Genomic DNA, 69,380 nt, shown 5'->3' with positions numbered 1-69,380 from the left:
TCAGGGCACACAGAAGCACCCATCTACTTCTCTACCCTTCCCCCCCTCTCCATCCCCCCCCCCCCCCGCAGCCAAGGCTCCACTGGAGCAAAGTTTGCCAGGGTGCTGAGGATGGCTCCATGGCCTCCACCTCAGGTGCTAGAATGGCTCCAGCCACAACAGAGCAGTGCCCCAGATGGGCAGATTGCCCCTGGGTGGGCATGCCGGGTGGATCCCGGCATATATGGGAGTCTGTCTGACTGCCTCCCTGCTTCTAACTTCGGAAAAATCTAATAAATAAATAAATAAATAATATAGGAAAGATTCTATCCCTAAATCTACTAGAGAACTGGTTTCAATTGTAAAAAATTAGTGGTGAGCACTAAACATAGAATTCTTTAGAGAATTAAAAGGGTTAAAAGGAAGAAGGTAAAGTATTTAGTGGGTATAGGTTCAGATGATATGTAATACATCTGTTAAAATGGAGGGTAGGGTGGGTGGAATTAAAAGAGTATATAGAAATTTTTTAAAATTCTCAACAGTTGAATTGATGATAGTACTAGTATCACTCTGGAGTTTGTTGTGCATGTAATGAGGGATAAAGTGAGTACTTATGGAATATTCAAATTGTCATCCTGTATGTTCTTTATTTATTTATTTTTTTGTATTTTTCTGAAGTTAGAATTGGGGAGGCAGTCAGACAGACTCCTGCATGTGCCCGAGGGAAATCCACCCGGCATGACCACCAGGGGGCAATGTTCTGCCCATCTGAGGCACTGCTCTGTTGTGGACAGAGCCATTCTAGCTCCTGAGGAATAGGCCATGGAGGAGTCTGCAGCTCCCGGGGCCAACTTTGCTCCAGTGGAGCCTCGGCTGCAGGAGGGGAAGAGAGAGATAGAGAGGAAGGAGAGGAGGAAGGGTGGAGAAGCAGACGGGCACTTCTCCTGTGTGCCCTGACTGGGAATCAAACCCAGGACTTCCACATGCCGGGCGGATGCTCTCATCCTGTATGTTGAGAAGTAGAATTCTCAGTGTAAAAGGAAATAACCATGTAAATAGAAAAGTTACATATATTCCTGTGGTCTTGAATGTGAAGTAGCAGAATAAATTATCTCTATGGATATAGGTTTACACATGGTCTTAGCCAAAAGGCCAAGAAGCCATCTATGGATATAGGTTTAGATAGAAATATAGGTATAAGTATAGGTATAGATTTCTCTCTAGCTCTGTATACTAAAGCAGCTTAGGAATGACAGTAAACATCTTTAGTGCCCAGATTTTGGTCTTGAAATATAATTTCCCACTAAAATCCACATTAACTTCTTGAAGAAATGGCTCATTTCTTCTGTCTGGGGCAGAAAATGGACAATATGAGCCAGATGGCAAGGACACTAATTAAAGGACTCAGTCCTAAGTTGAAGAGGCTCCTCTGTGATGATGACATGAATTTCAACTTGAGCAAATAAAAAACTTATTATGGAAACAGAAGCCATTTTGTTTTACTGTATTTTATTTTTATTTTTAGAAGCTATTTTAGAGAAGGTAAAATTACAGAGGAAGGGTAAAGCTAGAAAAAATACATGGTGTTGAATTGAAATTTAAAGTCTTGGTGATACACATACATATATATGTGTGTGTGTGTGTGTATGTGTGTGTATATATATAAAAATGGGTTTTTGAATGTAAACGTTCATATGCTTCCCAGGTCCATGCACTGAAGAACTGGAAATAATGGTGGCAGTAAGTGCACCTGGCATTCAGACTTGGATTCTAAATACAATTCCCCACTAAAAGGAACCAAGGCTGCTTGGATTAGTGACTGATATAACAGACTGATAATCTCCTACATAATGTGAATATAGCAGTGGGATAATCAGCCTCCACCTACCTGGGACAGTTGATAAAATCTGAATTACAGTGGTCCCTCACTATCATGGGGGTTAGGTTCCAGAACCCTCTGTAATAGGTGAAAATTCGCGAAGTAGCGACCTTATATTTATTTTATTATTTATATATTTTTAAGGCTTTATAAACCCTCCCCACACTTGTATATGCCTTTCCCACACTATCATTAACCTTTCCCATACTTTGCTTATTCTACCGCAAAAATAACTAAAATAACAAATATACAAAAATACCTATACACCCCAAAATTTCACGATATAGCAAAAATCCACAAAATTAGATATATACAATTTTAAAATCTGCAATACAGCGAGGCTGCAAAAAGTGAACCATGATATAGCGAGGGATGACTGTACATCAGTGGATTACATGCTACTACTTAGTTGTGGAAGTAAAATAATTTAACTGGTTCTCTGCCTTAATAACTGCTTTACATATAAAAAACTGACATATTCAAAGGCAGTTTATTATTTCATGCATTTAATACTTAAATAAGAACAATAAGAGGTACACAAAACTAGATTGTTATAGTTTTAAAATATTAATGAAAAAATATTAAATAATACCTGACAAAAACAATAAAACTGTTATTCAAAATACTTACATATTGCTTTTTAAAAAAATTTTTTATACAGAGACAGAGAGAAAGTCAGATCCCTCTGGATAGATAGGGATAGATAGGGACAGACAGGAATGGAGAGAGATGAGAAACATCAATCATCAGTTTTTCGTTGTGACACCTTAGTTGTTCATTGATTGCTTTCGCATATGTGCCTTGACCGTGGGCCTTCAGCAGACTGAGTAACCCCTTGCTCAAGCCAGCGACCTTGGGTCCAAGCTGGTGAGCTTTGCTCAAACCAGATGAGCCCACGCTCAAGCTGGCGACCTTGGAGTCTCGAACTTGGGTCCTCTGCATCCCAGTCCGATGCTCTATCCACTGCACCACCACCTGATCAGGCCATATTGCTTTTTGATTGATGTTCTCATTTGCAACTTTTTTCACCTATGGATGGAATGAACATTACTACAGGATGCTTAGAATACACTGTTGCACAGATGAACATTCAAAGAATAAGGGACATACACTTGTGATTTCCACATTGGGCAGCTGCCCAGGTGCCCACCTTAGAACCCTAAATACAAGTGTTATTTTGGCCCTGGCTGTTTGGCTCAGTGGTAGAGCATTGGCCTGGCGTGTGGATACCCTGGGTTCAATTCCCAGTTAGGGAACACAGCAGAAGCGACCATCTGCTTCTCCATCCTTCCCCCTTTCTCTTCTATCTTTCTTCTCCTCCCACAGCCATGGCTCAGACAGAACAAGTTGGCACTAGGCATTGGGCACTGAGGATAGCTCCATGGTCTCTGTGGGAGACAGGCTAAGCTGATAAAGTCCTTACAGCCTAGGACTTAGTTTAAGACTATGCTCTTCCCCACAACCTTGGCTGTTGCATAGTGGTGGTGGTGGGGTGCACTCTTAGAGGATTCTTGTTTTGCCCCATTCTTGTATGCCATCAGCCTACAGGAGGCCTCTTGATCCCAACCTTTTTCTCTCTGTGTTTACTTCCTAATCTCGCACCATTCCCACTCGAGACCTGCACAATTTATGAGTCACGCTGGTTCGTAGCAGCCTCTCCTCTAGTGCTAAAATAGCTCAGTTGCTGAGCAATGGAGCAACAGCCCTAGATGGGCAGGGCATTGCCCCATAGGGAGCTTTCTGGGTGGATCCCGGTCGGAGTGCATGCAGGAGTCTGTCTCTGCCTTCACACTTTTCACTTAAGAAAAAACAACAAAAAAAAAGTGTTATTTTAACAACCAGTTCGCCAAACTCAACAAAAAATTAGGGATTGCTTCTGCTGAAACTGGTGCAAAGTGGCTGAATCCCACCACTGATACTACTGTATTAACATTAACTTCTTAATTCTGAGGGGTTGTACTGTGGCTTTATAGGAGAGTGGGTCCTTGTTTTGAGGAAATACCCACTGATATATTTTAGAGCAGGGGTCCCCAAACTACGGCCCGTGGGCCGCATGCGGCCCCCTGAGGCCATTTATCCGGCCCCCACTGCACTTTCGGAAGGGGGCACCTCTTTCATTGGTAGTCAATGAGAGGAGCACATTGACCATCTCATTAGCCAAAAGCAGGCCCATAGTTCCCATTGAAATACTGGTCAGTTTGTTGATTTAAATTTACTTGTTCTTTATTTTAAATATCGTATTTGTTCCGGTTTTGTTTTTTTTACTTTAAAATAAGATATGTGCAGTGTGCATAGGGATTTGTTCATAGTTTTTTTTATAGTCCGGCCCTCCAACAGTCTGAGGGACAGTGAACTGGCCCCCTGTGTAAAAAGTTTGGGGACCCGTTTTAGAGCAATGTAACATCATATTTGCAACTGGCTTTCAAGTGGCTCAGAAATGGTGGTAGGAGAATAGTATGTGTATTAGATAGTATGTAGTGATATGTATATGTGAGCAAGAATAATAAAGTAAATGTAAAATGTTAATAACTGGGGACTCTGGGTGAAGATTATGAGGGATTTATTTTTGTATTATATTTGCAACTTTACTATAAACTTGAAATTATTTGAAAATAAAATGTAAAAATATCAGGTAGACAAAGACAATTTGAGTGTATGAGGAAATACTCAAGAGGAATATTCAGATTATCAAACATACGTGGAATATAATCTAAATTTTGAATACATGTATTTACTTAATTTAATAAAATTATATTAGAAACATAAAAAGTTAACAATTGTCACCTATTAGTGACAGATCTTTTTGAATTAGTGATGTATTATATGGCAGTTAAAATTTTTTTTGAGGAAACCTCCATATTGTGTTTCATAGTGGCTGCACCAATTTATAATCTCATGAACAGTGCACAAAGGTTCCCTTTTCTCCATGTCCTTGCCGACACTTGTTATTTCTACTCTTTGATAATGGCCAGTCTAACAGGTGTGTGGTGGTATCTTATTGTGGTTTTTGTCTTATTCTTTCTCTTCATTTTGTAAGAACTTACATTTTTATTCATATTTTTAAGACAGCCAGCTTTTTCTCCCTCAGCCCCCAATCCAATGAAGGAGTGTGGCTTCTAGATACAATGTAACTAAACTTTCAAATGAGATAAGTAAAAAATGTTTGGTGTTCAAATAAGTATTATAAAAAGAAGATATTCTCAAGTATATTTTCCTGTTTGCCTTAAAACCATGGAAGTCAGGAAACTGTAAAGCCTGGACAAAACAAGTGAGGGAGGAAGGGATGACTAAGTTTGAAAAGTAACAAACCCTAGCTGTGCAGCCCTTTAACAGCTCCCTGAAATAACTTGCAACACAGGCAAGAATGGGATATGTGAACAGTCAAGGACAAATGGTTCGAATCTTTTCTCATACCCCCTCTCCTCCTGGAGACAAAAGTCATGTAGGCCTACAGACAAAGAAATCAGGCACATTTCACATGACAGCCAAAGCTGTAAAGGTATATAAGACTCAGAAAAACTAACTTCCAGGAGCTCGTGTTTTGTTGCCTTTTTTGAGTCATGCTGCTCCATCAGCTAGTAAACTCCCCTTCCTCCAGCACTTGTCTGGGTGTCTTTGTCCTCTGAGAGTTGTTTCCTTTGTTTCCTGTAACACGAGCATGTGGCACAGGCTACCCTCGAGATCTCCTGGAGCCCTACAGATGAAGGCGAACATTTAGTTTCAGACTTTATGTCTTCAGCTTTGCTAGGATTGTGCTAGATAATTAAATGGTGGTAATACAACACTAGGTATCTGAATGTACATGAAGAGAAAGGGAGAGGAAGAGAGAATAAGTGGAGTCCTAGGGAAGAAAATAAAAAGGCGATTCAGTAACTGGGAGAATTGAAAAATCACACCTTTCAGTCTCCACATTTTTCTTTAGTATTCAAGGAGAAACCATCTGGAAGGAAGATTATGACTATATTTATAAACTGTTTGACAGAGACAGAAATACTGATAATGAGTGGGTTGTGTCTGTAGTTTTTGGATGTTCATATTAGCAAGGGATGAAAGAAAACAGAAACTCTTGATGCATTTGTCTAAAAACAAAGTGGTGTGACCAAGGGCAGCAAGAGTTCAGCTGAAATTCAGGGCATATATTGCCAGGAGTTGCCGCTTTAGGAAAGTAAAATTGCTTGCAGATTCACTTTTTCTTCCCAGCTTCTCTTCCAGGACCATCAGGGTCAAGCTATGCTATGACACAAGCTGAGCAGGATGCCCCTCTTCTGGTTAGAGTCCAGCTCCTGGATAAATCGGTACCAATAGATGATCAGGCCAAGCCCAAATCTATTCCAGTAGCTCCAGAACTGGTCATACATACAGGTAGGCGTGGTGGCTGCATTTATCAACAAATGAGGCTTTGCTTTCAATCCAGTGAATTATGTGCCCTTCTACAGCAACTGGTACTTGTAAAATAGTCTAGTGTTTTGTCATAACCCTTTGTGTGGAGCTGATCTTCATCTAGGAAGGACAGTCTTTTCTCTAGAAGCAAGCATCTTCGCAGGACTTCATGCTCATGACCAGTGGCATATTTAAGACAGTCCACCAGTGGTCCATAATAGCAGTTATTCATGCGCTGATAGACCTGATTTGCTAGAACTCCAGGTAGAATCTGAGAAGGGTCTTGTATTAGCATACTATTTATAACAGACTTGGAGGGTGGAGTTTCCTTATGTTCCTGTAGAAACCTAGCCAGTATAATCTGAACCATTAATGAGGGTGTGTAGTCCACCTCACTGGTCAGCTCCAGGAGCACTCAGGCAGCTTCATTTTTCCCTATGCCATTTGGGTACCTCTGGTAATAACTGTTTTAAAGATTTTATTTATAGATTTTTAGAGAGAGAAGGAGGGAGAGATTGTAGTTGCTTCCCTTTAGTTTTTCGTTGATTGTTTCTAGTCTCTGCCTTGTCCCCATAATGCCAGGCTTTCAAATCGGTGACGTTAGTATTCCAGGTCAATGCTCTATCCACTGCACCACCACGGGTCAGCCCTGGTAACAACTCTGAATATCTTTTGAAGTACAATCTTTGGCATGTATTCTTTTAATATGTACTCGTGGGAGAAGATGCTCAGCAGAATGGCTTGCGTTTCAGCTTCCTCAGGCTCTGCATGGGGGAAGGCATAGACACTAGGCTATTTCATCCTACTGGGCTTTAGCATAATGTTGGGCCAGAGTCTAGGAGGTGGCTGGCACAAATAAATGCCTTGGGCTCAAGCTGCCTTGGTGCCAAGAGATGAGGGGTGGGCACATAGGAGCACTGTGCTGGTCCTTGACTTCCTTGGCTTGACCTGCCCCCCTTCACTTAGTTGCACAGCTTGGGATTCACTCTGGAACTCTGTGGGAGTAGGGGATTAGCACCTTATTCTTTCTTAAAGGCTTGATATCTTTTTGGTGTCCTTGTTAATTTTATCATGATTATTTTATTTCTCTATTTATTTATTTTTTATTTTAGAGAGGAGGGGAGAGAGAGAGAGAGAGAAGGGGGAGGAGCAGGAAGCATCAACTCCCATATGTCCCTTGACCAGGCAAGCCAGGGTTTTGAACCGGCAACCTCATTTTATTTCTCTTTTTAAATTGACTTCCTTATGTCTGACATTTGTGAATTGTGATTGATTTGTTCTTCTGATCTTTCTTACAACGATACATTCTCATAAACATTTGTAAATTTTTTGTGTGAAACCTTCATTTAGTTTTCTTCTTTCCTGTTGGATGACATGTGTTTTGATGTGTTGCTCCAAAGAGGATTTATATTTGCTTTACAAAGGGCCCCAAGACCAATTTTTTTTTTGTATTTTTTTCTGAAGCTGGAAACGGGGAGGCAGTCAGACAGACTCCTGCATGCGCCCGACTGGGATCCACCCCGCATGCCCACCAGGGGGCAATGCTCCGCCAACCTGGGGCACCGCTCTGTTGCAACCAGAGCCATTCTAGCGCCTGAGGCAGAGGCCACAGAGCCATCCTCAGTGCCCGGGCCAACTTTGCTCCAATGGAGCCTTGGCTGCGGGAGGGGAAGAGAGAGACAGAGAGGAAGGAGAGGGGGAGGGGTGGAGAAGCAGATGGGCGCTTCTCCTGTGTGCCCTGGTGGGAATTAAACCCCGGACTCCTGCATGCCAGGTCGACACTCTACCACTGAGCCAACCGGCCAGGGCCCCCAAGACCAATTTTTAAAGTGTACATTTTATAGTATGCAAATTATTTCTAAATAAAGTTGACTTAAAAACTAGAGTTAATACTTAATCAAGACACTTTGAACATCCTAATTTATTTTAATGTCTTTAGTCTTTACATTCTTTCATAAAGATCTGGGTTTTGTTGCTTTCTCTAAAAGAATAAATTGAATTCAAAGTTTAAATTTATACACTCAAATGATATGTCATTTGCCTTTGCTCTTATTAACTAGCAATACTAGTGCCTCAAATAAACCTCATTGGCTAAGATACCACCATTGCACAAAGCTTACCTAATTATGCTCACTCATGCAAAACCCTCACAAGCATACATTTTCTCTTGCCACTGAATCTTTAGTCACTTAGAATGTCTGTTTCTGCATCTATTCATCAGACATCATATATTTGTCGCTGTGGACCCAGCCCGACTAGTAATTGTCCAGGTCTCCATCCACAAATTGCTTTATTTATAGGGCAGAGTAAAATCGTTAGCAAATCAAAGAGATCTTTAAAACAAATTCACATTTCCAAGGCAACCCAAGAATTTTCCCAAGTGCAGAAAACCCTCCACCCTGCATAACATCTTAACTTCACAAAACAAAGGATAAAAAGAAAACTGCCTCCAGTCTTTCCAAAGGACTTGGGGGATGGGACAAGTAGAAACACTCCAGCATCACAGCTAACATGTGGGGAAAAACTTAGTCTTTAGCAACTTATCTAAGCAAGTGAGGTGGGGGGTTGGGCAGCCTGTCAGCCTACTGTCAGTTCCCCACACCTCTGTCCCCCCAAAATCTAAATTGCAAGGACCCTGTCGGCTTGCAGTCTCCAACAGTTTGTTACCATATGTTAAAATGCAAAATTCAGGACCAACTTTGGATGTTTCTGGCAAAGTCTGACCACATACTTGCACAAACCTGGGGCTTCAGATTCTTGGAGAAGACTATTCTTTCCCATATCAACTTTCCTTTCACAACCCTGTCTTCAGAGCCAAGCAGAGAGAACTTTTCTGTGTTCTCTTGGTGCTGACCCATGTTTGCTGTAGTCCGCAAATCTTGTAAATGTTTCAACTTCATGCTGTGATGTCAGTTTCAATTTCTGAGGGGACTAATGATTTGATATTAAAACAAAAGTACATCAAGGTTTTTGGAACCCCTAATCTCTCTGGAAATTTGCCATTAGCTTTTTTTTTCTTTTTTTGTGGCAGAGAGAGAGAGACAGACAGACAGACAGAGAGGGGGACAGACAGGGACAGCGTTGAGAAGCATCAATTCTTCATTGCAGCACCTTAGCCATTAGCTTTTAAATTCACTGCCTGGTTTCCAGTTACTGCTTCATTTCCCATTTCTCCTGGGACCACAGCTATATGATTTTTAATAAATTCATTATCTTATACATTTGTTTGGAGCAGGAGTCTTTACAAATGATTTTCATTTGCTCTCTTGTTAGACCCAGATATCCACACAGTAATTTTGTAAACCATAGTTACTTTAAAAAATGCAAATGTTCATTTTTTATCATGTTTTCCAATAGTTACTGAGCAGCCTGATGGTTTAATGAATAATTGTCCACCACTGTCTCATAGACAATTAATGAGTATCAATGTCTCCAAACGTGGACTGGCTGAAGGACAGGGCCGGGACACTTTTCTTCATACCACTCCTCTGGCCCTCCACCTTGGTCTTGCCTGTCAGCTTCTAGTGTTCTCCAGAATCTGACCTTTGCTTCTGAGGACAACTTACTTGGTAAACTGGTTCTCAAAGAACATACAAATATTGATCGACTTATGACCTATGCAACTTACGACCATTTGACTTTACGACCATAATCGCCAGCCACATCTGCTCCGCGTCTGGCAGCGCAAGCGTTGCCCAGCTGGGCATACGACAGTGCGGACCAGCTTCTGGCAGCACTACCATCTCCGCCTGCACCATTTCAACTGTTATCCCAGACTCGGTACAGCAATTTGTTTTGTGTCTTGGATATTTTTCATCAAACCCCTCCCAAGATGTCTACCAAGAGGAAACTGTCTTTGCAAATATTAAACCAGTTGTACTGGTAATGCAGTGTTTTACTTAAACCTGACGAATGTAAAAATAAGAAACAAAATGGTGTAGCGATGATACAAATGGCATAAAATGAACAATGAAAATTATGATATATAACAATGAAAAAAATTATAATAAAATATGACTTAAAGATTTTTATAACATCATTTCACAGTACTGTATATATAGCCTACTCAACCACCAAATCGTGTTACGACTGGGTTTGGTCGTAAGTCAAGCACTAGCTGTACTTGACATGGGATCACTCCTTCATTTGTTTGCTTTTTTAGTAATTTATCATTACCTTGTTTCTGGACATTGTAATAATTCAGAATTTGGGTGGACCCCGTCTCCTGGGAGCAAGAGCCTCATTAGGTAGATAGCTTTGGCCGCAATTATTCATTCAACACCTACTTACTGCTCACCTACTATGTGCCAGGCCAAGGTCAACTGCCTAAGATAAAGTGGAATACAAGACAACCATCGTCCACTCCCCTGCAGAGACCTCAGTGAAACCGTGGATACAAGACATTCAGGAGCGCCTGGCATTTCAGACACACTCAGAGGAAAACACATGAAGGGTTCCTCCATTCTTCTGCAAGCGGTGGAGACACGACATGGAACACGACCTAACAGGACTCTCACCTGTGGTTCAGGTGCAAGCTCCTCATCAGATGGGGGAGCAGGTCCTCTGAGGTGCCACGAGGAACCTGGACTTGAGCCCGAGGCCCCGACACAGAGCAGAACAGGAGGGGGCGGCTGTCTGCCCTCCTCAGCCCTCAGTCCCGGGTGGGATGCTGGGTGTCCCCGAATCATGCTTCCGCACTTGGGCACGCACGGTTGGCCTTTAGCTGCAACGAGCTACCTCATTATTTTCTCATATTCGCTTTTTAAAAAATTATTTCCCCGAATAGACTTTACTTAGAAGTAGCCGCCCTTGGACACTGTGGCGGAGCCTACCTTCCACGCTGATTTCACCCGGTTCTAACCGGGAAGTAGACACGTGCGGTTTCTCTGCGCGGAGGGGGGGGGGGGGATCCCGTGGAGGCCCGAAGCCAGACGCTGTCCCTCCCCTTCGGGAACCGGTTTTCGGGGCCGGCCCCTCAGGTGGATCGCCGCGAGAAGTGGAAGCAGAGGACGACAGAGAGGCCGCTTTCGCCGAGGGCATCCGCCTTCACTGCGAGGACGGCAAAGACCTGCCGGGCGGGCGTCTGAAGAAGCCGCCGCGGAAAGGGCCCTTATAGGCAGAGGGTCGGGACGGAACGGAACGGGACGGGACTGGGGTCCAGGGTCTGGCCCAGCATCCGCGGCCCCCGTGCCCACCTGCGGCGTTTTCACAATCGGCGCAACAAGCCGACTCCACCTGCCTCCCGCGGCGTCGCTGCAGTCACCAGGCCTCGCTCGGGAGATTTCAAATGACTCAGAAGCCACGCCCTCTCCGGACCGGAAGTTTGAACTAGCGCTACTTCCTGGCCCGCAAAGTATAAGGGGCGGGGCAGTCAAGGTGGGAGGGGTACTACAACTCCCAGAATTTAGCGCGGAGCTTCCGGTTTCCGGCGAGAGGAGCGGAGTGAGTGTTTACACCCGAGGCACTGTGACCGGCTTCTTTCCGCGGGACGAGTGAGGGTGCTGGCCCGGGCCGCGTGGGCTCGACGGGTCTGGACAAGTTAGCCGGTCCTGTGGGAGCGGTGGGGGTCTTCGCCAAAGATATCGTGTCCTCCCCACTCCTAGCTGTCTGTGACCTTGAGCCAGCGTCTTCGCCTTTCTGGGTCTCTGGGTCCCGGTTGCCAGGTCTGTAACATGTGGGTGATAATGCCTGTCTCAGGGAACGGTTGTGAGATTAAATGAGATAGGATTTGTAAAGAGACCTGTTCCCTCCCCAATCCTGAGCCTGGAGATGGGAGGTACCTCGAGGATGGCTTGCGGCCTGTTGAGCAGCCTGTCAACCTCACAGTCCTCTCTCCACCTCCTTCCTAGAGGCCTCTTTGGAAGCACTCGTGGTTATAGCAAGGACTCTTCTTGTCTTACAAGAGCGCTCCCAAATTCAGACTTTCTGATTAAAGTTTTTAGGCACCCATATGGGCCAGGCGCTGGAACAGTAAAAGCAAAAATAAATAAATAAATAAAATTATAGTTCAAGGGCCTGCAAGAATGGGTGTGTGTTTGTGTGTGTGTGTGTGTGTGTGTGTGTGTGTGTAGGAGGTGAGATTGGGAATTAGATATTAGCAATTTTTGCCTTGGAGGAATGTGGGGACAACAGAAGAAAGGAAGAGGGACAGAGTGTTGTGGACCGTAAATGGCAAAAAGCCATTGTAGATTCGAGGCTTAGCAAAAGGCTAAGTTCTCCCCCCTCCATCTCCATATTTGGCTTTTTTTGTGTGTGTATTTTTCTGAAGCTGGAAATGGGGAGGCAGTCAGACAGGCTTCGGCATGCGCCCGACTGGGATCCACCCGGCATGCCCACCAGGGGACGATGCTCTGCCCATCTGGGGCGTCACTCTGTTGCGACCAGAGCCACTCTAGCGCCTGGGGCAGAGGCCATGGAGCCATCCCCAGCGCCTGGGCCATCTTTTGCTCCAATGGAGCCTCCGCTGCGGGAGGAGAAGAGAGAGAGGGAGAGGAAGGAGAGGGAGAGGGGTGGAGAAGCAGATGGGCGCCTCTCCTGTGTGCACTGGCCAGGAATCAAACTCGGGACTCCCGTACGCCAGGCTGAAGCTCTACCACTGAGCAAACCGGCCAGGGCCCATATTTGGCTTTGATGCTGAGTGTTTGCACCCACTCCACTTGCTTCCTTGGGTTGCTGGAAGCAATATATATGCCCTTCCTCTGACTCTGTTTTCCAATGTTGGTAGATTTCACTAATGCATCCTACTTTATGTCTTGGGAAAGTTTCTGTCTTAGCCTTGGATGTGCAACTTTGTATCAGGGTTCTTGATTTGCATATGACTATATAATAAAGCGAACTGGGGCTATGGGGCACTCGGATACTACCAGGCATTTTGAAGAGTCCTCCAGTCCCATCGTTTTTGTTTTGATAAGTGTGTTTCCTTAATTCCACACCGTTATTAGGAGCCGCGCTGGTCTGCGGCAAGTGGCGCCTGAACAGACGACTTGAGTACGAGGAAACTAAAACTGAAGGAAGGTGACGGAACTCCCCAAAGTGAAGTGCGCACAGTGAGTAAAGAAAGTTTTTGGGGAAAGTGTAGTTGGGAGTAAAAGAATATGGGACAGATAGGGTAAAAAATAAGGGATTTTTTTGTAGAAATGTTTCTGTATGAAGACAACTCGTTGTCTGAAGAGTATCAGGGTGAGCCGGAAACAGAGGGATGTGAATACGAGAATAACTTGGAGTCTGAGGATGACAGGGGGGATGAAAAATCCGTGGCTATGGCTGCCTTAGCCGCGGGGCCTCCGCTGCCCTCAGCTCCTTCCTACATTCAACCCTCTGCTCCTCCGTTCCCTTATTGGGCTGATTCCCGAGTCTATAGCTCAAAATCTGGGAAATCCCCTCTCCAACAATCTATAGACCAGGCTTGAAATATAGGGGAAACAATAGATGGCTTTGCCTGTTTTCCTGTTGTGGAAAGACAGGATGATATGGGGAGACTAGTGCGAGAACAAAGTACCTTTTAAAACTGTGAAAGAGCTTAAACTTGCTTGTGCTCAGTATGGGCCTACTGCCCCTTTTAGACTTGGTTTATTAGATACTATTAGTGCAAAGGCTCTTCCCCCAAATGACTGGAAGGCGATTGCTCGTGCTTGTCTCTCTGGGGGTGATTATTTGTTGTGGAAGTCAGACTTTCGTGAAAAGGCTGTAGAGCAGGATGAGAAAAATCAGCAAGAGGAGGTTGCTATTACTGTAGATATGTTAACTGGAGAAGGACAGTATGCCCATACAGCAACTCAATTAGAGTATCAACCAGCTATTTATGATATAATTAATCAGATAGCCACACAGGCATGGAAATGCCTGCCTATTCCAGGGACCAAAATGGAAGAATTTGGTAAAATTAGGCAGGGTGCAGACAAGCGATTTCAAGACTTTGTCTCATGGCTAATTCAAGCAGTTGAAAGAATAGTAGGGGATCAAAATGTAGGAAAGGTTTTAATAAAAGAACTAGCCTATGAAAATGCTAATTCTGCTTGTCAGGCTGCACTTCGGCCTCACCACAAGAAGGGAGATATAGAGGACTATATCAGAATATGCGCTGATGTTGGACCTTCATACATGCAAGGTCTTGCTTTTTACCACAGGCAATAAGGCAAGATTTCCAGGACAATACTTTGATAAAGGGCAGAACAAACAAAAGAAGGAAGGTCAGGGAAATACTTCTGCCCGTGGAAACTGTTTTCAATGTGGGAGCTCGGGACATTTTGCTAGAAACTGCCCTGCTTCCCCCGATATTGGTCTCGGCCTCTCCCTTAAGGACAGCCAGCCCTTAAGGCTCTGGACCTCTGCCTACTTTGTAGACAAGGGAAACATTGGAAGAATAAGTGTAGGACTAAATGTACTACTGGAGGGCAGGTAAATGGACAATGGGGCCCTCCCCGGACCCATCAAACAATAGGGGCGATGTCAGTGTTTCCTCAGCAAATTCAGATTCCAGCAGGCCAAACATTGCCCAACTATCCCGGGCAACAACAGGCAGTGCAGGACTGGACCTCAGTCCTACCTCCCAATTCGTATTAACTCCAGAGATGGGACCTCAAGCCATACCCACTGGAATTTTTGGGCTACTTCCCAGTAATACAGTAGGAATCTTGTTAGGCAGAAGTAGTTTAGCTATGAGGGAATTCTTTGTTCTTCCTGGAGTAATAGACTCTGATTATACAGGGGAAATTAAAGTAATGGCTCACACTTTGAGGAATATAGTCACTATCTCCCCTGACATGAAAATTGCTCAATTAATCCTTTTACCTCTTTTAAGATAAGGCCAAACCCTGCTAAAGGGACCCCGAGAGAACCAAAGATTTGGCTCCACTGATACTGCCTATTGGATTCAAAAATTAGGTCAGGAACGCCCTGAAATGGAACTAACAATACAAGGGTGTAAATTTAAAGGACTTTTAGATACTGGAGCTGATGTATCTGTTATTGCTAAGCTACATTGGCCTCCTTCCTGGCCCACTCATGCAGCAGCCACAGAATTACAAGGTGTAGGGCAGATTAAATCCCCTCAACAAAGTTCTAGTTTTTTATAATAGGGAGATAAGGTCATTCTGGATTTTTTCAGCCTTATGTGCTCCCTAGATTGCCAGTTAATTTGTGGGGTAGAGATGTTTTGAAAAATATGGGGGCGTTGCTTGTCAATCCTAATGGTTTAATCAGTACTCAGATGCTTGATCAGGGATTTTTGCCCACTAAGGGACTAGGGAAAGAACAGTGAGGAATTCTCACCCCCATAGAAGTGGCACCCAATACCAGAAGGCGTGGATTGGGATTTCAAAATTTAGCATAGGGGCCTTAGTAGCTCCTGCTACCCCAATAATGCACTGTGCAGACCCAATTACTTGGAAATCAGATAATCCTGTATGGGTAGACCAATGGCCCCTTTCTCAGGAGAAACTTAAGGCTCAATTGGTACAGCTTGGGCACATTGAACCATCTAATAGTCCATGGAATACGCATATATATATACATATATATATATATATATTTTTTTTTTTTTTTTTTACAGAGGCAGAGATAGTCAGGGACAGACAGACAGGAATGGAGAGAGATGAGAAGCATCAATCATCAGTTTCTCGTTGCGCGTTGTGACTTCTTAGTTGTTCATTGATTGCTTTCTCACATGTGCCTTGACCGCGGGCCTTCAGCAGACCGAGTAACCCCCTGCTGGAGCCAGCGACCTTGGGTCTAAGCTGGTGAGCTCTTTGCTCAAGCCAGATGAGCCTGCGCTCAAGCTGGCGACCTCGGGGTCTCAAACCTGGGTCCTTCCACATCCCAGTCCGACGCTCTATCCACTGCGCCACCACCTGGTCAGGCTGGAATACGCCTATATTTGTCATTAAAAAGAAATCAGGAAACTGGAGGCTATTACAAGATTTGAGAGCAAGAAATAAGACTATGGAAATTATGGGTTCTCTCCAGCTAGGACTTCCTTCTCCTACTGCCATTCCATGGAATTATCACCTTGTAGTTGTTGACTTGAAGGATTGCTTTTTTTTTTACTATTCCTTTAAGCCCTCATGATTGCAAGCGTTTTGCATTCAGTGTTCCTTCACTTAATTTCCAGGCTCCAGTGGAGCGATACCAGTGGAGAATTTTGCCTCAAGGTATGGCAAATAGTCCTACCTTGTGCCAAAAATATGTTGCTCAAGCCATCTCTCCAGTATGAAGGCAGCACCCTAAGGCATTCGTAATTCATTATATGAATGATATTCTTATTGCTCATCCAGATAAAGACACTGTGTTGACCATTTTGCAACAACTAGAATATTCTTTGAAAGAATCAGGACTTTATATAGCTCCTGAAAGGTACAGCAATCTTTACCTTTTTCTTATTTAGGACAAATTATTGAGGGACAACAAATTTGCCCACAGAAAATGGAAATCAGGACAGATCATTTGCAAACTTTAAACGATTTCCAGAAACTGTTAGGAGACATTAATTAGCTTAGACCTTCCTTGAAATTAGCTACTGGAAAACTGAAGCCACTTTTTGATATTCTTAGAGGCTCAGCTGAACCAGCTTCTCCTCGGCTACTTACACCTGCGGGACAACAAGCTTTAAGCTTGTAGAAAAGGCCTTGCAGCAAGCACAACTAAAACGCATAAATCCTGAGGAATCAATTGCCTTACTAATATGTCCCTCAAGTTACACTCCAACGGGACTATTGTGGCAAGCTTCAGGTCCTAATGAATGGATTCATTTAGCTGTTACTCCTAAGAAAGTTTTATCTCCATATTTTTATCTTGTTGCCTCCTTGATTATCAAGGGGCGTTGGCGACTCTTACAGCTTATAGGTTTTGAGCCATAGACTGTTATGGCTCTGGGAATCTTCCATTAATAGCAAATCGCTTTTGCAAATTTTACAGGCCAAATTGATTCTCACTACCCAGCTGATAAAATAGTTCAATTTTCATTAATTACTACCTTTATATTTCCTAAGACAGTTGTTAATGAGCCCATTCCTGAAGTACCTACAATCTTTACTGACGGATCCAGCTCAGGAATAGCAGGCTTAATAATCAATGGACAACTTTATACAGAAACAGTCACCTTAAAATCAGCTCAGAGTCAGAGGAAGGGCATATATATTGCTTCCAGCAACCCAAGGAAGCAAGTGGAGTGGGTGCAAACACTCAGCATCAAAGCCAAATATGGAGATGGAGAGGGGAGAACTTAGCCTTTTGCTAAGCCTTGAATCTACAATGGCTTTTTGCCATTTACGGTCCACAACAACAGAGGAAGTGGTATTTGGGTTGGTCTTGGTAGGAGTTTGCTAAGTTTTGCTAAGAGGCCAGGGAGGAGAGTAATGGCAAGCAGCGTCAGCAGATGAGCAGAGGTGTGAAGTTCTGAATGGAGGCTTAGTGAGGTTAAGTGTTGAGGAGGGTGGGACAGGGTTCTGCTGGCAGGAAGGCTGGCAAAGGGAACAGTGTGAGTGTTTCTGTAATCCAGGCTGGGGAGTTTAGATTTATTCACAGAGGTGGTTTAAAGTCATTGGCATTCTAAGGAGAGCCATAACTTGATTAGATCTGTTTCTCAATGAGTCAGGTGGCAGCATGGATGTTGGATAGGAAGAGGCAAGAGTCAAGGAGCATGTTATAAAGCCCTTGTGATAGTTCAAGCAAGAGGGGTGAAGAAAATCAGAAATGAAGAGTATGTATAATGGAGAGGGTTGGATGATCTCATTTAAACCACACCACCGTGTTCCTGTAAAGTGGGCTGGCATTTCTATGTCTACTTCAAAGACTGGGAATCGAGGAGTAAAGAGTTGAAGTTCCTGGCAGTCCATCGTAGAATGAGCAAAGAGAGGACTCCAGATTCTAATTCTGGCTTGATCCTGCACCCTGCGCTTTTCCTGCAGTGTCACACTGAGTCATCTCTCATTTGCCCTCTTGGTGGGGTCTGGGTGGAGCAGGGTGGTGGTCTGTCCTCTAACAGCTAAGGGTTCCTTTCCTTTACAGGGGGAAAGAGAGAGCGTGAAAGAGAGAGGATGTCTCTCTCAGATTGGCACCTGGCGGTGAAATTGGCTGACCAGCCCCTGGCCCCAAAGTCTATTCTCCGATTGCCAGAGACTGAGCTGGGAGAATACCCGCTGGGGGGCTATAGTATTTTGTTTCTGAAGCAGCTCATTGCTGGCAAACTCCAGGAATCGGTTCCAGACCCTGAGCTGATTGGTGAGTCTCTGTGAACTAGAGATGGGGTGCTGCTCTGATGTCTTTTTGGGAGAGGGTACTCTGGAATTACAAGCATAAATTAATAATTTGGGATTTCTTGCCTCGTAATGTTAGCACTTCAGGGAAGTAAGTGTTGGATAAAAAGAGTCGCAGATCAAATAATAAAACTGTTGCTTGCCATTTCAGTTGAATATGACACCGAACTACTTTCACAGTGTTCCTTAACTATGACATTGTGGGATATGGAAGGAGGAGCTACTCAGGGAAAGCACTCTAGTATATGGCATTTGGAGGTTGGTCTTGAGGAATGATTAAAAGGATTTTTGTTTGGCCTGACCAGTGGTGGCACAGTGGGTAAAACATTCACCTGGGATGCTGAGGTCCCAGGTTTGAAACCCTGAGGTCCCCAGCTTGAGTGAGGGCTTATCCAGCTTAAGTGCAGGGTCACAGGTTTAAGCTTGGGATCATCAACAGGATTTCATGGTTGCTGGCTTGAGCAAAAGGTCATTCGTTCAGCTGGAGCCCTCCCGCCCCCGTCAAGGTACATATGAGAAAGCAGTCAATGAACAACTAAAGCACCACAACTACGAGCTGATGCTTCTTGTCTCTCTCCCTTCCTGACTGCCTCTCTCTCTCTCTCTCTCTCTCTCTCTCTCTTTCTCAAAATAAATAAAATAATTTTTGTTTGTCTGACCTGTGGTGGCTCAGTGGATAAAGTGTTAACCTAGAATGCTGAGATTGCTGGTTCGAAACCCTGGGCTTGCCTGGTCAAGGCACATATAAGAAGCAACTATGAGATGATGCTTCTGGTTCTTCCCCTATGCCTCTCTCTCTCTCTCTCCTCTCTCTAAAATCAATAAATAAAATCTTTAAACAAACAAACAAAAAAAAGGAGCCTGGTCTGTGGTGGTGCAGTGGATAAGATGTCAACCTGGAATGCTGAGGTTGCTAATTTGTAACCCTGGTCTTGCCTGGTCAAGGCACATATGATATGACAAGCAATCAGCGAACAACTAAAGTGAAACAACTATGAGTTAGTACTTCTTGCCCAACCCTCATTCTCCACCTGGTGAAATCAATAAGTAAAATCTTTTTTTTTTTTTTTTTTTACAGAGACAGAGAGAGAGAGTCAGAGAGAGGGATAGACAGGGACAGACAGGAACGGAGAGAGATGAGAAGCACCAATCATTAGTTTTTCGTTGAGACACCTTAGTTGTTCATTGATTGCTTTCTCATATGTGCCTTGACCATGGGGCTACAGCAGACCGAGTAACCCCTTGCTCGAGCCAGCGACCTTGGTTCTAAACTGGTGAACCTTGCTCAAACCAGATGAGCCCACGCTCAAGCTGGCGACCTCGGGCCTGACCAGACGGTAGCGCAGTGGATACAGCGTCTGACTGGGATGCGGGGAACCCAGGTTCGAGATTCCAAGGTTGCCAGCTTGAGCACGGGCTCATCTGGCTTGAGCAAAAGAGCTCACCAGCTTGGACCCAAGGTCGCTGGCTCAAGCAAGGGGTTACTTGGTCTGCTGAAGGCCCATGGTCAAGGCACATAGGAGAAAGCAATCAATGAACAACTAAGGTGTCGCAACAAAAAAACTAATGATTGATGCTTCTCATCTCTCTCTGTTTCCTGTCTGTCTGTCCCTATCTATCCCTCTCTCTGTCCCTGTAAAAAAAAAAAAAAAAAAAAGCTGGCGACCTTGGGGTCTCAAACCTAGGTCTTCCATATCCCAGTCTGACACTCTATCCACTGCACCACCGCCTGGTCAGGCAAGTAAAATCTTTTTTTATTTTTTTTTTATTTTTTTTTTATTTTATTTATTTAATTTTTGACAGAGACAGAGAGAGTCAGAGAGAGGAGCAGATAGGGACAGACAGACAGGAAGGGAGAGAGATGAGAAGCATCAATTCTTTGTTGCGGCTCCTTAGTTGTTCATTGATTGCTTTCTCATATGTGCCTTGACAGGGGGGAGGGGCTCCAGCAGAGCAAGTGACTCCTTGCTCAAGCCAGTGACCTTGGGCTCAAGCCAGTGACCTTCGGGCTTAAGCCAGTGACCATGGGATTATGTCTATGATCCCACGCTCAAGCCAGAGACCCCACGCTCAAGCTGGTGACCTTGTGGTTTCGAACCTGGGTCCTTCACATCCCAGACTGATGCTCTATCCACTGTGCCACCACCTGGTCAGGCAAGTAAAATCTTTTATAAAAAAGATTTTAGGGCCCTGGCCAGTGGGGTCAGTGGTAGAGCATTGGCCTGCTGTGTGGATGTCCCAGGTTCAATTCCCTGTTAGGGCACACAGGAGAAGAGTGCATCTGCTTCTCCACCCTTACCCCTTCTCTGTTCTCTTTCTCTCTCGTTTTTCCTCTCCTGCAGCGATGGCTCCATGGCCTCCACCTCATGTGCTAAGAAGAGTGCCTTGCTCAGCAATGGAGCAATGCTCCAGATAGGCAGAGCATCACCCCCTGGTGGGGTTGCTGGGTAGATCCTGGTGGGGCACATGTGGGAGTCTGTCTCTGCTTCACCCCCTCTCACTGAATGAAGAAACATAATAAAAGGGTTTTTGTTTGTTTGGTTGGTTAAATAGCCAGTAAAGAGGCCCTGGCCGGTTAGCTCAGTGGCAGAGCATCAGCCTGGTGTGCAGGAGTCTCAGGTTTGATTCCTGGCCAGGGCACACAGGAGAAGCGCCCATCTGCTTCTCCACCCCTCCCCCTCTCCTTCCTCTCTGTCTCTCTCTTCCCCTCCCGCAGCCAAGGCTCCATTGGAGCAAAAATTTGCCCAGGCACTGAGGATGGCTCTGTGGCCTCTGCCTCAGGCACTAGAATGGCTCTGATTGCGGTAGAGTGATGTCCCGGATGGGCAGAGCATCGCCCCCTGGTGGGCGTGCCAGGTGGATCCTGGTCAGGCGCATGCGAGAGTCTGTCTGACTGCCTCCCCGCTTCCAACTTCAGAAAAATGCAAAAAAAAAAAAAAAAATAGTAAAGAAAGGAAATGAAGATGGCAAGGACATTCTAGGTGAAGGAAGAAGGAATTAAATATAACAAATTATAGTGTGAAAGTAATTTATAATAGCTAAGGGATTCAACTGGCAAAAAGTGTGTTTCCAGACCTGGCCAAATAGCTCAGTTGGTTAGAGCATCATCCCAAAGTGGCAGAGGTTTCTGATTTGGTCCCCAGTCAGGGCACATACAGGAACAGATCAATGTTCCTGTCTGTCTCTCTCACTCTCATACTTCCCCCCTTCTTTTCTCTCCCTCTGTGGTCAATAAAATAAACATTAAAAAATAATAGTGTTTTCAGTCATAAAAACACTAGGTTTATCCTTTTTTTATTGTATTTTCCCATTCATTTAAATTGAGCAGTCTCCACACTGTTAAGCTCTAGAGCTTTTTCATATATAGATCTTATATTTTATGAGTTTGTGTTTGCTAACAATTGTTATTAACATGAATTTATTAGACCCTGGTTGGGTGGTTCAGTTGATTAGAGTGTTGTCCTGATATGCCAAGGCTGTGGGTTTGATCCCCAGTTGGGGACCTACAAGTACAAGGGCACATACAAGAATCAACCAATGAATAAATAAATAAGTGGAACAAATCCATCTTCCTTCCTCTCTCTCTAAAATTAATTAATTTAAAAAAGAAAAAAGCCTGACCAGGTGATGGCACAGTGGATAGAGCGTCGGACTGGGATGCAGGAGGACCCAGGTTCGAGACCCTGAGGTCACTGGATCCAGCAAGGGGTTACTCGGTGTGCTGAAGGCTGCGGTCAAGGCACATATGAGAAAGCAATCAATGAACAACTAAGGTGTCACAAAGAAAAACTGATGATTGATGCTTCTCAACTCTCTCTGTTCCTGTCTGTCTGTCCCTGTCTATCCCTCTCTCTGACTCTCTCTCTGTCTCTGTAAAAAAAAAAAAAGAAAAAAAAGAAAAAAGCCTGACCAGGTGGTGGCGCAGTGGATATAGTGTCAGCCTGGGACTTAGAGGACCCAGGTTCGAAACCTGGAGGTTGCCGTCTTGAGCATGGGCTCATCTGGCTTGAGCGCAAGATTGCAGGCTCTAGCATGGGATCATAGACATGACCCCATGGTTGCTGGCTTGAGCCCAAGGTTGCTGGCTTGAAGCCCAAAGTCACTGGCTTGAGCAAGGGGTCACTGGCTTGGCTCGAGCCCCTCCCCCTAGTCAAGGCACATATGAGAAAGCAATCAATGAACAGCTAAGGTACTGCAACAAGTTGATGCTTCTCTTCTCTCTCTCTTCCTGTCTGTCTGTCCCTGTCTGTCCCACTCTCTCTTTCTTCTCTCTCATTAAAAATAAAACAAAAAAACTTTTAAAAATGTATTTATTAAGTAAGACTACTTTATAAGCATGTATCATTCTCCAGCTATTTTTCCAGTCAATATAAGGTTCCTAAGGGACAGAAATTACCTAAGTTGTTTTAAGAAGCAAAGTATAAGTGGACAGTTCTCTTTTTAGATCTTATCTACTGTGGCCGGAAATTAAAAGATGACCAGACCCTTGACTTCTATGGCATTCAGCCTGGGTCCACAGTCCACGTACTGCGCAAGTCCTGGCCTGAGCCTGATCAGAAACCAGGTGAGTGGTGCCTGCCGGGGTCCAGCCTTGGGGGGAATTCAGGGGTCCCACAGGAAGAGACGGCGTCGACGTGAATCGAGTGAGAGAGCCGAATTCTTTTCTTTCTCTTTATTCTCTCGTTAGCATTTACTGCCAGGCATCTCTGCCAAATGCTGGTCTAGCTTTCTTTTTATACACACACACTAAGTTACAATCACATGGTATTTTGAATACATTGATTAATCATTGTTTTTGTTTCACTATGGTTACATATTTCTAGGTAACAGTTAATTCATATCTATAAGCTATAAATCAGGTGGTAAGTCATTCAAAGTACAGTTATACAATAACTTGAATAGCAATAACAATATTGGTACAATCTTCTAAAAGAATAGTACTAATTAATAACTCTACCTTACTGTTGTTGTGAGTCAGGGGCGCAGAGAGAGAGATTAGCAGACGAAATCATCAAGGACTAGCAAAGGACCACCGCTTGTTCAGGCAAATGGCCCTGAGTTCTTGCAATGTTCCTAATTATTCACAAGACTTCAAAAGGCTTGTTTACTGAGAAATTGGCATAACATCAAGAGTAACTTTTGCTTAAAGATACATAGAGTGCACCTGCAAGTTAGCTTAGTAGCAACACAATATGAGAAGGCATTAATTGCTATTGCTTCTATGGATTCCATCACATTCCTCTCCTTATCTGAAGGGAAAACCTAGGAAAGTACAAAAATCTCATGAGAATGTTTTACTGAGAAAAGCCCAGCAACTGCCTTCAGTCACAAAACAATTCTCTTAGCAAAACATTCTTTTCTTGTTGGCTGTGTTCCCATCCAAGGCCATGCAATGGGCTATTCCACTACACCTTACCTAAGATTTTATTGTCTAGTCAAATTTTATTTATTTACTATATTCATACACTAGTTAAGTTCTAACTTTATTCTTCTCAGAGTGTTCCACCACCTGCAGGTCAGGTATGCAAGAAGAAAGGAGAGTTTCTCTACCACATGAAAAGGCTAGAGACAAAAAGTGATGAATTAAGTGAAGGCTGGAAGGTGCTCTGTGTATAGTTACTGTTTCCTACCTATTCATAAGTCACAATCTATTCTTTCTAACATGATTAATAAGAAGAAATTCTCCTACAAACTTAACCCTTTACGAGGGATATCATAGTCAGCCTCTTATGTTTATGAGCCCAGTTCAAGGGGCTCATAGGCTTTTCTGTGGAACTCACACCCTCTGTCTCATTTCCAAAGAAATTACTATGAATCTACAGGGAAAGCATGATACTATTATCCCTGTGCCATAAATAATAGTACACACCCAGAAAAAGGGGGGATATAAGGCCAGATTAATTCAAAAGATCAAAGGGGGAAGTATTGTTGTGCCTTTTCTTTGCGGTGACTTTGTCAACCCGCAGCCATTGGTCTTCACTGCGGTGACTTTGTCAACCAGCAGCCGTTGGTCTTCTCTGCTGTGACTTTGTCAGCCAGCAGTTGTGGGTCTTCTCCTGCTGTGTCCTTGTCAGCCAGCAGTTGTGGGTCTTCTCTTGCTGTGTCCTTGTCAGCCAGCAGTTGTGGGTCGTCTCCTGCTGTGTCCTTGTCAGCCAGCAGTTGTGGATCTTCTCTGCTGTGACCTTGTCAGCCAGCAGTCGTTGATCGGCTCCCGACAAGTGCCTGACTTGTGGTGGAATAGTGGATAGAGCATTGACCTTGGATGCTGAGATCCCAGGTTTGAAACCCTAAGGTCACTGGGTTGAGCACAGGCTCACCAGGTTGAACATGAGATCATTGACATGAATCCATGGTTGCTGGCTTGAGCCCAGAGGTTGTTGGCTTGAAGCCCAAGGTCGCTGGCTTGAGCAAGGGTCACTGGCTCGGCTGAAGCCCCCCCATCAAGGCACGTATGAGAAATAATCAATGAACAACTGAAGTGACACAACTACAAGTTGATGCTTCTCATCTCCCTGTCTTTCACTCTCTCTGGCAAAAAAAAAAAAAAGAAAAGAAACCAAGTGTGTGGTAGCTACCCCTAGGCTGGCAGAGCTTCAGTAGTATTAAGGGAAGGGTCTGTGGGGTTTTTTTTTTCAGCGAGAGAGGAAGGGGGAAAGTGTGAGAAGCCTCTGCTTATAGTTGCTGCACTTTAGTTGTGCATTGATTGCTTTTCATTTGTTCCTTGATGGGGGGTGGGGGTGGGGAGGCTTAAGTTGAGCCAGTGACCCTGTGCTCAAACCAGCGACCGTGGGTTTTGAACCTGGGACCTCTGCGTCCCAGGTTGATGCTCTGTCCAGTGTACCACCACGGGACAGGTGGGTCTGGGTTTTTGAGGCACAGACCTGGGTGGATGGGACAAAAGGGTGATTTACTGAAATGGTGATAGAAGATGTCTTTATTACGTACTGGGTCAGACCACATTGATAAACAAAATGCAGTTTTGACCTCACTGCGAACACTGCTAATGGGGGGGGATTTGTTTCTCTGCTTTTTAAGTTCATTGTCCACTGTTGTAATGGGATGGGAAATGTGTGTTTATTTAAAATACTTTAGGTTAACAGTTTATTTTCTCAGTGAACCTTGTTTCTTTCTGTTATTCTCATTAGAAAAAGCTGGGACTCCTTGTATTTCAACCAGGGAGCTGCAAGAATTTTTAAAACATGCATTACCTCACTGTTTAGTCTGGGGTACTGACCTCTTTTTTCCTTAGACTGTCAAATAAAAAAAAATGACAAAACACAATAGCCATCCTGTGTAAAAGAATCAAAATTCTACTGATTTTTTTGTTGTTGTTAGATTGGTCAAAAATATGTTTTTTGTTTTTTATTTCTACAGGGACAGAGGGAGAGTCAGAGAGAGGAATAGACAGACAGGAACGTAGAGGGATGAGAAGCATCAATCATCAGTTTTTCGTTGCGACACCTTAGTTGTTCATTGACTGCTTTCTCATATGTGCCTTGACCGTGGGCCTTCAGCAGACCGAGTAACCCCTTGCTCGAGCCAGCAACCTTGGGTCCAAGCTGGTGAGCTTTTTGCTCAAGCCAGATGAGCCCGCACTCAAGCTGGCATCCTCGGGGTCTTGAACCTGGGTCCTCCGCATCCCAGTTCGACACTCTATCCACTGCGCCACTGCCTGGTCAGGCCAAAAATATGTTTTTTGTGTACCACAGAATTTTAGTAGTTTTTGTATATGTGCCAGGAAATGATAAAGGTTGAAAATGACTTTTCCAATGTTGTAGTCTGTTCTCTTATTAGCCAATCTTTCAGCAAACTGCCTTGGGCAGTGCCTTGTTCAGTGAGCTCACTCCTCCTGCTAAAGGGGTAATTTATTTTTCTGAAACTTGAAAATATTAGAACAGTAGTGGCCCTGGCCGGTTGGCTCAGCAGTGGAGCGTCGGCCTGGCATGCGGGGGACCCAGGTTCGATTCCCGGCCAGGGCACATAGGAGAGGCGCCCATTTGCTTCTCCACCCCCTCCCCTTTCTGTCTCTCTCTTCCCCTCCCACAGCCAGGGCTCCATTGGAGCAAGGATGGCCCGGGCGCTGGGGATGGCTCCTTGGCCTCTGCCCCAGGCGCTGGAGTGGCTCTGGTCACGGCAGAGCAACGCCCTGGAGGGGCAGAGCATCGCCCCCTGGTGGGCAGAGCGTAGCTCCTGGTGGGCGTGCCGGGTGGATCCCGGTTGGGTGCATGCGGGAGTCTGTCTGACTGTCTCTCCCCATTTCCGGCTTCAGAAAAAATACAAAAAAAAAACAAACAAAAAAAAAACAGTAGTAAAGTAGCCCTTGAAGGAAAATATATAAAGCCTCTAATGTCTTTTGGATTTATTAATAAAAGATGCTGCTTGGAATTTATCATTTAAATTTTGCATCAAAAGCTTCCCCAAGGTTAAAGTGAGGCTCTATAAAATAGATTAGCTTCGTTAAACTAGCAGTTTGACTTTTTTTATAATGTTCACAATTGCTGTGACTGGTGATCAGCTTGAAGTTTACCTTCGTTTCAATCTTTAACATAAAGGAGAAAGATCTTTTGTACTCCGATGGGAGGAGAGAGAGAAAGGCAGTCCTCGATATCCCGAGGTTGGCCTGGCCCTCAGCTGGGCCTTGGAACATGAATCATTTCACAGATCATCAACAGTTACAAGGCCACTCTGACCAAAATGGATCAAGACAAAAAGAGGAGCCCTCTCATTTCCAGACAGGCAAAACCCCTGAACATTGTGCAGACCACAAAATTACCAAATATTCCTCTATCCTGGCTATCTTGAGTGCCTGCTGCCACTTTCCAATTATGCCATTTGCCTCGCTCTAGTTTTCCTTCTGAGTAAGAATTAAGAATTATTAAGATACCTGACCATACAATCATCCCTTCTTCCTAACAACATCCAGTGCTGCAAAGCAAAACTCCAGTTTCTTACAATTTCCCCCCCCAAATCACACAGCCCAAGCCCAGATCCTGTAGAAAGTCCTTTCTAATGTCCTCTCCCTGAGATGCCCCATGGAATCCTCCTCTGCCGCTTGCATTTTCTGGATGGAGCAGTGAATCAAACTTGTGCATCTGCAGCCCAGCCCTCTGGTCTTTGGCTGGAGGGCATCGACAGAAGGAGAATAACATTTGTTGCTTCTCCCAGCCAGATTGTTTCTTCCCCTTGATACCGTATTTTGTCATTGCAGTGGCCCTGCAGGATGGTTAGCAAAATTAGCCTTTTATAGATGAAGAAAGAGAGGGTTACACAGGTATTTACTCAAGGTCACCTACTTAGAAAATTGATGCAAGAGCTGGGGTGTGAACGCAGGTCTTCCTGGCTCATGAGCCCATGGTTGTTTTCACTGGGCTGGCTGCCTCCCACTTCCAGAAGGTAAGATTAGCTCAGAGATGTCAGAGACAGCTGTGACTCTTAGCCTACGATAAGTAAGAGTCCTTTTCCTCCTCCCTTCTGCCTAGAGATTTATTTTTGAGACAAATAGGCTTTTTATTGGGAGGTAGAAATAAACGTTTAGCCCTGCCTGGATAGCTCGGTTGGTAGAGCATCATCCTGAAATGTGAAGGTTGCTGGTTCGATCCCTGTTCAGGGCACATACAGAAACAGTTCAGTGTTTATGTCTCTCTCCCCCTCTCTCTAAAATCAATAAATACATTTTAAAATTAAGTAACTAAACTTTTAGGCCTGAAAAGAAACTTTTGTGATAGCATTTTAGATGTTTGTCCTTGAGTGCTCTTCCAAAAGGAAGCACATTTCTTGATCTCCCACTACATTAGTGCCTGTAGGAGGAGAATTTGCCAGACCTTCCCTTCCCACCTGGATCCCTTTGGTGGTTCTCCACGGAGGGTTACAAATCTCTTCAGGATCTATGTTAGTCTGCTGTTTGAGTTGGGATGTGAACCCCAATCTCCAGTCACAAAAAAGAGACTTGCTGTCCCCTCAGAGCACCTTCTTTTATTCCTCCATGCCTTTACACGCATTCTTGCTTAGCCATGGACTACCTTCTCTCCCTAGTAAACATCAACTTTTCCTTAGCTACCCTCTCAAATGGTCTTTCCTAGGAGACAACTCTGTCCTCGCTGTCCCAATCAGTAGTGGGTTTCTGCCTCCTGTTCCTAGTGCTCTAGCTGGGGTCCATGCCTATGCTGAGGTCCTTGGGATGGTATTTTATAATTGTGTGGGGTTTTTTTTTATTTTTTTTTCCCCTTTTGTATCTTTCCGAAGCTGGAAACGGGGAGAGACAGTCAGACAGACTCCCGCATGCGCCCGACTGGGATCCACCCGGCACGCCCACCAGGGGCGACGCTCTGCCCACCAGGGGGCGATGCTCTGCCCCTCCGGGGCGTCGCTCTGCCACGACCAGAGCCACTCTAGCACCTGGGGCAGAGGCCAAGGAGCCATCCCCAGCGCCCGGGCCATCTTTGCTCCAATGGAGCCTTGGCTGAGGGAGGGGAAGAGAGAGACAGAGAGGAAGGAGAGGGGGAGGGGTGGAGAAGCAGATGGGCGCTTCTCCTGTGTGCCCTGGCCGAGAATTGAACCCGGGACTTCTGCATGGCAGGCCGACGCTCTACCACTGAGCCAACCGGCCAGGGTATGGTTTTTATTTGATCTAGTCTTGTTTCTTCTGCTGTCCTAAGACTTCCTTGATGTCAGAGACTCTTTATTTTTTACATTCTTGTGTCTTTCCCAAAACCAGGCATGGAATAAATGGTTAGTATGTATTGTTAAATAAATAAATTAGGTAATTTGCATAATATGAATATTTTTCAGGAGAGCTAATCCTCACAATTAGATCTCTAGGTAAGGATGTGGTTTCACCTGGAACTGCAGGGGTGCCATTCACCTTGCTTTGGGAATGGTGTCCCTGGAGCTAGGCAGTACACAATCTACACAATCACAAGTGGCCATCTTCGATGGGTAACTACACTTTTAAAGTGTGACCCAGTGTGAACTTCTTACTTACTCCCCCTTTTAATTTCTTCACCTATGAGATGGGTTGGAGAGCAGCCAGGTAAAACTAAGACAGCTGCTCAACTTTCCCATATATATGAGTCACAGTGTCCAAAAATCAAAAAGGAACTTTGAGTCCCAGTGTAACACTTGATATGGAACTTGTGATAAACGTTTGTTCAGAATCCTAGAAATACAGCATATTTTCTTCATTCCTCTTGTATTTTTTTTTTTAAATTCAAAATAATATTAAGGAAGCCTGAAAAAAAATGTCAAGGAGAAAACAATTATCCCAGATTCTGTCACCCTGAGTGCTGTTCTTCCCCTTGTCCCCTCCAGCCTCGGATCATATGCACACTGACGCATTTTATGTGGTTCAACCACAAAATGCACATACAACTGTGTGTTGTTCTGTTTCTTTTAACATATTGTGTCAGCGTAGCTCCATGTTCAGATGGCCTGCAGCTCTGAATACTTTGAATCATTGTATAAAAATCTTCTGAGTTAGTTATATCTTTCTTCCCCCTCAAATGAAAGAATTCTAGAATTCCTACAGCAGGGTATTGATCAAAGCAACCTCTTTCATATGGTAAGATCCCCCTCTGCTGGAACTTGACTTTGATTATCTACTGAGGGCACTTAAAAGAGTGCAGTTTTCATGTCTGTATAATAAATGAGTTTTTGAATGGGTTCTCACCTTCTTAGTGGGGTGGTGAGATGGGGAATTTGCAGACTACGCCACAACTGGACATGTGCTGACATGGTGTTGTGTGTGTGCAGTGAGGGCAGGGCCTGGGTTGTCGGGTAACTGTGTGTCTTGTCCACAGAGCCTGTGGACAAAGTGGCTGCTTTGCGGGAGTTCCGAGTGCTGCATACCGCCCTGCACAGCAGTTCCTCCTACAGAGAGGCGGTGAGTGTGCGCCACAGCCTCTGCCTGAGACTCCTGCCAGGCCTGCAGGAGACTGTGTGAACCCCAGAGAAGGGTTTGGAATGGGAGCTGGGAGCACATTGCCATGGCTATCGAGAGTTCCTCTGGGAGTTTTTGCCATGTCTGTGGGTCTCAGTAGAGCCCTGTCTTCCCCTGAAGAGGCTATCTCAGCTAGGTGCTGTTGATTTCCATCTGATGATAAGGATACCACCTCTCTTGATATTGACCTCACAGACTGGCTCTGAAATAGCCAGAGGGTCTGCGTAGGGTTTCTGCTGGGCCTCCTCCTTGGAATTTGGCTGAGTGGCCTGCCCACTGCCCCTTACCTGGACTTCCTTACTGGGAAATGCACTGGTGTCTTCTGTAGGACAGTTGAAAAGCAAAATTAATAAAGCTACCGACTTCCCAATATATGTGAATATGAAATGACAATTTTATGGAGATTAGAAAGGACTTTTGGGGCCTAGAGAAATCTTTGTTACTGGCTTGTAATGAGAGCTTTTATTTTGGAAGCTTTAGAAGCACAGATGGGGGAAAGAGTAGAGATTGCCGGTTTACTGTGATGGTTGCCTTTTTGAAAACATTGTTTGTTTCCCTTCCGGTAAGCCATGATCTCAGAGAAGAAAGAGGTTCATCTGTTTCTTGGGGCTGTTGTTTTATTGTGGTCGTCTATGTGCAAGCATTTAGAGGAATGAAGTCCTTCAACAGAGTGTGGAAACTGGCTGAGTGGATAGGGCTCTTTGAGTGCTCAGCCTTCCTCATTTCTCCCGCAGGTCTTTAAAATGCTCAGCAATAAGGAATCTCTGGATCAGATCATTGTGGCCACCCCAGGCCTCAGCAGTGACCCCATTGCTCTAGGTAAGTACAGAACTGAACTCAAGGAGATAGGAGTTGTTGGAGAAGCAGAAACTAGAGGAAGTAATCACCCTAAAGAGACTCTGACCATCTTTTGAAGAGTCTTTGGTTTTGTGAGAGAAAGGGAGCACCAAGATGTGTTCCATATACCTAGCCCTCTGGAGATCTGTCCGCCCCTCAGAGAATCCATGGCCTCACTAATCTCATAAATGAGACTATGAGGATGTCAGGTGAGAGCACTAGCCTGAATCACAGCAACCAGGGAAGACTTCTGCACACCTTTGAGGGATAAGGGGAGACCCAGAGATCTGGGGCTAGGGGCAGGCATGTGGGTACGCACATGTGACTTGACAGCAGGGGAGGTGGTGAGCAGGGGCACAATGGAGAGCACCCAGTGGGCTGCTCATGCTGCTTCCCCACTTCTCCCTGGGCGCTCTGTGTTCCCGTGTCTTTGTGTGGCCAATGCTCTGAGGCCTAGCACCTCTTCTCCCTCCTGGGTCTGGCTGGGTTTCGGTCTCTGAGGTAAGTCCTGTTCTCCTTAGGGGTTCTCCAGGACAAGGACCTTTTCTCTGTCTTTGCTGATCCCAACATGCTTGATACGTAAGTATGTCCATCTTACCAAAGAGTGCCTCTCTCTTCATACGGTCAGGCCAGAACCTAAGTGTTGCCCTGGATTCTGCTCCTGGACCCCAGTCCCTGTCCACCCCAAGTCTGCCTTTTAAATATGTCAGGAGGTGAAGAAGAGGAGGGCGCTTTGGGAGAAGGACAAGCCCAAGGGCAGGACACACATTGCTTTGTAGGTGATGCGGGGTCTGAAGGAGGTGGCCTTGCGGGCTGGGCTCAATTTAGTGCTTATTCAGTTGCTATGAAGGATCCTTTGAAAGATGTGAAGCTGGGGGAAGAAACAGGTGTGTAGTTCCCTGTTGTCTTAGAGCCAGGAGGGACAGCAGAGGTTATGTCTTATTTTGCAACTGAAGAAAACAGCTCTTCCCCCTCTTGTCCTGCCGCTGCCCCCTAGGGAATAGAAGGGGTCTGTCAAAGATGGTCCAGGGAAGCAGTGACCAGGGACTCAGTCAAGACCAGAGACTGACCCCTGAGCCTCCCAGGCTGTCCTGTCAGTCATGCCGAGGTGAAGCATCTGCAATGGATCCCAGGGCTGAAGGCCTTGCCACTGTTGTAGGGACAGAGCAGAGGAGACAGAGCCAACAGGAAGGAGGTGCTGAAGACAGGAGTTTCAGGGCAGGCAAAGTGGCGTGATAGTTTTGAGGGCCACCTAGACTTGGGTCACGGCGAGGGTGCTCTTTCCTAACTCACCCTCAGGTTTCTTCCTGCCCCTGTTCCAGGTTGGTACCAGCTCATCCAGCCTTAGTCAATGCCATTGTCCTGGTTCTGCACTCGGTGGCAGGCAGCACACCACTACCACTACCAGCGACTGACTCCTCTCGGAGTACACCCTCTAGCTCCTACCGGGACATGCCAGGTGAGCCCCAGAGAGCGCCGTGCAGGCCTCTCAGCAACCGGCAACGGCCCAGGAGAGTGCTGCATTCAGCAACTATGTATAGCCCTGGCAGAGGGTGTTCCTCGGGAACTCTCGGTTTGAGTCAGGGAGTGCATATGTCCTGTAATTTTCCAAGGAGAGAGATGAACACGTGAATTTGGAGAGTGTCTGAGCCGAGAGCTGGAGCTATGCCTGTGCCTTTCTGTTCTTCCTGAAATCTGTTCTCCCTCCTCCAGGTGGCTTCCTGTTTGAAGGACTTTCTGACGATGAGGATGACTTTCACCCAGTAAGTGGCCTGGCTGCCTGCCCTTTGGGGAACATGGTGCCAGGGATGCACTCCTCCCTGGAACCTGGAGCCCAAGCAGTGAGGTAGTCATAGACCTTTTAGTGATCAAGTTCGTGTCATGCTGTTGCTTTGTGAACCCGGTAGCTTGGGGAGCCTCCCTAAGACCTGTGCCTGGAGCAGGAGCAGGGTGGTCTGGGATTGTCACAGGGCCACTTCTCTGACTCTGGGTGCCCCCCTTTGCAGAGGGCCAGGTCCACGCCCTCTAGCAGCACGCCCAGCTCCCGTCCAGCGTCCCTGGGGTACAGTGGAGCTGCTGGACCCCGGCCCATCACCCAGAGTGAGCTGGCCACTGCCCTGGCTCTGGCCAGCACTCCAGAGAGCAGCTCGCACACACCGACGCCTGGCACCCAGGTACGGAGAGAGGGCAGGAAGATGGAGCCTGGCCCCCCAGGGGAGACATGCCCAACGGTAAAATGGATTTGCTGACCCTGGTGCTAGATCTGGTCTGAGCTGAAGTCTTCTGGGACCCTTGCGGTGTCTCACTGTGAGACTGTTTCTCCCTTGTCCATGGGGCTCCAGAGCAGAGAGCAGCAGAGCCCCAATGACTCCTCCTGGTTCCTCAGAGGATCTCCCCTCACATAAAGGGCACTTCCACACTCTGACAGGGCCCAGCCCTCCGTGGCTTTACTGTTCCTAGTGATGGTCACTTAGCTGCCAGAGCTGTTTTCTGGGCGAGGTCAGGGGCTCGATACCATTTCCCTGGAGTGAGAGGACAGAGCCTTTCCTGCCCGCCTGGTGAGCCGCTCGGTGCCTCTGTGGTTTTCCCCTGCAGGCCCCTGTTGGGAGGCAGCCATTGGGTAGCCGGGGTACTGTGGGGTGAATGACAGCATGGGTATGGGTTGAGAGATGGATATGACTCTGAGGGTGGCCCTGACCACTGGTTTGTTTCTAGGGCCATTCCTCAGGGACCTCACCAATATCATCTGGTGTCCAGTTGGGGACGCCCATCACCAATGACCTCTTCAGCCAAGCCCTCCAGCATGCCCTGCAGACATCGGGGCAGCCCAACCTTCAGGTCAGTCTCCCCATTGCTGATGCCTGGTACCTGTGGGTATTGAGCTTTCTTCTGCTGTCAGGAGGGCCTTCCCACTTGCATGCACTCCAGGAACAGCAGGGCCATGGCAGTGTCACAGGAGGGCAGTATTTCTCTGACTTCACTCCTGCATCCAGTGACTGTGGTCTGATTCCACGGACCACTAGTGGACACTTAGGGCGGGTTTGGTCCATTCTTTCATTCCACAAGCATTTCCTGAGTACTGTACATGTGCCCCATTCCTGGGTGAAGAGCAGCCCTCACTCCTGCCACAGAAGGGTGCCAGGCAGGTAGTTATTGACCTTGGGGAGTAACGCCCAGGCTTGAGGTGAGGGCCTAGGTCAGGCAGCACTTTCCTGAGGAGGGGTTGTTTAATCTGAGTGTCAAAGAATTAGAGGTTAGCCAGGCAGGAAGGGGTGTTGAGGTGGAGGGACATGTCAGGCATGTGGAGACATGGGACACACTCAGCACTGCAAGGCCAGAGGCAGTGTTTTGGTGTAGATGGTCCTGAGCTGGGAGCCAGAGAAGAGAGTAGGCCCTGCCTGAGGGTGTGGACCAGATGCCTGGTGAGATGATCAGGCTTGACCGCATGGTCTCTAGGGGGGCTGGAGGGTTTGAGCAGGAGTGACACCATCTGCTAGGCCTCATGGCCTGGTCACCTTAGCAGCTAAGTGGAAGGCAGGGGTTGGGTTCCTTGCATGTCCCCATGCACAGCTGTCTTCTTCACTCTGTGTCCTTTGCTGCTCACAGTGAGCGTGGGGTGAGCATTGTTTCCAGAACTTGTCGAGGTCCATAAGCCAGGAAGTGGTAGAAACCGGGTTGAGCCTGTTTGGTTTTATGTACCCCATGTGGCCTAGGTGGACAGTGAGGGGAGTGGGAGCAGGACCTGTGGACAGCTTGTGTTTTCCATTTCTTCCTCTGCCCCAGCGAGAGGCCAGTTCACCTTGCTCTCCACTCGAGAGCTCTCAGTGGCTCCACACGGCCTGTAAACTGAGTCAGAGTTGGTTTGTGTGGTTTTATTAAAAGCCCTCACTTATTCCCCATTCCTGCACTTCTTCCTCACTACCTCCCCTCCCCGCAGTGCAAGCACACCATTTCTCTTAAGTTGTGCACTTACCTCCTTCCTGAGATAGATTAATGAATCTTTCAAAGTACTCAAAGAAAATGCAGGTTAATTTCTCTCAATCTTTATAGATAAGAAAGCCTTTCTTAACTGAAAGTCAAAATTCAGGAGCCATTATATAAAGAGCAATACATTTTGAGTTCGTAAAAGTGAAAATTTATGCATAACAACCAAACCAACCAACCAAAAAAAATGGGTCAAGTCTGAAAGCTAACAGCAAATTGGGGAAAAAAGTTTGTAGCACCAATCAGCCAGCAGAAAAACTTCCCTGATACATAGAGTTTCTAGTAATTTAGGACCAACAACTTCATAGAAAAAATGGGAGAGGCCATGCACAGACTATTTATGGAAGTGCAGGACAGGTGGCACCTGAACCATGGAATTCCTCACAGTCCCATTGCTCTGAATTTACCTGAAGAGGTACATGTATGAAGGAAACGACATTAGCAGTCACTGCAGTATTGTTCTAATGATAAAAAGACTAGAAGTGGGTCATTATGGTACATTTCAGGACATCCATAGGATGGAGTATTATATGGTTATTAAAAAGTTCTTTAAGGCCCTGGCTGGTTGGCTCAGCAGTAGTGTCGACCCGGCGTGTGGAAGTCCCAGGTTTGATTCCTGGCCAGGGCACATAGGAGAGGCGCCCATCTGCTTCTCCACCCCTCCCCCTCTCCTTCCTCTCTGTCTCTCTCTTCCCCTCCCGCAGCCAAGGCTCCATTGGAGCAAAGTTGGCTCGGGCGCTGAGGATGGCTCCATTGCCTCCACATCAGGTGCTAAAATGGCTTGGTTGCAATGGAGCAACAGCCCAGATGGGCAGAGCATTGCCCCCTGGTGGGCATGCCGGGTGGATCGCGGTTGGGTGCATGCGGGAGTCTGTCTGTCCCCCAACCCCACCCCGCTGCTTCTCACTTTGGAAAAATACCAAAAAAAAAAAAAAAAAAGTTCTTTACTCCCTGGCTGGATAGCTCAGTTGGTTAGAGTGTTATTCTGAAGCACAGAGGTTGCCAGTTCGATCCCTGGCAGAGACATATTCTGGTCTGTGCCCTGACCAGGGATTGAATCACAACCTCAGTGCATTGGGATGACGCTGTTCCTGTCTCTGTCTCTCTCTCTCTCTCTCCCCCCCTTCCTCTTTCTGTAAAATCAATAAAATAAACATTAAAAAAAAAATTTCTTCATGTACTGGCATAGAGAGATGTCCAGGATATACTGAGAATGTTTTTTTTTTTAAAAAAAGGAGAGGTGTAGTTATAGAAGAGGAATAAGAAAAGGGTAAATATAGGAGTATACATTCATCTTCTCAAAATGAAGTTGGTTATCCGGGATGGTAGTGATGGGCATGGATGAGGATAAGACTTTTCACTATCCATCATGCTACAAAACAAAACTAACTTTAAAATGTATCCTCCATTTCCCTTATGTGTGTGTGTGTGTGCATGTCTGTTTACATGTATAGTAGGAGACAGAAAGCAACCTTTTTAACTTTAGACATTGAGTAATTTGTGCTTTTTCTTTTGATCCTTATGTTAATTTCTTTTTTTTGTTGGATGAACTTTTAATTTGTTCTTTAAGCCCTCAGCCTCTCTTGTAGTCTTACTAGAAACGCTGTGTTCTGTGGAACTTAATCAGCATGTTTGCCATAGGAGCCCACCTTTTTCTTTCCCTTCAAAGGACAGGCCCCAGCGAGTCTCTGTAGGATTCCAACTAACAGCTCTCCCCTGGTCCTGTCTTTCTGCAGAGTCAGTGGCAGCTCCAGCTGCAGCAGCTGCGTGACATGGGCATTCAGGACGATGAGCTGAGCCTGCGGGCCCTGCAGGCCACTGGGGGGGACATCCAAGCAGCTCTGGAGCTCATCTTTGCCGGAGGAGCCCCATGAACCCCCTGCTCCTACTGAACCCCCAACACCTACCAAAGCACTGCCCATGGGAGGCACTCTGAAGGTGCCCCATCTCTCCTTTCCCCAATACACCTGATGGTCAACCTTTGCTTTGTCCAGTGCTTGGCTGTCCTGGCTGATGTGTGCTGGTGGAGGCAGTGGGGCAGCATGCTGTGTGGGTCTTGGTGCTCTGATATTGGGGAGCGCGGCTGGTTCCGCTTCTGGGCTGTGGGTGGAGGGTTTAGGTCCAGAGTTGCTGCCAGGTTACAGCTGTGGCCAGAGAGGCTCATGCTGCTGTGAGAAGCATAGCCTGGAGGAGTGGCCAGGTGGCCATGCAGAGGGGCAGGCAGGGGCAGCTTGTTCTCCACTTCATTCCTTCTCCCAGAAGTTTCCAAGAGATTCCTTGTCTCTCTCCAGCCTCATCTCACCAGGTCTTCTTTGAGGCCTGTTTTGTAATGAGTCCAGTGCAGGCCTCAGAGCTGTGCCAGGAGGCAGGGCCCCCCTTCTCTGTCCTGAAGATGTAAACACAAGAGCAGTTAGGTAACAATAGTAAACAATACCACCAACAGGCGTAGGCCTCAGCATTCATATTGGAGAGAGGGCCCCAACCCCAAGCTGCTGCTCCATCCGTCTGAGCTCCCTGCTGTGCTGCCATTGTGTCCAGGTTGAATGGATGGGTTCCACGTGCCTTGAATACATTGTCAGGAGAAAAATTCTCCCCTTCAGAAATGTGTATCAGTAAGAAGTTACTCAGGGATCTGCTTTTGCCCCGTCTTTGGTAGGTGTTCATTCCATTCACGGTATCACTGTCATGGTCATTGGGCTTCTGCTTGTCACCTGGGACAGAAGGTTTGCCACTGATAAGGACTGCTTATTCTGCCCTTTTCTCCCAGCCTTTACCCTGTAGCCCCTTTTGTGCCCTGGGGAGCACATAGAGCAAGACTGTGCCCACGGCTTCACCAGTGTGGACTCAGTTGAGGACAATAGTGAGGCACTGGCTCCTGGCCTCTAGCTGTGGTCCCAAGCACATCCTGTTCTCTCTGGGTGACTTCCAGCTTATCGGTTTTCCTCCTAAAGAGAGATGCTGAGGGGAAGCCACGATTCCAGAAATGGCCCAAACAGCAGTGTTCTTTACCTCTTCCAGAAAACGTGACGTCTCCACATTTCCCCTTCAGCCCTAGAATTAATGGTGAGAGGTGTTTGCATTGGCTGGGAAGGCAGACTGAACCCACTAGACTTCTTGGGGCCAGGCCCGTTTGTGCCTCCATGGGCTGCCTAGAGCCCAGCTGCCTCTTGTGGTCAGGGCAAAGACCAAGAAGCCCTGTCTTTGAACCCGGTGTCCCTGGCTTGTTTGTGGTGGAAACCAAGGCTAGTTCCGTCCTCATGGGCCTGCATTGGTCAAAGGGGGCTGACAGCCCTTCTTGTGTCCATGGTACAGCCAGCTGGCCCAGAGCTGGTTTACAGGCAGCGGCAATTCTCCCCCCCCCCCCCCCCCCCCCCCCGCCTCCAGGGACTGCCTTCATAGGCCCCGGGGCTCCTTAACTCTCTGGCCTATTATTCTGTAGACATTTGGGTAACCCTGCCCTATTCCTGGAACTGACCCCAGTTACATAGCTTCCCAGAACTGAGCCATCCCCTGATTTTGCTTTTCCTTCTTTGTTTTGGCAAGTGGGCATTGCTTCCTGTGGCCATGTTTTAAGTATGTTGAGTCTGATAAGTGCCTCACTAGGCCTGGGCTTCTCATGGACCAAGGACTTCTTTCTCACCATTGTCCCTTTTACCCTTTCAACAAACATTCAGCCTCTTCTCTGTGCAAGGAGAAAAGATGGTGTCCTTGCTCTCACTGAACCCTGTCATTGGTTAGATAGAGTTTATACTAACGCCTGATGAGGACCAGGCCAGGCCAGGCCAGCAGAACGGGACTCCTAGGTAGTGGAGATAACTTGGGTTGGGGTCAGGGGCTGAGTGTATGAGGGAGTTTCTTGGTAAAAACGGCATCTGCTCTGAGATCTGAAGGGTGAGGGGAAATTGGGTAAGAAAGTGCGCGTGCGGCCTGACCTGTGGTGGCGCAGTAGATAAAGCGTCGACCTGGAATGCTGAGGTCGCCGGTTCGAAACCCTGGGCTTGCCTGGTCAAGGCACATATGGGAGTTGATGCTTCCAGTTCCTCCCCCCGTCTCTCTCTCCTCTCTCTCCCCCTCTCTCCTCTCTAAAATGAATAAATAAATAAAAAATAAAAAAAAAAGAAAGTGCGCATGCTGGGTGGTCTGGGTGTGAGAAGCATGGCTCCTATAGCTCTGTTTCGGTGTGGGTTGTGAGGTAGACAGAGATAATTTTAGCCATGGGAAGAGATTGAATTTACTCTGAGGACAGTGGAGAGTCACATTTGCACTTGAGAAAGGAAGCCAGCTGCTCTGTGTGAATGAATGGGGAGGGGGACCAATGGGAAAGTTGTGATCCACTGAGGATTGCGGGTGGGCTGACCTGGCAGTGTAGGAAAAGAGGAGAGAGTGGGAGGACAGAGACTAGGCGTTAGCTGTGTCTTGGAAAAGCTAAGTGTGCTATTATTAGCTTCATTCATCAATGGGGACACTAAGGTTGAGAGGTGAGATCATCTGTCCACAATGTAAGTTGCCCTCAGGTCAGACTCAGGTCTGTCTGACGCCAAAGCCAGCATCTTTCCCCTGCTGCCTGTGGCTTGTGAATGTGGAGGGGTAGGAGATGGTGCCAGGTCGATCTGGCTGAGGTGCTTGGGCTTAGTCTTGAGGGCAGAGAGCACCCTGGTGATGGCTTTAGTCAGGGCAGTGGGGACCAGATGTGCGTATGAGATTATCTGACAGCTGTGTGGAGTCTGGACTTGTGGGAAGGGAGGCTGGAAGTGGGAGACCATCTAAGGCTTGCTGTCTTGTGGCGAGATGTTCTAGGGTCTGGTCAGGAGCTGCAGCAGGGGAGCTGTGAGGAGGGGAGGCTTGTGAGGTGTGAAAGGCAGACTATATAGGGGAGAGGGGTAAGAAGAGGGAGGAAGCAGGCAGAAGGATGGTACGGCAAGAACAAGGGATTGGGCTGGAATTGGGAATATAGGTAGGTCAGATTTTGGTTATTTATTTATTTATTTATTTGTTTATTATTATTATTTTTTTTGTATTTTTCTGAAGCTGGAAACAGGGAGAGACAGTCAGACTCCCGCATGCGCCTGACCGGGATCCACCTGGCACGCCAACCAAGGGCGAAGCTCTGCCCACCAGGGGGCGATGCTCTGCCCCTCCGGGGCGTCGCTCTGCCGTGACCAGAGCCACTCTAGCGCCTGGGGCAGAGACCAAGGAGCCATCCCCAGCGCCCGGGCCATCTTTGCTCCAATGGAGCCTTGGCTGTGGGCGGGGAAGAGAGAGACAGAGAGGAAGGGGGGAGTGGAGAAGCAAATGGGTGCTTCTCCTATGTGCCCTGGCCGGGAATCTAACCCGGGTCCCCCGCACACCAGGCCGACGCTCTACCGCTGAGCCAACCGGCCAGGGCCAGTAGGTCAGATTTTGGACACCTTGAGCTTGAGATACTATGGAGCAGCTGTGTAGGGATGTCTAGTACACAGTTGGGTATCTCTGGGATGGAGATAATGATAAGAAAGTTTTAAATGGAAGACGGGGCCTGTGTCATGTGAGAAGGGAGTTAAGCTTTCCAGGGCAAGGGAAAAGACACACCATTAAAGAGCTAGACTTTACGGGCAGTGTCAACTGATGGACATGGAATATGGGAGGGGCGGGGCCTGCTGTTTCTAGAGAGGCAAGAACAGGAGTCTTCTGAGCTGTAGAGTGGAAAGAACCGGACAGACAAGGCTTGGTCAGGGGCTCGAGATGCCACAGAGAAACCTAGTAACAAAAGGACTACCTTGGACTTGCTGACCTGACCGTGGTGACCTGGGGGAGATACTACAGGGAAACCAGAGCCCAATTGCAGGGGTTGAGGGAGGCCTGCATAGGTGGGGACAGTGGAGGCAGAGAGGCTGAGAGCTCTGGGGAAACTTGTGGATGAAAGGGTGGTTGGAGGGAGATGGTTGGCAGGTGGATGGGAGAGGGGCTGAGTGAGCCTTTGCAGTTCACCAGAGGCTAAGTTGGAATTGATATGAGAACTTTTCTAGGAAGCTGGGGGGAAGGGGGCGGCGACTCTGAAATAGAATATGCAAATATGTGGAGATGGGTGAGTTTTCTGAACAGATCCCTCCTCCTGATATAACTCAAATTTGGCTGGGCTGGCACAGCTCGCTGGGCACATGGGCCAAGTTCTGCTCCCCTTCTCAGCCCCATCTGGCCTGGGCCCCAGACTAAACTTTCAGGGCCCTACCCAGAGGTGGCTTCTTGCCTCTGCCACAGAGCTAGGCAGTAAGTATTTGGTGAAGATGTTGTGTGTGGTGGGGGTTACTCATGCCACCCTCTATCTGCTTACCCAGCCTCTCAAGACCCCACTGGCCCTGGGCTGGGGTTAGGTTGTTTTAACTATGCCCCTCGTTTCTCTGTCCCTGCCTGGCTCCTGTAGGCTCTGCAGTCGTTGGTAACAGGATTCAGCTCCCTCCCATGCTCGAAATGCCTCCTGCAGGGACCTGGACACTGCCCTACTCAGCCTTGGCAAAAGTGGCCAACAGCAGTGTGGTGCAGTAGTGCTCATTTATCAAGTACCCTCTCTGTGCCAGCCATTGAGCTAGTCACTCCCATGATGTCATCTCGGTTGATCCTGAAAAGAGATATTATGTCCACTTACAGATAAGTGCTTCCTGTTAACAGGATGTGACTGTCCTGGGAAGTGGGCCTTCCCTGGGTTTGGGTGGGATTTTATTGGCGCAATCCCATCCATGTACCTGGCAGTCCTGGAGACACTCAGAGGTGATGGGTCGGCTCACCACTCACCGTCCCGAGAGTGGCAGCTTGCATCTTGGAGGGTAATCAGGCTTCTAAGTCAGACCCATTGAGATAATGATCTCTTCCACAGACAGCCTAACCTCTTGGAGCCTCAGTTGTGTCTTGCTTGAAATTTTCCTCAATCTAGGGTCCTGTGCCGGGGACTAGAAACCCAAATGTACTCATGGGGAAGGGGTCTCATTTCTTCTACTGGGCTCAGATTCAAACTCATTCTTTTTAACCAATGTCAGAGTGCCACTACTGGATGGGAATTGGCCCAGGTCTGACCCTGGGCTAACATGATTTTACAGCCTGGTGTCTTCGCTCAGTAAGGCAATGCCTTTGGAGGGATTGTACCCAGAAGCGAAGAAGCCAGTCCTTCCAGCCCTCTTCCTGCTCAGCCTCTCCTCCAGCTGCTGCGTTCTGATCTGACATTAGATCTTTGAAGGAGGTGGACACAAACGACCTCCTAGCACCGGGTAGGGTCTCAGTAGAAATTTGTTAAATGACTGATTGATGTCCTAAGAATCAACCAGGATTAGCGAGACCAAGCAAAAGCCCCATGAGGGACCTGGTTGGGATTGGAGTCATTTACCCTGAGAAAGTTGATATAGAAGGACATGACTTCTGTGAACCCCTCAAAGGGCTCTTTATTCCAGCAAGAGGGATTAGAGATGGTCAGTGTGGCCCTTGGAGGACAGATTTAGGACCACTTTGGGGGGGAGGTTGTCTTTCTCTAGGAAGAAGGCTTTGTGTCAGAGCTAAATAAGATGGGCAAGGCTGCCGTGGGGCTGCCCTGCATCACTGGAGGTATGCAAGCAAAAGCTGCATGACCACCATAAAGGCTGTTGTAAGGGGCCCCCAGGTTGGACTGAATGACCTCTGAGAGTTCTAATCTCAAGAACTAGGTTTCTTGAATCACCACACCCATGAAAAAAAGAACTTTTTGTGGGAGACTGCATGTCTGCATGCGTTTCTCTTCCTCATTCAGGTGGCCCCAGCAGGCCCGAGGATCACGTCAGAGCTGGGAGGGTCCTGGGATACCTTCTATCCTGTGGAGGTAGTTTTAAAAACGTGTTTATTTCAACCTACAAACCAGAAGTCAGTGCAGAAGGCAGAATGAGAAGTCTTTTGTCTATCTCGGGCCTAGACGGAAGACAGACCAGAAGAAAGACTGATGCCTAGCTCCCCTTTCTCAGTTTGTAAACAAAGACATGGAGGCTTAGGCCGGATCCTCCGCCAGGCTGGGACTTTGTCCTTGGCCTCCTAGCTCTGTCAAGTCAGGAGACGGTTAGTCCTTGTGGGTTCCACATGGCTGCCACGAGATCCGGCTGTACCCCAGGCCTTGAACACTGAGACTGGAGTGTAAGAGGTGGCTCTAGGGGTGGGGAGCGGGGTGGAGGGAGGGGTCTGTCTCCAGAAAGGCTTGGGAGTGGACACGGTGTGCTCTCCGGGATAAATTCCCTCTCTGTTTGGAGTGGCCACCAGGTGGCGCCCCTGCCAAGAGTTCAATGCCATGTGGGCAGTTTTCAGCCTAAGGTTGCTGGTGGACCTGTCCTATTTTTAGGTGAGCAGAGTGCCTGATGGAAAGAGAAAAGGTCTTCTCTTTGCTGCGCATAGTGTAGTGTGGTGGAATGGCCTGATGTGCTTATAGACCCATAAACATCTTACCTTTAATTATTTGCAAATATTTTAAAAGTGGGAGTTTCAACAAAAACTCAATTTTCAGCTTTTCTGGGAAGATCAGACAGCCTGTCACACTGGGTATATAGTACTTCTCATGGCCCCCAGGACTGAAGCTGATAGCAATTGCCCTATATAGACAGAGCGTGTGCCTCTCAGGCCTCGCAGCCCACCCCAACCGCTTCACTGTTCTCAGGATCTCACTGGTCTCTGTCCCCTGGAGTGGGTTGTAGGGAGGCAGTAAGAGTTGCTGTTGGCAGTAGCCAGGAGGCCTACCTCCCACAGGCCTCCTGTTAGGATGGGTTCCTCCTTTGAAGACCAATTGTAGCCCTGGAATTGGCTAAGGAGAGGTCTGAGGAAACCTGGGGAGTGGAGGATGCTCTGAGTAGGGCCCTGGGAGGCTTTGCTTGGAAGGCTGGGGAGGGCTTTCAGGGCCTCTGCGGCTTTGGGCCTGTGAACCTCAAGGCTGTGTGTGTCCGTCTCTCATTCCCCAAAGAGCCTTCTTGGATTGGGCTGTGCCTTACTGCCCCACAGGGAAGACCCCCTTCAAAGTATCTTTCTCCTAGATGGGAGCCCATGCATCATTTCTTTTTCTCAGCCCTTCCCTGCACTGCCCCACATGTGGAGTCCTGGGCAAGGGGAGGGCAGGAATGTGCCCCTCCCTCAGACCTGTCAGCATCCACATCTGTTGCTTCCTTTTCTGGTCCATTTCCCATCATTGTCTGGGAGTGGGCATTGTGACCCCGTTCTTGTTCCAGGCCCTGGCGCCAGCCATGGCCTCCAGTGAGGCAGGCAGGCTCCTATCACCACCTACACTATTCTTTTTTTAAATTTCTTTTTTTCTTTTTAAATTGATTTTAGAGAGAGAGGAAGAGGAGAAGAAGAGAGAGAGAGAGAGAGTCATAGAGTTGTTACTCTACTTATCCATGCATTCATTGGTTGACTTTTCTTTTTTTCTTGTGACAGAGACAGAGAAAAAGACAGATAGGGACAGACAGACAGGAAGGGAGAGAGACGAAAAGCATCAATTCTTCACTGCGGCTCCTTAGTCTCCTTAGTTTTTCATTGATTGCTTTCTCATATGTGTTTTGACCAGGGCGCTACAGCAGAGCGAGTGACCCCTGGCTCAAGCCAGCGACCTTTGGGCTGAAGCTAGCGACCATGGGGTCGTGTCTGTGATCCCATGGTCAAGCTGGCAACCTTGAGGTTTTGAACCTGGGTCTTCTGCATCCCAGTCTGATGCTCTATCCACTGCACCACCGCCTGGTCAGGCACATTGGGTGATTCTTATATGTGCCCTCACCAGGGATCAAACCTGCAACCTTGACATATTGGCAGGAATGATGCTGTAACTAATTGAGCTATCCGTCCCAGGCTTTCATCACTTTTCTTTTATTTCCCTATGCTGCCTCAGGCAGGGAGGCCACACCCAAACTCTGGGTCTGTGCTTTTCCCACCCCATAGAGGGGTACCGGCTCTCGTCTATGCAGGTAGTCTCACTACCCTGTCCGTCTGGGCCTGGCTCTCGCCTCCCCTGGCTGCCTGTAGCCTAGTAGGAGTGGGCTGCCAGCTGGCCCTGGCCCTTTGCCCCTAGCTTGGCTGGCTTGGGGATGCCCATTGGTGGCGAAACAGGTGCTGAGTTGGCCTTGGAGGAGCCCACCCTGGGGTAGGAGGTGGGATGGGTCTGTAGCACTACCCCCACACCCCACTCCCGCCTGGAAAAACATTGCCTGGCATCTGTCCCAGTTTCCATCCGCTGCCTTGTTGCTGGGGAGGCTGAGCTCAGCCCCTGGCCTGCCCTCCTGCCCGCACCTGTTTGGTCTCTCCGAGGATCGAGGATCGTTCGGATCCTGACATCAGCCTAACACAGGAGGCAGCAGCAACAGGGTGCATTGCAGTAAGAGCATTATGATGTAGGAGATAAGGGTGTAGGCCCCAGAGACTGACTGAGCTTTAATCCCAGTCCTCTAAGCAGCTGTGACCTTGGGGACATCACATTCCCTCTCTGTTCCTTGGTTTCCTAGTTTGCAAAAGGAGCCAAAGACGAGCACCAACCGCATAAGATGTGAAGATGAAATATGTTACAACAAGGCTAAGAAACGTGCACAGAGTATAGTCACCTCAGTGTTAGCTCTTGCCATTGGAGTCAGAAAACCCAAGTTCTCTTGACTCCACTAGCTGACCTTGAACAGGTCCCTCTCCCTCTCTGTGCCTCAGTTTTCTTCTCTAATATGGGGTTATGCTCTCACTGAGGGAGAGAAGATAGGACAGCAGGGAGAATGCAGGTGGAAGTGGGCTGTGTGTTGTGAGTTGCTGTGCATATGGGCAGTGTTATCATTAATTCTGAACGCCCAGTTTTCAAATGTAGGGCCAGGCAGTTTGCTTGCCTTTGCAGACACCGGTGGCCAGACTGCTCAGTAGATGAGGCAGAGTGTCCGTGTTGGAGACTAGCCTGGGTCAGGACGTGCTGCTGGGTTCGGGGCCACAGGCGTGGGTGTGGGTGTGAGTGTGGGTGCAGGCCTGGGGAGGGGCTCTTGGACTGTCCACGGCCTCCTTCTCTTTGGGGCAGTGTACCTCTGGGCACCATGAAGCTGTTGGCCCCACCAGCCTACCAGGAACCTAGCCCTGCACTATCTCTGGAGGCATCCTAATTTCACCTTCTGGCCTGTAGGGATACCTGGGGGCTCTTAGGGAAGATGGAGGAGATAGCTGGAAACGAAGTTTGGAACGGTAAAGCTAAACATCCTGGTGACAATACTTTCCTGGCTGTAGATCAGGGCAGAGGGCTGGAGCTGAGGCCAGGGCAGCCCGCTCCCTGTCCTAGCCTGGTGTCTGCAGGCTGTAACTCATGTCCAGCTCAGAGTGTGGGTCCTGGAGGCTCACATGCATCTCTGCTGCCTCCCCCAGTGCAGTCCAGCTGGGGAGAGACATCTCCCTCCTAAGCACTGGACAAGTGGATTTGCCAACCATGACTCCCTCAGGTATGAGCCAGGGTGGAGGGTCTGGCCCTCTCTGGGCAGAGCTGATGGGAGAGCTGCTTGGGCTGCTCAGGTGACTACAGAGGGACTGGGCCTGGACCTGCAGGAATCACCATGGGTCTTCCGGTTGCTTCAGTAGCTCGACCCTGTGTAGTGGGGAAGCAGAGATCCCCTAGTCTTGTCTGAGCCTGCCTCCTCAGCGAGTCCTGAGTGTGCAAGTGCTCCCTCTCTGCTCCGGAAAGGGGCCTTCTTGATTACATCCCCCTGTACTCCCATGGAGATGAGTTTGGGTTATCTGAGCACACCAGCTGGCTGGGGGAGGCAGCCCAGAAGGCTGCTGGCTGGGAAAGGGGGAGAGAGGGGAGAGAGGGGAGGGAGGAGAGGGAGCCAGGTCAACATGAAGATCCCACCTTTTCACATCAGAGCAATTATGGGGCGCTGAGTGTTCCCCACAGCTCATCGACCCCCTGCCAGTCACCCAGCTGAAGGGGAAGCATCTCGCTGCTGCTTCTAAGTTCGGAGGGAGCTATGTACACTCAGGCCGGACTACCCTGTGAGAAGCACAGCCGTCAGCGTCCACACCACTGACCTAGCCATTAGCGAGGTTGCCTGGAGGTAGACTTGTCTGTACCCTCGGGGACGTCCTCCTAGGGCAGTCCTTTCAGGGGCTGGAGTGGGTCCCCGCCGGGGAGGGAACCAAGGCTACTGCGGGTCACAGAAGACCGCCAGTCCGGCTTGTCCCGGTGCACCCGGCACTCCGGTGGACAAATGACGAAGGTTTCCCTGGCGGTGGGCGCCGAGCGCGCCCCCCTTGGGTAGCGGGCCACGCAAGAGACTGCGAGGGGCGGGGGAAGGGCGGGGTGGGGTCAGGCGTTTGCTCCGCCTTCGGTGTGCTGGTATAAGCCCTGCGCTCGGGTGCCGGCTCAGTCGGCTGCTGGCCGTTGTCGCTCCGGGCTGCGGGATGACACCGCCTCCGCACGGATGCGCCTCCCTCGGCGTCCTGCGAGCCCGGGACTCCGTCCTGTCAGCTCGGCCGGGGCTCCCGCTGCGGCGGCTGCTGCTGCTGCTGGTGCTCTGGGCGTCCGCCGGCTCCCAAGGCCACCCGAGGAGCGGACCCCGCATCTCGGCTGTCTGGAAAGGTGGGTGGCGCCGCGCGGCGGGCGGAGCGCCGATCTAATGCGGCGCAGAAGGCGCGAGTGTGCTGCCCCAGAGCGAGTGCGTGCGCTTTTGTGGCTCCTCGGGTCCCGGGCTGCCCTGGCGGGGGCGTGCGGATCCAGGTGCGTGTGAATGCGCGCGAGCACCGGGGCGGCGGGACGCTAAGGGGAGCTGGCGGGGCCGAGCCCTGGCTAAGTCGCTCCAAGTCCACCCGCAGCCGGGAGCTCTGCGCAGGACACAGGGGGAAAGGGCCGCCCGGCTCCGCGCAGAGGCTTCCTCGGTTCCCCTGAGCCGGCCTCAGTGCACGACCCTGTCGCCAGCCAGACCTCCTCCCACGGCCCCGTCCTGGGCTGCGGGCTCCGCTGCCGCACGGGGCTTGGGTTGGGCGTGAGAGGGGGGGCGCGGACCCCTCGCCGCCGCCGCCGCTGCACTCCGGCTGTAGGAACAAAGACCCCGCTGCCTCTCCCGCCCCCGGCCGGGCCCAGAGCTTGGGCCGGTAAAGGGGGGCACCTTGTGGCGAGGTGGGACGTGGAGCGGTGCGGGGCTTAGGGCACCTGGGAGCCACCTCTGCAATGCTGACACCTGCCGCTCCCCCACCCCGCCGCGTCCGCACGTGGCAGTTGTCACCGGGAATAGGCGCCAGCGTGGGGGCACTGCGCGTTGGGTGGGGCGCGGCGGTTGGGACCCCTGGAGGCGGATCTGGGGCGGGGAGCTGCTTTTAGGCTGCAGTAGATATGTGAGCCCGAAGATCCGGAGTCTCTCCCCGGGTACCTTAGTTGAAAACCCCTGTACAGTGGGTCAGAGAGCCGGCGAGGCGGGGTGAGGCTTTATGCCGGGAGGGGCTGAGCTCCCGTCCCTGCATTGCACACAAATGCTTCCCACCCCCAGGACGTCTGGGTTCTGTCCCCAAATTTGGCGGCGCTGTAGCCCCCTGTGCGGGTGGTGGTGGACTCGGTGGGGGTTGGGGAAACCTGCTGGATCTGGCCCTGTGGACCCTCCGATGCCTGAGGCGGTTTGCAGTGGTTGCCAGAGCCCTAGCGTTATCTGGGGCAGGTATTCTTAGCAGAGAGAGGGAAGAAAGCCCACACAAAACCAGGGCCCGAACTGCATCCGCAGCGTAGGGCATGTGACTTGCCCAAGGTCACTGGGTAGCATGTGAGCTCAGGATGCAGATGGGGCTCTGATCTCCAAGAGGACCAGGGCTAGCTCTGGGTTAGGCAGGGGATAAGGATTAAGGTAACTTCTTGGCCATGAAGGAGGGACTGTGGGGGCCAGCTGTCTCCCAGTCGAGGGATGTGTTTCTGGTTCCTACCAGAAGAGCAGCTGGACCTTTGGGTGTCTGCTCATGGTGGACACCTCTAGCCCAGGCCTCCTCTGCGATCCAGCATCTTTGCTTTGAGTGAGACCCCTTGCGGTCCAGGGCAGCACAGTATTCGGACCCTCTGAAGGGTACAAATGGCTGTATCTGAGTGTTCTAGAATGTCCCTCTGTGCCAACCTCCTTATATTTGACTCTGCTTGCTCCCCAAAAGACTTTCCATGACCACTCCCCTACATATTTAATGCACACCCATTTCTTTTTTTTTTAATTTATTTATTTATTTATTTATTTTTAGAGAGGATAGAGAGACAGAGAGAAGGGGGAGGAGCTGGAAGCATCAACTCCCATATGTGCCTTGACCAGGCAAGCCCAGGGCTTTGAACCAGCAACCTCAGCGTTTCCAGGTTGACGCTTTACCCACTGCGCCACCACAGGTCAGGCTGCACACCCATTTCTTAGCGTTTAATATGTCCCTCTCTGTCTTGGGCTTTTCATCTCTCCAATCTGAGGCTATCTGAAGCTGCTTTCAGTTCTTTTGCCCACTTTTCAAAACTCTAGACCCAACCCCACCTCTCCTTCCCTGCAAGCAATTCACTATCACAGCCATACTGGCTGTGCCCTACTGATGAACTCTGCTGGGGTCTGCCAGCCCTCACCTTTCTTGTCCAAGGGCAACTTGCAGTCTTCTTCAGTGCCAGGCACCCCACTGGGCCGACAGACCTGTGTATCCGCCTGTCCCATAGGACCAACAGCTGGTGATGGTATGCCTGGCTGACATCTGCCTTCTCTTTCCTGTGTACCATTGGGGGTGGGGGCGGTTAGGGAGGAGCCTCCAGGAACAGCCAGATCAAGGAGAATGGTGGTTCTGCAGCCACTTCTCTACAAGGCATTGGTTGGGGTTTTAGTTTTAAACCAAGACAAGTGTGGCGACTGGAACAGGTATGAAAGGGTTCTTCTTTGTCATTTATTTTCTGCTTCTTGGACCCCTAGGGAAAGAGTAGATCAGGAAATTCTGGGAGGGTCCCAGCCTGCACTTGATTGGGGAGGTGCTGACCCCTCTAGACTATTGAGTCCCAGCCAAGGGGCTCTGGGCAAAGGGATGTGCCAACACTAACCTGCTGGGTGACCTTGAGGTCCACGCCTGTCTCTGACACTCAGAGCTCTCAAGAGCAGGAAGGGCTCTGTAAGTTGTCCCCTGAGGGCTGTCACTAACACATGGGCCAATCAAACATCAAACATAGGACTGAATGGGCTTGACCTCCCTGCAGGGGGGCTGGAGAGGAGTGGGTTGCGTGTGAGGGCAGGAGGTTGGCATGCCTGAGGAGGCTCTGTGACCCTCTCCCATCCCATCCCTGGTTGGAGGCGATGGAGAAGCTCCAGGAAGATCTTGACCCCCAAGGTCAGCAATGAGAAATGGTCCAAGGTCACCCTGTCCAAGGAGAAATGGTGCAGTCTTCCGGTTTCACCTGCCTCTCTGGTTCTGCCTCTCCCTTGTCCAATTAAGTAACAGGATATTATTGTTGATTTGGAGGCTGCTGGTAGAGCCATTGGGGACTGCTCCCTAGGGCAGGGTTGTTGTGACCTCCTCCAGGGGATGAGGTCACAGCTGGGCTCTCCAAGCATCAGCATTTCCAGTGGAAATCATTGCTACCTTGGGCACTTAGATGTGTTCCTCACCCTCAGGATGAACCCCTCTGTGGAACAGGGAGGGGGTGGTTTTCAGGAGGAGTGGGGGGTATCCTAGGTTGGGAGAGATGAGAGAGATGCTCTGTGATGCTGCTAGGAGCTTCCTTGCCAAGCTTTGTGATTCCTCTGTTATGAGCAGTGCAAGTTCTGAGATCAGGCTGTGGTGGGTGATGACAGGGGCCCAAGATGACCATGATGTCGATGAAAGAGATTCCAGTTCTGGCCTGGTTTTCTGTGTGACTCTGGGCAAGAGCTTGCTTTTTAATTTTTTTTCTTTCCTTCCTTCTTCCCTCCTTTCTTCCCTCTTTCCCTTCCCTTCCTCCCTCCTTCCTTCTTTTCTTTTATAAGGTGATACATATTTTTAAAATTTATATATTGGTTTTAATTTTTTTTTTAAAAGAGAGATAGAGACAGAGACAGAAACATTGATCCTGTATGAGCTTGAACCTGCAAACTTTGCATATGAGAACGATACTCTAACCAGCTGAGCAATTCAGCCAGAGTGGGCTTGCTTTTTTCTGAGTCTCAGTTTCCTCAAATGTTCAAAGCAGATGGAGGGGGGGGGGGTTATACTTACCAGATCATTAAGCCGCTGGAATTCTTGCCTCTCTGGGATGGTTTGGGCTGTGGTGGCCCATTCAAATCTTAGCTATGAGGAGATACTGAAACCTTGGAAGTCAGGGGAAATCCTTGAGTTTTGTATTATTTTCTTTTTCTTTTATGAGCCAAAGACTGAAGGTCAGCTGGAGGAAGTGGCTTATTGGTTTGTGACCTGGAGGATAGACATAGTATTTCAGCATTTTTGACATTTGACATTTGCTGAGGCCAACCTATGCTGTTCCTGGAGCTGTGCTTGGGGATCCAGGGGTGAGAAACTAGCAAGTCCGCAGACTTCTCAGTGTAGGATGGGAAACAGGCAGATCAACTTGCAGTTATAATGAAATGTGACTGAGGGCAGCTGAGGGGGTTGAGGAGTATTCCCAGTCAGGGAAGGCTTCCTGGAAGAGGTGGTAAGCCAGGACGGCAGGAAGAGCAGGGGCCAGCTGGGGGATGGAGGAACAGAGGAAGTACCTGGTATGATGGGATTTCAGACCCCAAAAACTTACAGCTAGGACCAGAGAGAGGAGGCGGAAGTGAGCGGGAGACATTGAGTCAGCCTTGACCTTCGGGTTCCAGGACGGTTTCTTGCCAGAGCAGACATCTGAGTTTAGCCAGCTGACCTTCTACAGCCAGCCAAACAGTGGGGAGGAAAGGTCATGCTGTCAGGGAAGGCCTCCCCAGTGTCACAGCTTCCTGAGGGGATGCTGGGGCTGGGTCCCAGGAGACCAGGGCTTTCCCCCTGACTCCTGCCTGGGAGTTCTCCAGCTGAGGCCTGTCCTTCAGCAGAGACTTTCCATGGAAGAGAGGGAGCTCCCACAGCACCAGCCAGCTACCCTGCTGGGGGCAGGGCACATACCCTTCCTCTGACCTGTTGTCCCTTCCAGGAACCTTTACTCCCCTGCCCTGCTGGGAGAAGCAGGGGTAGGGGGCAGCTGGGCACCCTGCTATGAGGAAGACCTGGCCAGAGCTGCTAATGTGCAGGTGGGAAGCTGAGGCTCAGCCCAGGGAATGGGGTCCAGTGGCCTGATGGTGGCAGTGTTAGGAGTGGATGGCCCTTCTGTTGACAGCTCAAGTCTCAGTCCTCCTCCGCCCCTGCCCCCACTGCATGGTCACTCGTTTCAGCCACTGCAGGGTCTTCTATGTCACAGGAGACTGACCACACTTCTCACTTCCCCTGCTCTGGTTGACAGTTCTGGGCTAGACACTTCTCTTGATTTCCTTTTTTGGCAAGCCCTGGCTGCCTTAGCAGCCTCCTCTCTCTCTCTCTCTCAGGGTGGGGGAGGTAGGGGGGTCATCCTAGAGCAAGGAGAGCTGTGATCCCTTCTTGCACCCACAAAATGTGCTCCCCCTTCCCTGGCTAGCCCAAGCTGGGACATACCAGGAGAGCCATGCCCTCCCCACTGTGGTATGAGGCTGGGCCTGGTCCTTCCCCTCTAGTCAGCCTCCAAGCCCTTTATCACCCCCAGCCTTGACCTGGGCCTGCTGTGTCTCCAGGACTATACCTTGGCCTCCGTGAGGTCCTCTGTGCCTTTGCATCACAGTCTGGAGAATTTGACCTAGGACACACAGTTGCAGAGCTGCCACTTCCCCCAGTCCTATGTGGTAGTCTGGCCCCACCCCACTTTATCCTCCATTCTTCTTCCCTCACCACTCCTCAGCTTCCCACATTTTCCTGCCTCAGGACGTTTGCTTGGCTGGTCATCTGTCCCTGCATGCCATTCACCCTCCTCCTCCTTTCTGTTGGAGCTATCTTACTTCCTCCAGAAAGCCTTCTTGGATGACTTCAACCCATGCAACCTGACTGGATGGAGTTTAGGACATCAGAAAACAAAAGTATCAGTTCAGCTGAGCCAACCATGAATACCACAGATGGGAAAACTGAGGGCCACCCAGTGAGACAGGCATAGCTGGGACCAGGGCAGTGTCTTCTGCCGAGCCTGCTCCTGGCCTCAGTTCCTGGTCTCCCTCCCCTTGTCTGCCTCATGCTTTGTCCCAGGCTTGGGGTTCCCTAAGCCCTTTTCTTCCTTGGCTGGCTCTTCCTGCCCTGGCACTGACTGTTTCCGGGAGCCCCACTGCCCATGACCTTCCTCCCTTCAGGACCTGAGATTTGGGCCAGCCACACCTCTCCTGGCTGTTTCCTCAGGGTGGCTGGGCCTCGGGGGTCTCAGGCAGGATGATCTGTGTCATGGCTTGGACTAATCTGGTTTTAACCTTCACGGCAGCCTGGGATTAGGCTGATCCTGCATGCCTCCTGCACCACTGAGCCAACCAGCCAGGGCCGGTGAGTGTTTTTTTAAATTTAATTAAAATATTTTTCAATTACAGTTGACATTATCTTATATGAATTTCACGTGTACAGCATAGTGATTAGATATTTATATATCTTACAAAGGGATCACCTCCATAAGTCTAGTACCCACCTAGCACCATATATTATTATTACAATATTATATTCTCTATGTTGTACTTTATATCCTCTGACAGGTCTTTTTTTTTTTAATTAAGCATTTTAAAGATTGTATTTATTGATTGTAGAGAGAGAGAGAGACAGAAGAGCAGGGAGGAGAGGAAACATCAACTCATAGTAGGTGTTTCTTGTCTGTGCCTTGACTGGGCAGGCCTAGGGTTATGTACTGGTGACGTCAGCATTCCAGGTTGATGCTTTATCTGCTGTGCCATCACAAGCCAGGACTGTGATTGTTTCATCACTACTAGTTTGTATGTCTCAATTCCTTCACCTTTTTCACCCAGCTCCCCAACACCCTCCACTCTGACAACTATCAGTTTGTTCTTTGTATCTATGAGTTTGTTTGTTCATTTATTCTCTTTTTAGGTTCCACATATAAGTGAAATTATATGGTATTTGTCTTCCTCTGTCTGACATTTTATTTAGCATAACATCGTCTAGGTCCATCTGTGCTGTTGCAGATGGTAAGATTCCCTTACTTTTTATGGCTGAGTAGTATTTTATTGCACATCTGTACCACATCTTCTTTATTTAATCATCCACTGATGGGCATTTAGGGTGCTTCCATACCTTGGCCATTGTTAAACAACACTGCAATGAATACGGGGGTGTATATAGCTTTTTGAAATAGTGATCTGGTTTCTTTGGATAAATACCCATAGGTGGAATTGCTGGGTCATATGGGAGTTCTAGTTTTAATTTTTTGAGAAACCACCATACTGTTTTTCCACAGTGGCTGTACCAAGCTGCATTCCCACCTGCAGTGCACGAGGGTTCTCTTTTCTCTACACCCAAGAGGTGGGTGTTTTGGGCCAATGCTGGCTGGTGTAAGCCTTGCTGGGCACGTGTTAAAAGGAAATGTGTGAGTATACGCCACCTTCACTGTGATCTGCCCAAGACCATCGAGTGTGTTCTATTTCTGGGTAGAGATTTTGGAAGATGTATCTTCCTTATTAGTCATGCTGGTCACTACCCAGATCCACCCACACCCCTGCATGAGGCCTGTATACCCATGCTCACTTAAACACACTCTGCTCAGGACATCATGGATGGAGGTCAGGGCTTCATTGGCCAAGAGGTCTCTGACCACACTGCACCTTCTCTGGGTCTTAGTGTCCTTATTTGTGTGGGTGGGGCTGGCCTGGAAGCTTCCTAGGGCCCATCTATGGAGCACAGGGTTACAAGCACAATTATAAGGCAGAGTCAGTGTGCATAGTGTCTGCCTTCTCTCCACTCCGTAATAGCTGTGTGATCCTGGGCAAATGACTGGACTTCTCTGTGTCTTGCTCCCCTCATCTGTAACATGGGGCTAATAAGAGAACCTACTTTATAAGAGTTTAGTGTCTGTTGAATGAATTAATATACGATCCAAAAGTCACTTAGAATTGGGCCCGGCACATTGTGAGCACTGTGGAACAGTTAGGTGGTAGGTGGGGGTACCATTGTAGTCATCCTCCTCCTCCTCAGCACCGCTGGTTTCTGATGAAATGCAGCCCTGGCAGCCTGGCTCCTGCCAGCTCTCCCTCACCAGTTGCCTTTGCACTGCGTCCTGCATACACCACTGGGCCAGCCTTATTCTGAGCTGGGGAACCTTCTGTTTCTCAACAGTCTTCCCATCCTGCTTCCCTCCTGCCATTAGCCATCTTCTGCCCTCTCTGCCACCCCTGCCCTGGCTCAGGGCCCAGGGACAGGTCCTCTACCTCTGTCTATTGTTTTCTTTAAATGAGCCACCAGCTGACCTTGGCCTTACTCTGGGGCTTTTATCACCTGCTGGGCTGAAGAATAGGTGGAAGGTGGATAGGAAGTGGTGTTCATCCTGGGCTTCCTGCCTTTGCAGGCCTTGGAGCCTCCTCGGCTCCAGCTAAGTCTCCGTGCCAGCCTTCTCTCCCTGAACCCCTGAATCTGCCCCCCCAGCTTCTTTTTTACTGCTCCTTCCCTCGAAGGCTTTGCCCCAGCTGGTCTCCCCACTGGCCAAGCCTTCTGGTCCTTCGAGCACAGTGGCTCAGAGCTGGCTTGGAAGGGTCTTAGTGTTTCTGTCTATAAAATGGGAATGCAGACCCTTGTTATTCCTCCTTTACAGAGTGGCGGGAGGATTTAGTTGGCTAGTTGGTGGAAGCCAATGAGGTTCTGGCTTCTGTTGTTGCCCACACCTCCAGAAAGCTGTCTCTCACTTGGCCAGCACTCACAAATCCATTTTCCAAAAATGACCCATGAACTTAAGCTTGATTGTTTTGTGATTTATTCCAAGATCAATGGTGGGTCATAAAACCTACACCTTAGCCCTTCTGATCCATGGAGGAGGACACTGAAGTCAGGAAGGCCCAGCCCCTGGTCTCCGTCACAGCCAACCAGCCAGCCACCTGGCTGCACAAGGGAGCTCAAGGCTTTTCAGAGCCCACACATGAGATATGCTCCCCTCCCACCATGGCTGACCTTGGCAGGAGGGAGGATATGCCCCGCAGCCAGCACATAGCTCCCTGTTCCTTGGCTGATAAAGAGATGCAGACCTGTCACTTCCCACAAGCTGAGTAACATGTCAAGGGCCCGCCACCTGTCTAATGTATAGTGCTGCCCCTGCCAGGCAGCTGTCTAGAACCTTGTCCTGCTGAATGTCGAATGTCACCAGCACCCCCAATAACAACTCAAGCCCCTCCCCCCTGCCCTTAGCACGAGCTGGTGCCACCCTGGAGACGGGGCTTCTGGGTATGAGGAGTAGAATCTCACACCTTCATCCCTGGCCATATCTGGAGAGATAAAATCGATGAGACATTTGTCCCTTTACCCCCATCCATCCCAATGGAAGGAACTGTTCCCCCACTGCTCAGATGCATTGTGGATGTCCTACCTTTAGTCACTGTTTGGAGTTTAAGGCTTTGGTTGCTAAAGGCCCCCTGGAGGTCAGGACCCCACCTGGAAGCTAGGTGCATGGGTGATTTCTGTTAGTGGTCATGGTTAGTGCCTTATCACTTTGGGGGAGTGGAGGGTAGACAACAGGAGGTAACACAGGGAAGTGGAAAAAAAATGCTATATGGATTTTTGCAAACTCAGAGGCTCTCTGGAGAGTCCAGGATATGGTCCCAGAGGGCTGGAGCTGGGTGCTGGGAACCAGAAACCCTGAGCTGTGGCCTGGCCCCTCCCCTGCCTCCTTTGCAGGGTGCCTTGGGCCACTCACACAGCCTCTGTGGCCAATGTGCCCCTCACTCAGCCCCATGACTGTTCAGATCCCCTCCCTTCCACCTTGACCCATGGGTGTGGGTTTCAAAGGATGGAGAGTCTGCAGGCTAATACCTGGGCTCCACGGGAGCCTTCCATCTTCCCTCTGCCAGCTGTGTGGTGGGCGAGGGTGTAACGTGGGCAAGGGTGAGGCACAGCTCCTGACGGATGTGCTGTCCGCATTCCTGCCATTCTTAGGACCAGCCTCCACATCAAAGGACTCCTTGAGGTCAGCATTCAAGGCCTGCTTGGTCAGTGGGTCAAGTTAAAGGCTTTCTCTACCCAGACCAGGCTGTGCAGCCTGTCCCTTGTTGCTTCCTTCAGGGACAACAACATCCCTCAACCCCACCCCATTCCAGCTCCCACTTTGCCCTCCCCTTGGGCTGCCCTCATTCACAAGCAGTGAGGATATGGTGACAGCACCAGACAGTATGAGGGAAGGAATGGTGCTCTATCGGGCCAGTCTGCTCTAGAACCCACCCTCCAGAAGTCCACACTCACCCTGGCCAGTGGGTGAGGGGGTGGGGAGCATGAGAAAAGTCCTTCTGATTGGTTTCAACGGGATCAGAGCTCCAGGGACAATCCAGCTGTGGGGCTGTGATGGGGGGGGTGCCTTCCACACCCAGCCATCTTCTCAACCAACCCTCATCCCGGCAGGGGATGGGCCTTATCAGTCTTGGAGGAGAGAGGGAACTCTGAAAGGGCCATGGGTTCTGCTGGGTTGGGGCAGCTTGGGTCTGCTCTTTCCTGGTCCCTGAGGGCATCAGGATTGGAGTCACATGGGGTGGGGGAAGGGTTTGTGTACTCGGCCACTTCTAGCCCCCTCCCCTGCCTGAACTCCTGGTTATTCTGGGAGCTTTTAGCTACCACTTAGTCAGCCACTAATGCGCCAGGCAGGGGAGTGAAGGGGGAGACAGTGCCAGACAGTGCTCCTTATAGACATCCTAGGGAGGAAGGGCAGCCCCGGAGACCAATGGGCAGTGGGTTGGTGTATCTGTAGGGGGCTGCAGCATCTGCTCTTCATCACACACGGCCTCAGCCCACTTTCCTGATCCTCTCTGGTTAGGTCTCTGTACCCCCCTGTACAGCCAGCTTCCCCACCTTGGCTTGGCCTGGTTCCCTGGACATGTCCTTCCGCCCATTCTTCACCCATCTAGCTTTACTCTGCCTGCCCGGTCTCTGGGTTCATAGGAAAGCAAAAAGATGCATTTGGGGATGTGGAACATGCTCCCTAGACTGGACCTTTTTAGGGGCAGCCTTGTTCTGCATGGGCAGAGCCTTAAAGGCTGACCCCTCCTTGGCCCATGTTGGTGCCATGGGGCCACGGACCCTAGCCCCAAAGGCTTGGTGCTGCCTTCACTTTCAGGCAGCCTTCCTGCCCCTGAGCGCCCCCCTCCCCTGCTGACCTGAACAAAAGCTTCCTTTCATATATTCAATGAACTGCTGCCGCTCAGACACATCCCTGGCACAATTGGGTTCTTTGAGGGCTCTAGCCTATGCGGGAGCAGGGCTGGGGTGGGGAGTGGGCCAAGTCCAGGTCCTGGGGCCCAGCTGTTGCCATCCTCACCATACATATGACCAGGCAGAGCAGCGAGGGGCAGTAGCCTGTGGGTCAAGGGAGGCAACGCTCCTGGATTCTCTTGTTCCTGTTTGTTCTGCAAAATGGGGCCAGCAGCCCCTGCCTCCTCTGCACCCCAGGCATGGCAGCCAGGGGCAGGGCTCAGGCTTGCAGCTTGTGCAGGACTGTCCTGTCCTGGGCCGCAGTGTTCCCACACTGCACCCAGCCACCACAGCCTTCATTGGCCCTCTGTGTCCTCAGAAATTCTTTGTGAGCAGCCCGGGGGGCTGCTCCTGACAGTTTGCTTGAGCATCATGGAGGCTGGCTTCCGTGCAGTTCACTCATCCGTCCAGCTGGACTCTAGGGCACAGCCAGTTTCCCCACAGAGCTTAGAGAGCAAGGTCTGCCCTGTTCCACCAGAGCAGGGCCGTGACCTCCAGACAAGGGCTCCCCTCTGGTGCTTCTTTCCCCTGGGTGGATTGCTGATGCTGGCTGAGGGGACTGGTGGAGGTGGCTCCTCCTCTTTCACCTCTGGGGGTCCCTAGCTCAGTATCTCCAGATGCTAGTACTTAGCTTTTCCTGGCCCCTGGCTGGCTGGGGGTGTGGGAGGGGTGCCAGGGGTGCTGCCTGTCTGGATCTGGGCTGTGGGCTCCATAGGCTCTGGACTGTGGGATGGAGGCTGCTGCTTAGGCGGCAGGTGAAAGGGGAGCCTTAGGAGCTGAGTCAGGAAGGCCTCGTATCTTTGAGCTGCTGACCCCAGCACTAATTTTACCCCAGATGGAAAGGGGGGGGGAGTCTGGGAGTCTGGGAGCCTGAGACCTGCCAGCCTGCCTGAGCCTTAGTCAGCAACCCCCACCAGCACCCAGCACAGAGCTGGGTGCCAGGCCCCTGCTCCCTGCACAGCTGGGACTGACAGGGAGGGATCTTAGAAGTTTCAGGAGGCTGCTGGGGCTGTTTGTGGAGGAGCGCCCAAGGAAAGCCAGGTGAACCGAGGCCAGTAAGCTCAGCACTTCCCTGAGGCCCACAGCGCTGGCATCTCCCTAACCAGTTGCTCTGGAGAGCCAATGGTTAGTAATGGACTAGCCATTCTATCTTGCCTCCTAGTGTGACCCTGGGCTGGCATGTCCCCAGGGAGCCCCAGTTTCCTCTTCTGCAGTAAACCAGGCCACAGGGAGATGAAGAATGCATAAATCCACTTCCAGAGTGACTTGGCCACATGGGGGTGTATCTTAAGGAGTGGGTGTGACAGCGTGGGTAGTACTGTGTGTTGTGTGCCTTGCCCTGTCTAATGCAGTGTCAGTAGGGATGGTTCCAGTGGCAGCAGACTCCGGAAGTGGCAGTTCTTTTCTGTACAGTCTGGAATGTGTCCTCCCTGGGTGCCACAGCTAAGCTGGCCACCCCTGAGTCTCCTGCAGCTGAGTAAAACGTGGTTAAGGCTGAGTGCCTGGGTTAGGCCTTAGGCTGGTCAGATGTGGGAAGATGTGAGCTGTCCTGTCCAGTTCTGCAACCAGGACAACCTCAGCAAAGTCACCAGAGATGAGACATCTTCTCCCCAGAGGCTGTGACTGCAGACAGTTTCCTTTTTGGGAAAAGTTGCCTGTGTCATCCCTTCTGTTTAAAGGCCCAGGCTGTGCTCTGTGAAGGGCCCTCTGTCCCAGAGCTGCTGGGAGGGAGGGTGGAATGTTACCCATGGTGCAAGCTGGCACCTCCGTGAAACCAGGCCAGTGTGGGCCAGGCCAGTATCCAGCTGCGTGCAGGAGCTTGGGCTCTCATTCAGGGCCTGCTCCTGACCATACCCCCGTGTGCTGTACCCCTCTGGACCTCTGTTTTTCTATCTGTGAAATGGGAGGGAATGGACATTTAGATTTCTGTCCAGCCTCTGATCTAAGCTGACCTCCTCACTGAGGGGCTGAGTTGGGCCAGGAGGGGATGGAGTTTGGAACAAAGTGAATCCTGGGAGCTTGGATTCTAAGAGAGGTGCTTAGGCCTTCAGAGGTTGAGATGGCTGCTTGCTCTGTCCCAGGCAGCAGAGAGCCTCATGGAGAACTGCCAGAGGTCCTGGTCCCTGCTGCCTAAGTCCAGCCCCTTAGGATTAGCCACGTGCATGCGCATGTGTATGTGTGTCTCTGTGTGCTTGTGTGTATATCTGTGTGTGTGCCTGTTCCTGTGTGTGCGTGTGTCTGTGTGTGTGTGTCTGTATCTGTGTGTGTCTGTGTCTCTGTGTGTGTGTGTGTCTGTGTGTGTGTGATCTATGTATAGGGGGAGCCTGTTTTCCCCAGGGGTCCCTAAGTCCTGTTCCCACCCTAAGATCACATATTGTAGGGTAAGGGCCATGGCTTTGGAGTGAGGACAGCTGTTTACTAGAGCCCACCCGGGTACCCCTCCTTTCCCCCACCTGTGGCTCTGAGTCTTGGCACTGCCCCAGCCCAGACCCAAGCACCAGTAGCCAGGTGGGTGCCATGTGCCCGAGACAGAGGACAAGAGCTCCTTGCCCAGGGCCCAATCTCAAGTTTCTGCACATTGCCTCCTCCTCAGGCCGTACAGGGAAGGACCAGGTGGATTTCGGCTCAGCAGAGCCACACACTGTGCTGTTCCACGAGCCAGGCAGAGACTCCATTTGTGTGGGCGGGCGTGGAAAGGTCTATCTCTTTCACTTCCTGGAGGACAAGAACGCTTCTGTGCACACAGTGAGCCTGGGGCCCTTACTGCCCTTTCTCCCCCTGCCCCCTTCTGTCTCTGTGGCCTTGGTGAGGGGCCTCATGGAATATGGGGGAAGGAGTTGGCATCTCTTCCTAAACTGGTCTACCCCTGTCCCCATTGTATCCCGTAAATGGTCCCTGGAGGAGGCTCCCTGAAGGTAGTCCAGATGGGCATGGGTGTTGGGAAGTGTGGAGAGAAGTCTAGAACTTGCCTGCCTGGACAGGTGGGTTGCACGGATAGGGGAGGCCTGGGCCAGAAGCTAAGCCCCCTGAGCCCTATGGCCCTTGAACTCTGGGCCCAGTTCTGGGTGTCAGGCCCAGCAGCCTGTGTGACCCTGGGGAGTCACTCTCCCGCTCAGAGCCCTGGTCACTCACTTATCCTACACGATGAGCTCATCCCAAGGGTGCATGGGAAGGATTATGGGGCACCTGACCCCTGGCAGGGTGGCCTAATGCTCCTTGCTTTCCTCCCCAGGTGAACATTGGCCCCACGAAGGGACCCTGCGTGGACAAGCAGGTAAGTTGAGATGGGGTGTAGAGGGGAGGCTGGGCCCCTTGGAAAGGGGATGGTTGGCCCTGACAACCTGAAGAAAGAGCCATGGCCTGGCCTTGGGAGCCCCAGTCTGGAAGGACAGAGACAGCCCTGCCTTTGGGTTCCCAGTCTGAGTAGGAGACACTGTCCTTCTCCAAAGCCCCTGGGCCCTTCCTCTGTCCTTATGGAGGGAGCGGATTAGAGTCAGCTGCATCCCCTCTGGGCTCTCCTTGGAGGCTGCCTTCATGCTCAGCCTTCTGACGCCTTCTTCCCCAAGACTAAGGGATCTGGTTCTAGGCCTGCCAGGGCCTCCGACCTACCTCTCTCCTTCCCCTACTTCTGGGCAGGACTGTGAGAACTATATAACTCTTCTGGAGAGGCAGGGCAAGGGACTGCTGGTCTGTGGCACCAATGCCCGGCGCCCCAGCTGCTGGAAATTGGTAAGAAGTCCCCTACCCATATGCCTCATCCTTGCCTGTGTGGGCTTTTGACACCCCAAACCCTCGGCCCAGGTGGGAAGGAGGTGGGGGACTCGGAGGCTAGTCTCACCTTGAATAGTATCCTTGGGAGGATGGGAACCCTGGCTGGGAAGCTGGTGCTTGTGGGAGGCAGTGGGCATGGGGTTACATGGCTGTTTGACCCCCTTGAACCCTCCAGGTAAATGACACAGTGGAGTCACTTGGTGAGAGGAGAGGTTATGCTCCCTTCAGCCCAGATGAGGACTCCCTGGTTTTGTTTGATGGTATGGCTGTGGCTGGAGCAGGAGGGCCCTGGGCTGGGAAAGGGTGGTCAGTTCAGTGTCTGGTGGCACAGGCCCTGGGGAGGGCCTTCCCAGAGCCATTTGCCCTTACCCGTGTCCCTTATACTGCGCCCAGGGGAGGAGGTGTACTCTACAATCCGGAAGCAGGAATACAATGGGAAGATTCCTCGGTTCCGCCGCATCCAGGGTGAAATTGAGCTGTACACCAGTGATACCGTCATGCAGAGTGAGTCAGGCTCCAGCTGGCTGTGTGGGCCAGGGTGCAAATGCCCCTGGCAGTGAATGAGATCCTGATGCTTCCTGGGAAGGCTCCCCAAGGGCTGCTGGGGCCACAGGCCAGCCCAGAAAGTGGGAGCTCAGGACAGGCCTGAGTATCTAGAGCTGAGGAGCGTGGCCTGGCAGGGTGCCGGGGAGCAGTAGAGGTAAAGGGCAGAGGCAGGATGGGCCCAAAGGACAAAGCAGAGGACGCTCTAGGCCCAGGGTGTATCCCTCTGCTGACTTCTTATGGAGGTCCTCATTAGGGCTCTGTCAATTAGGCAGCAGTGACATAAGGGCCCCCAAGGACATTCCCCAGTCCCCAGGCATGAAGTCATTGCTCCTGGGCGATGACATCTTTGTAGGAGGAGGGCAAACAGGTATGGGGTATGGGTGTGAACTCTCAGGCCCCCTGGGGTTTGGGCCTGGTGTTCTGAGTTCCACTCCAGGTCTGATCAGCTCTGGTTGTCTATGCAAACTTGGGGATATGCAGGCTTGGAATGTCCCCTGCAGCAGGCTCCACAGCCTGAACACGTGTGTGTCCCCGCAGACCCACAGTTCATCAAGGCCACCATCGTGCGCCAGGATGAGGCTTATGATGACAAGATCTACTACTTCTTCCGGGAGGACAACCCTGACAAGAACCCCGAGGCCCCTCTCAATGTGTCCCGCGTGGCCCAGTTGTGCAGGGTGATTGGGGGCCTGGGTGGGCAAGAGCGTGTGTCTATGCATGAACAGGTATAAGTGGGTGTGTGAGCCTGTGTGCAAACATGCATGTGTGTTTGCGTGAAGAAGTGTAGGCAACAGGTGTGAGTCTGTGTGTGGGACTGTGGGGGTACATGTGTGTGCACAAGCGTGTCTGCACATCTGTGAGCTGGCAAAGATGGCTGGACTCATGTACATGTGTGACAGCATGCAGGTGCATGTAGTCTGAGCGTGTGTGTGAAGATAAGAGTGTGATACATGTGTGTCCCACCAGTGTGGAGGTACGGGGATATCAGTGTGTCATCTGTGTGAGTGTGGAGGAGAGCAGGCAGATGAGTGTCTGCATCCATCTGCTCTGTGGGGACAGACCCAGCACCTTCATCCTGCAGGTCTCCACTGAGGACCGTGTGCCCTTGGTCAGCCAGGCCTCTGGCTGGATCCTGGCCTGAGGCATGGGGCACCTCTGCCTGGTCCCCTGGCAGGTCCCCGCCCCGTCCAGAGCCTAACTTCCTCCTCTGAAGCCCCAGTTCTGGCACCCGCAGGTGCCCAGCGGGCACTGAAGGGTCTCCTTTCCCCTCCATCCTTTCAGGGGGACCAGGGTGGTGAGAGCTCGCTGTCAGTCTCCAAGTGGAACACCTTCCTGAAAGCCATGCTGGTATGCAGTGACCCTGTCACCAACAAGAACTTCAACAGGCTCCAAGATGTCTTCCTGCTCCCTGACCCTAACGGCCAGTGGACGGACACCAGGGTCTATGGCATTTTTTCCAACCCCTGGTGAGTGACCCTTGTCCTGGGGCTGGGCCTGGCATTAGTTAAATGTCCAGTAGGGACTGGAGAGCTTGGGCCCTGCTGAGGACATGGTGGATGTGCAAGGACTAAAGAATCAAGGGACAGGGCTGCTGCTGGGCTTAGGGTGCTCAGGGAGTGTCTCAGGGAGTGTCGGTGGTCGGTGCTCAGGGCGGTGTTCGTACTGGTGCATCTGTACATACCAGTATGCATGCATGGTGTGGCGGTGCCTGGGTGTCCACCAGTGGTGTGCTTGGAGCAAGCATGGGTGCCAGGAAAGGACTGCTGAGGCCTCTTGGGGTGCTAGGTGCTATCACACCCGTTCAGGCACTGCCTGCATCTGATAATTCACACCTCATAATCACTCATTGAGTAAAAACAAGGCAGGCAAAGGTGTTGGGTGTGTGTGGGGGGTAGGGGACCAGGTAAGGAAGCCAGGACCCTGCTCTGTGGCTCCCCTGTGGGTGGACCCAGCTGGTCTGGGGAGGGGATGGGGCCTCGCCTTGGGCGTTAGCATGCTGCAGCTGTACCCAGGGTCTAGACCAGGGGTCCCCAAACTACGGCCTGTGGGCCACATGCGGCCCCCTCAGGCCATTTATCCAGCCCCCGCCGCACTTCTGGAAGGGGCATCTCTTTCATTGGTGGTCAGTGAGAGGAGCATAGTTCCCATTGGAATACTGGTCAGTTGGTTGATTTAAATTTACTTGTTCTTTATTTTAAATATTGTATTTATTCCCGTTTTGTTTTTTTTACTTTAAAATAAGATATGTGCAGTGTGCATAGGGATCTGTTCATAGTTGTTTTTATAGTCCGGCTCTCCAACGGTCTGAGGGACAGTGAACAACTGGCCCCCTGTGTAAAAAGTTTGGGGACCCCTGGTCTAGACTTTTGAGCACTGTGAGCCCATGACAGGCTGTGGTCTTAGACTACAGCACAAAGAGATTGGGTTGACCTTTCCTCCTTCCCTTTGGCCTTCCCTAGGCTTGGCCCCAGGTCAGTCTCTGTCTTCACGAATCTACAGGCTGGGGAGCTTAGTTGGGAGGCTGTGGCTGTGGGTGTGCCCTGCATGGTGCTGGGCTGGCCTGGATGAGTAGAGGTGAGTGCATACTGGGCCCCCCACTGAGGCGGTCTCTGTCTGTGTTCTCCCAGGAACTACTCGGCTGTCTGTGTCTATTCTCTTGGTGACATTGACAGAGTCTTCCGCACTTCCTCACTCAAGGGCTACCACACAGGCCTCCCCACCCCTCGGCCTGGCCAGGTGAGCAGTGACATCTGTCAATGCCTGGGCCCCCACCCCACTTGCCAACCACCCACTAACCCAGGCCTGCTCTCCTTGCCCAGTGCCTTCCAGACCGGAAGCCGATACCCACGGAGACCTTCCAGGTGGCCGACAGTCACCCTGAGGTGACGCAAAGGGTAGAGCCTGTGGGGCCGCTGAAGACGCCCCTGTTTCATTCTAAGTACCACTACCAGAAGGTGGCTGTCCACCGCATGAACACCAGTCACGGGGAGACCTTCCATGTGCTTTACCTGACTACAGGTGAGGGACTGCCCTGTGACCCCCACCTCCCTATAGTCTGCCTTGTGAAAATGGATATGAAAGGTATAAATAGTAATGTAATCAATAATGGGTCTCTATACCTGGAAGGAAGAACTGAGCAACTCGGAGTTGTCCGGAGTTGGTATGTGTGACTGTAGGAGAAGCAGGCAGGAGGGCTTCCCAGAGGAGGAGGGGGCAGAAGGAAGAGGGGAAGCGTCCTAGGATTGGAAGAAGAGCAGGCACCAGGATGCAGAGGCAGAAATGTGACAAGCCCAAGTAAAGCCAGGCGTAGCTTTGGTCCTGATGTCTGGCTCAGAAAGGTGGGAGGAGAGAGGTGGGCAGCCAGGAGGAAGGATCTGGTCTCTGGGGATCCTCTGGGCCTCAGCGAGACAGGATGAGAAAACTGGACCCTGCCTTTGGGATTATGCAGGTGAGAGGGAACATCTGATGTGGAATGCAAAGAATGTAGTGAGGTGGACTTGCAGATGGCAGAGGCTCTGCTGTCTTGCAGAGAACTGTAGGGGCACCTCCTCTTCCCTGGGGGAGCAGGGTCTTGCTGACCCCAGGAGCTGGGTGGAATGCCCCTGAAGATGCCCCTGCACTCTGGGAAGCTACTGACCAAGGAGCAGCTAGCCCTGAGCTGGGTGTGTGGCAGCACCCTGGTCTTAGCAGTGGGCAATGGGGGGAATTCCTGGGAGTAGAAGTGGAGGTGATGAGTGTAGGCAGGCCATAGACTTTCCTTGAGACCGGGTGGGTAGTGGTGCCATCAGAAAGGCAACCTGACTCCCCCAGGTTGCTAGCAACTCTGGGGCTACACAGAGTCTAGGCCTCAAGCACCTACCCCTCTTCCCATGTGACTTCCTGCTGTTGCTTCATGTTGGGGCTTTCTCAGGACCACAGTGGCCTCATTGGTTTTCACAGAACAGGACCTGGCTTCGGGTCCAGAGACCACACCTCTGTGCTGTTCCATTCACCATGGCTGCACCATGGGCACTTGCCCTTGCTCTGCTCAGCAGTGGCCGGCCTCACTATTGTGGTCAGCCAGGGGATAGCAGGGCCCTGGTGTGCAGGAAAGGAGAGGTCACAAGATGAAGGGGCTGGGAGCATGAGCCAGGACAGAGGGTGGTGTCTGGGCCAAGGGGACCGTGGGCTTTGTCTCTGCAAACCTGGGAGGTGAGCACATCATGTGAATGATGAGGGCATTTGTCTCGGTTCTCCCCAATGGCCATTGGAGAAATGGCATTTGGGAACCCACAGTATGAAGAATTGGGACCAGACAAGAAGTAGAGCTTTCTGAGCCCAGTGCAGAGAATGAGGGGCTCTCAGTGAGGGAGGGCAGGGATAGGGTTGGGAGCTTGCCAGGCCAGAGAAGCACTAGGCCACATCCCAGAGCCTGCAAGAGGGGTCACAGAACAAAAGGAAACACCCCGGGCATCTGACTGCTTTTTTTTTGGGTGGGGGGGCAAGTTATGCCCTGGGAAATTGGGAAGGAGAGTGAGGGAGGCAGGCTATTCTAGAAACTGGGACAGTGGGTAATGTGGGATTGGGAAGACCCAGAGGTCAGGATGCCCCTTAGACCTCAACAGGTTCGAATGGATAAAGCACTGGCCTCTTTGGAGGCAGGCAGCCTTATATATGACCTTGGGAGTCCCTATGTAGAATCCAAGGTTCTTTTGAGATCTCAGGTTATATAAAATATTTTAAAAATCCCCTAAGACTAAATACAATGTGGAGTCCTGTGTTGGATTCTGGAACAGACAAAGGACACTGCTGGAAAAAACCATGAAATCCCAGCGAAGTCTGTAGTTGAATTAATAGGACTCACTCAGTTGTGACAAACACACCCCAGTTACATAAGATGGTAACTTTAGGGGAAACTGGGTGAATGATGTATGGGAACTATCTGTGCTGTCTCTGCATTTTTCCCCCTGTCAATCTGAAATTATTTCAAAATAAAAGTTTATTCAAAGAAAGCTCATCCCCGAAGAGTTCAGGGAGGCAGGAACCGTATCAAAGAGGCTGAGGGTTCTGATACCTCTGGGCTGCAGTCACCTGCTGTGTGACCTTGAAAAGTGGCTTAGCTTTTCTGAGCCTAGTCTTATCTGGGAAGTGGGGAAGATAACACCCAGGACCAGGACTGTGGAGGAACAAAGGAATGCTGATTCCTGTGGATTCGGCAGAGTGATTGGTTTGCGGAGGGACAGCTGATTCTGTTCACGCTCTAGCTTCCTCTGGGCCAGCCATGTGATTCCCTTGAAGAGAATCCCTTGTGCTCTCTTCACCTCGCTTGAGCCATGACTTTCCGGCCCTCCCCATCTGTGTCTTTCCTGGCCAGTCCAGCCTATAGGGAGACTGCTTGTCTCAGAGGTGGGGATGCCTGCCTGCTGACCCTCTGCCTACACCCACAGACAGGGGCACCATCCACAAGGTGGTGGAGTCAAGGGAGAAGGAACACAGCATGGTCTTCAACATCATGGAAATCCAGCCCTTCCGCCGTGCAGCCACTATCCAAGCCATGTCACTGGACCCTGACCGGGTGAGCCTCCCCACCCCAGTCCCGTCCTGCGAGGCTACCCAGTGATGGCCTGGGAGGACAGAGCTTTTTACATTAATTTACATGTTCTTTTCAGAGCCTCTGGCCCCAAGGCCTGCCAGGTAGCCTGCCATGGCCTGGGGGTTTAGACTCAGCATTGGGGGTGGAGGCCCTGGCCTGACCTAGTCTCTCCTTCCAGCGGAAACTGTATGTGAATTCCCAATGGGAGGTGAGCCAGGTACCCCTGGACCTGTGTGACTTCTATGGTGGGGGCTGCCATGGCTGCCTCATGGCCCGAGACCCATACTGTGGCTGGGACCAGGGCCGCTGTGTCTCCATTTATAGCTCCCAAAGGTATGGTGCCTGGGATCCCTTGTCCCGGGGAGAAGGTGGTCCCAAGAGTGGGACTGGTGTGGACGGGCTGGGTGCTGGACCTTTCCAGCCAGACCTTCCTCTGGACAGACCTTGTGGCGGATACCAGGTGGGGGATGAGGACAGGGAAGGGCCAGGTCAGTGGCCTCCTGCCGGCTTAGCCTTTCTCCTCCCAACTCCAGGCCTGTGCTGCAGTCTATCAATCCAGAGGAGCCCCACAAAGAGTGCCCCAACCCAAAGCCAGGTATCTGATCTGGCCCTGACTGGGACCCTACGGTGACATAGTCGTACCCTGGTTACCCTGCTGTGGGAAATGTGGTCTGTTCCTGGGGGCCCCAGATAGCCCTGTGGAGGGAGCCCCTGTGGTGTGGTGTGGTTGTAAGAGGGGTGGGGTGAGGGAGGTGGGAAGAATAAGGAGACCGGGGTTCATTTCCTTGTGCTCATTGAGAGACCTTGGTCTTAGAGGCCTGGTCAGTGGGAGGACAGCCTGCCCTGGGAGCCCTCAGCCCCTCCTCAGAGCTACCTGCCCATTCT

General features: G+C 50.0%; 2 protein-coding genes and 1 pseudogene across 6 annotated transcripts in view; 2 read left to right on the top strand and 1 right to left on the bottom strand.

Moving 5' to 3' along the window:
- Positions 1 to 4,667: 4,667 nt before the first annotated feature.
- On the bottom strand, positions 4,668 to 7,277 carry LOC136335197 (CDAN1-interacting nuclease 1 pseudogene; annotated as a pseudogene).
- A 3,897-nt stretch (positions 7,278 to 11,174) lies between these two features.
- Positions 11,175 to 37,228, top strand: UBL7 (ubiquitin like 7). Of its 4 annotated transcripts, none has more exons than XM_066278155.1 (12): positions 11,178 to 11,680; positions 13,180 to 13,284; positions 18,242 to 18,454; positions 22,934 to 23,053; positions 30,285 to 30,367; positions 31,159 to 31,243; positions 31,783 to 31,840; positions 32,584 to 32,720; positions 32,975 to 33,024; positions 33,268 to 33,435; positions 33,977 to 34,099; positions 36,982 to 37,228. In XM_066278155.1, the coding sequence occupies exons 3-12, from the start codon at positions 18,271 to 18,273 to the stop codon at positions 37,117 to 37,119; spliced, it is 1,146 nt and encodes a 381-aa protein (XP_066134252.1). In that variant the 5' UTR covers positions 11,178 to 11,680; positions 13,180 to 13,284; positions 18,242 to 18,270; the 3' UTR covers positions 37,120 to 37,228. The 4 variants fall into 4 exon arrangements, with proteins under 4 accessions (XP_066134254.1, XP_066134253.1, XP_066134252.1 ...); XM_066278154.1 differs by having other exon boundaries at positions 11,178 to 11,901; XM_066278157.1 differs by lacking the exon at positions 13,180 to 13,284 and having other exon boundaries at positions 11,175 to 11,680.
- A 10,340-nt stretch (positions 37,229 to 47,568) lies between these two features.
- Positions 47,569 to 69,380, top strand: part of SEMA7A (semaphorin 7A (JohnMiltonHagen blood group)) — a 22,819-nt gene continuing 1,007 nt past the window's right edge. Inside the window, exons 1-13 of one of the 2 annotated variants that reach the window (XM_066278143.1) lie at positions 47,569 to 47,804; positions 61,200 to 61,351; positions 61,839 to 61,880; positions 62,243 to 62,335; positions 62,553 to 62,637; positions 62,771 to 62,881; positions 63,461 to 63,600; positions 64,205 to 64,389; positions 65,551 to 65,659; positions 65,743 to 65,941; positions 68,350 to 68,477; positions 68,674 to 68,828; positions 69,029 to 69,090. In XM_066278143.1, the coding sequence (XP_066134240.1) occupies positions 47,627 to 47,804; positions 61,200 to 61,351; positions 61,839 to 61,880; positions 62,243 to 62,335; positions 62,553 to 62,637; positions 62,771 to 62,881; positions 63,461 to 63,600; positions 64,205 to 64,389; positions 65,551 to 65,659; positions 65,743 to 65,941; positions 68,350 to 68,477; positions 68,674 to 68,828; positions 69,029 to 69,090 (1,639 nt within the window). In that variant the 5' untranslated portion in view covers positions 47,569 to 47,626. Of the gene's footprint in view, positions 47,805 to 54,670; positions 54,756 to 61,199; positions 61,352 to 61,838; positions 61,881 to 62,242; positions 62,336 to 62,552; positions 62,638 to 62,770; positions 62,882 to 63,460; positions 63,601 to 64,204; positions 64,390 to 65,550; positions 65,660 to 65,742; positions 65,942 to 68,349; positions 68,478 to 68,673; positions 68,829 to 69,028; positions 69,091 to 69,380 lie in introns of those variants that run through there. The other variant, XM_066278144.1, reaches the window with a different exon arrangement.

This window comes from Saccopteryx bilineata, chromosome 4, assembly GCF_036850765.1.
Source record: "Saccopteryx bilineata isolate mSacBil1 chromosome 4, mSacBil1_pri_phased_curated, whole genome shotgun sequence".
Classification (NCBI taxonomy): domain Eukaryota; kingdom Metazoa; phylum Chordata; class Mammalia; order Chiroptera; family Emballonuridae; genus Saccopteryx; species Saccopteryx bilineata.
Note: the sequence above shows the minus strand (reverse complement) of the source record. Positions and strands in the feature narration are given on the sequence as shown.

Bases quoted from the DNA above. Each gene is read 5' to 3' on its own strand.
- UBL7 (XM_066278157.1), top strand. From the start codon at position 18,271: ATGTCTCTCTCAGATTGGCACCTGGCGGTGAAATTGGCTGACCAGCCC. The intron at 23,054-30,284 runs GTGAGTGGTGCC...TCTTGTCCACAG, and splicing joins TGAGCCTGATCAGAAACCAG to AGCCTGTGGACAAAGTGGCT. The intron at 31,841-32,583 runs GTAAGTATGTCC...CCCCTGTTCCAG, and splicing joins GATCCCAACATGCTTGATAC to GTTGGTACCAGCTCATCCAG.